Source organism: Mustela erminea, chromosome 4 (assembly GCF_009829155.1).
Source record: "Mustela erminea isolate mMusErm1 chromosome 4, mMusErm1.Pri, whole genome shotgun sequence".
Classification (NCBI taxonomy): Eukaryota; Metazoa; Chordata; class Mammalia; order Carnivora; family Mustelidae; genus Mustela; species Mustela erminea.
The window spans coordinates 105804216-105876304 of NC_045617.1; the positions used below are offsets into that span (position 1 = coordinate 105804216).

The 72089-nt window shown below is 39.2% G+C and overlaps 1 long non-coding RNA gene and 1 other non-coding gene across 3 annotated transcripts; both read right to left on the minus strand.

The window, feature by feature from the left end:
• Positions 1-6060: 6060 nt before the first annotated feature.
• Positions 6061-6168, minus strand: LOC116589593. The gene has a single exon (XR_004285358.1). It is a non-coding gene; the product is annotated as a U6 spliceosomal RNA (small nuclear RNA).
• Positions 6169-27814: 21646 nt separating this feature from the next.
• Positions 27815-43370, minus strand: LOC116588807. Of its 2 annotated transcripts, XR_004285097.1 has the most exons (7): positions 43086-43370; positions 41990-42206; positions 40402-40519; positions 39421-39563; positions 38801-38897; positions 28305-28383; positions 27815-28200 (listed from the first exon to the last, which is right to left on the minus strand). It is a non-coding gene; the product is annotated as an uncharacterized LOC116588807 (long non-coding RNA). The 2 variants fall into 2 exon arrangements; XR_004285098.1 differs by lacking the exon at positions 40402-40519.
• Between the last annotated feature and the right edge of the window lie 28719 nt (positions 43371-72089).

The window sequence follows — 72089 nt, forward strand, 5'->3', positions numbered from 1 at the left end:
TGAAATTTTCTGACCAAGTACTGTTTAGATTGCACCCACAAATCCTGATGTGTAATAGTTTCGTTTAATTCAGTCTGAATTATTTTGTAAATTCAACTGTGATACTTATTTGATCCATGTTTTATTTAGAGTATGTTGTTTAATTCTTAAATATTTCAAGAATTTCCATATATTTCTGTTATTAATTTCCATTTTAATTTCTTTATAGCCAGAGAACATAATTTGTACTATTTTATCTCAATCCAGTTAAATTAATTAAGATCTGTGTTATGGCCTAGAATATCGTCTGTCTTGGTGAATGTTATACCTGTACTTCGAAAAAAGTATGTATTCTGCTGCTGATGCATGGCATTTTCCATAAACAATGAATAGGTCAAATTGGTTGACTATGTTGTGGAAGTCTTTTATATCTTACCTGATTTTCTGTCTATTTGTTTGATTAATACTAAGAGAGAGGGTTAAAATCTCCAATTAGGATTGTGAATTTATATATTTCTCATTTCTGTTCTATCAATGTTTTGTGTCAAGTATTTTAAAGCTCTGTTTTGTTTTGTTTTTTAAAGATTTTATTTCTTTATTTGCAGACAGAGATCACAATTAGGCAGAGAGGCAGACAGAGAGAGAGAGGGAGGCAGACTCCCCGCCAAGCAGAGAGCCCGATGTGGTCCACACCAGGACCCTGAGACACGACCCGAGCCGAAGGCAGCGGCTCAACCCACTGAGCCACCCAGGCGCCCCTAAAGCTCTGTTTTTATTTAGGTGCATATACATTTAGAGTTGTTAGGTCTTCTTAATGATTTAACCCCTTTATCACATAATAGCTTTCTTTGTCCCTGGTAATATTCTTTATCGTAACATCTGGTTTACCTGTTCTTAACATAACCACCCCAGCTTTCTTTCTTTCTTTTCTTACTTTGTTTTGTTTTGTGTTTGCTTGTATACTATTTTCGATCCTTTTATTTTTAATCAACATATGTCATTATATTTAATATCCAAAACAACTCTATGAACTAGGTACTATTGTCATTCTCATGTGAGAAAAGTAAGATAGAGCATTCCACACTACCCTGCACCTCCTCTCCTCCACTCAGCCTGTTTCCAAAGCACCTAGTTGTCTTCCCCCATGTGACTTCTCAGATATGTTTAGATCGTAATAGTTTCGCTTACTTTTTGATATAAATAAAATATGCACGTGTACTTTGTCTTACCATCATCATGGAACCCAGTAAGGTTATTACCACTTGCACGAGGAAAATAAAAACATGGTTTAAAACATTTTTATTTCCCTGAATTGGTTCTGAGCAAAAATAAATAAATAAATAATAAGAATGATACGTTTTCCTTACTGCAACTAATTTCTATTTCACTTAACTAATAATTTGTTTATTGACAGATAATAAATCTAGGGCCCAGATCTAAACTAGAAGTTTTTACAGTTATTTTATTTGAGGAACTAAACCAAAGCATCTGCACTATTAGCACCATGTGGATCTCAGTTATTAGTTTCAGTCTCAGAAGAGAGCGACACCGCAGAGTACTGTGAGTACGTGCCTCCCTCCCCACCAGCTCAGCGCAACCTTCTCGTCCTACAGCAACGCCTTGGAGCTTGACCTCCAGTGGGTCACCCCACATCGCCTCTGCTCCTAAGAAACTGAAAATATGACGATCAGCTGAAGAACAGGGTTTGGAAACTGAAACACAGAAGCTCATTTATCAAGCAGAGAAGGGAAGAAAAGTTTACTTTGCCACGAGGTCAGGCTTTAGCATATTGCTGTCCAGTCAGATTTAACTAACACCTTTATATGCAGACCCTATGCTAGGCACTAGGTTGGGAAACTTTACCTCATAGTAGTAAAATATCAAGCTGCCATTCTCACAATTCCTTCTATAGAGGCCATTATTTAATTTTATTAAGTGACCACCTATAATCGCATTGGAAATAAATGCCAGTGCCTACAATCTCTAAATTTCTTCACTTCAACTTCTACAACTATGACAGTGCTGTTATATTTCCACACCTTCTTTCAGAACAAAAGGTGAACAGCAATTCTCCTTAGTGTTTTAGGAAGAGCCCTGAGCTGGGAGCATGAAGATCTTGCTCCTAGAGCCAGCTGAGGTTGGGTGGAGGACTCTGTGAAAGTCACTTCCACATTCTTGGTCTCATTTTTAACACCTGTGACATTAAAAAATTAGACTGGGTGTTCACCAGGGACCTAAGAGTCTAAATATCCTTCAGAAAAGAATGTACTTTGGAAACAACCAACCAGGTATATGTTTTTTTGTTTTTTGAAGTGTTAATGATTGATAGGTTGAGACACTGAAATCAGTAAAACACGAATCAAATATTTACACATACCTCCCATGCAGTGTATTTTCCATTATGGGAAAGTATTGGGCAATGGAAAATTTCTCAAATACTTTTACTGGAAGAGACTAATTAGGCTTGGGTTTTTGGTTACTATTACATAAAGTTCGTACTAGAGCAATAACGATATGGGAAGCCCTCTGTTTTTTCAGACTAAAATATCACATTGAGAATTATTTAGCAAGTTGCTCTCAGACTAAGAGGCTTATGATTTGCCTAAGAATAGAGTGCTTTAGTTATATAAGACAGCGATTTTTACCTTTAAAAAAAATCTCTTGTTGTTAATATTGTTAATGATTGCAATTCAAAGTATCAACAATGTTCTGGTGAATTATAGGCACCATTTGCTAACTTGCCCTAAAATGGAGGTCTGATATCAGGGTTTACATTTTTAACGCAGCCACTGCCTAATGAGACCATAAAATGTGGAATCACTTCAATTCTCTCAAAAGATGGAAAAAATACCATTCAACCAAGTACCCCAATTCCATCTGTGGACAGGTAGAGGCCATATTAATTATTCCCCATGAGTTAACGAAAGCTTTGAAAAACACCCAAGCTGCCCAAAAGTTTAGTTTCTTACAAATTGATGATCTTGCTCTTCCAAATTGGAAATTTGATATTTACGTTTTCAACCTGTTCAGGATGAATTCCATATGTATATTATGCATTTTTGAGGTAGATCTTCCCTTTATTTGTCCTAAATTAGCTTTTTTGAAGCTTTAATGATTACCTAATAATGCTGGGATTGAAGGATTTGGTGACTGAGTCCACACTCTCCCCATCCACACCCTTTATTGTGCAACTTTTATTCTATCGCCTTCTGGGCCTTTTCCACACCAGTCTCCAGTCTTTTAAATCTGCTTCTACCTGGAAGTTTTCCATTCTCTAATTTTCATTACCTTTTACCACTGACCTTTATTTATTTATAGCTCTATTGTCTTCCTTGAATACGTTGCCTAAAACACACCGTGGTTTTTTGAGTAAAAGAAAACTATGCTTTCTTTTATCATGATAATAACTTTCCTAATAATATCCAATATTTCACTTGTATTAAAATAACACATTGAGTGATTAAATGAAAATCTACCCTTGAATTTGAATTGACATCTTAGAATCCTTTACCTTGAAATCACACTTTCTATCTTTCTATTATTCGTTACTGGATGCTGACCATCACCTTTGCCTGTACTGAATATTATTTGTCACTTTCTTGTCCATTTCTATTATTAGGAGAAATTTCCTTAGTTCCTTCCCTTCCACTATTACTTAAGTGGAAACTCTGTTTCCCAGAACACACCAGCCCAAGGGGAAAAAATAATCACAATGGTAATCAGGCATCAAGATTTTTCTGGTTCTGTCCTAGCATGCTCTGTGGAAAACTGAGCCAACCACCCAAAAAATTAAGAATGTGTGCTTCTGAAAATACTATTTGCTATACTCTTCCACTATAGCTTCCTGATGTGATGTCTCCTGTAGCCCTTGACATCCAGTGCAGTAGCCAGAATGTTTACTGAAGAGATCTCTATTGTTTCACACAAAACCATGCACACTGCTGCAAGCCACTGAAGTCTACACCTGGGAATGAGGGGGCCACGTGTGCCCTGAGAGAGCTTTAACTTCCGTAGCAACCAGCACCACTGCCATGGCCATCATGAACTGTAGATAGCTCTGCTCTTTTGATTTCCACTTTTTCTCCATTCGTACTCCCTTATCCTGAGATTTAGACCTGAATTCAAGGAGCCTAAACTTTCATTTTAACTTTTATGACCACCCCCTCAATAGGCGGTGTCACTAGTTTTACACATGAAAAAAACAAAGGCATCAAGAAATTAATTACCCCACATCACATACTTGACAAGAGATAGAACCTGGAATTAGGGGCGCCTGGATGGCTCAGTCGTTAATGGTCTGTCTTCGGCTCAGGTCTTGATCCAGGGTCCTGGGATTGAGCCCCACATAGGGCTACCTGTTCAGCAGGAAGCCTGCTTCTCCCTCCTCCACTCCCCCTGTTTGTGTGACATTTCTTGTTGTGTCTCCCTCTGACAAATAAATAAATAAAATCTTTTAAAAAAAAAAAACAAAATTAAATCTGATCTCCCGACCCAGAACCCTGAAGTGAATTTGCAGACTTCTCTAACTTTCTAGTTAGCTGTATTCCAAACATGCTCTTTCCTAGACATCATATTATACTGCTTCAATGTCAGGGGATCCTGGTGGCTTCACATCACTTCTTCCTAAGACGTGCCCTGATGTGATCAAATCCTGAAGCAAACACATTCTAGCTCCAACTCCAATTCTTACATGTAAAAATCAAGGGAGTTTGAGCTTGGAGATAGAGGGACTAAGCATGCCCATGTATTCTGCACATACGGCATAGATTCCGCAGCGTCCGTTTTTCTCCTCCATGCAATTGGCTAATAATTATTTCCCAGGATTGAAAAGAGCCTGGCACTGGTAGGCTTCTCCCTTCCTTCTCTTCTGCAAGCTTCAAAGTCTTTTTCTCTCAACCAGATTTTTTTCTAGAAGTCATAAATAAACTCCTTCCAATTCTCCAAGACAGAACACGAATGCTCCTTACCATGTAAACTTACTGTCATTTGCAGATTTCTCTCAAATTCCATGTCACATTGCTTTAAAATATCAACAGATCTGCCTTGCCCAGTAGGCTTTGAGATACTTGAGAACAAGGATTGTTATACAGGGTGTATCCCGCATGTCAGGAAATAATAAGGACTCCTGAGAAACCCCATGACTAATCCCCACTGTTTACAGATATGTATCCTCAGATTTTGTTTTGTTTTCTAAGCCTCAGTCCCTACGCAGTTGATTTCACACTTCTCACCTACGTGTCTCTGACATCAGGACAGTGTGTCCAGAAGGTTTAACTCTACACAACATACTTGCCATGAGTTCAAATTTTGACATCTTGATTATCTGTTTGTTTCAGTTTTGCTGCAATCTACTCCATAATCCAATGTGTCCACAATCATGATAGATGAGATCATCTGGAATGAAATACAGATAAATATATGGTTGACCCTTGAACACACCGGTTTGAACTGTGTGGGCCCACTTATACGCAACTATTTTATAGTACTGAAAATATAACTTGTGACTTTCTCAATAACATTTTATTTTCTCTAGCTTATTTTATTGTAAGAATACAGTATATCATACATAGACCATACAAAATATGTGTTAACTTACTGGTTATGCTATCATAAGGCTTCTGGCCCACAGCAGCATATTAGTAAAGTTTTGCAGAAGTCCAAAGTGATATACAGATTTTCAGCTGCATGGAGGCTGGTGCCCCTAACCCTCGCCTCATTCAAGAGTCACCTGCGTTTCTTTTTATTTTAGTAAATACGAATTTATTTTCAAGTGTGTCTTAGAACAAAACATGAACCTCTGACCAGTCTGTTGATTTCATGGATTTTTTTTTTATAAATAAGAATTATAAAGGGAGTACTTGAAAACCTAGATGTTTGGAAGACATTGCTATATTGGTTCCTTTTTCTTTTCTTTTCTTTTCTTTTTTGTTTTGTTTGTTTGTTTGTTTACCCAAAGTTATTAATTTAGTAAACCACAGCATAGGACCTGTCACCCAAATCTTCTGACTTAAGTCCAATAATTGTTCTTTTAAACCACAGGATGTTACTAAAACAAATACCCTAAACCTGGCATCAATCCAGAAAAATATGAAATGTTCCATGGATCTGAGAGTCATCTTTATGCAGAAGCCATATTAATCTTCTTTGTATCACCCCAGTTTTTTGTGTATGTGCTGCCAACGCAAGCAGTCCTTTTTCTTCTCACGGGACAGATAGCACAGTAACAGAAGCACAGACTCTTAAACCAGACACCTAGGTCGAAATCATGGCTTCCCCACGATGAGCTGTGTGATACTGGCAAATTTCTTAACCTCTATGTCCCTCTGTTTGCCCATCTTCCAGATGCAGATAATAATTGCACCTACTTCACAGAGTTGTGAGGATTAAATGACTTGATACAAGTTAAGCATTTAGAACAGTGCCTGATACATATTAAAAACTATATAAGTGTACACTGATACGATTGTTACTATTCTCCAAAAGAATGCTTTGTATTATTTATGGTGGAGTACAACTGATGATCCACGAAAGCACGTCACGGGGATCTTGTCCTCTCACCTTAGTCCCTGCCCCACCCTTAGACAGTGTTACATACATCTAGAAATACTCAGACTCCTATTTGGGAAGCAAGTTGTAGTAGTCGTAATAGTTGTAAATATTTATGATGCTCATGGCGCCTGGGTGGCTCAGTCGGTGAAGCATCTGCCTTTGGTCCTGATCCCAGGTTCCTGGAATGGAGTCCCACATCAGGCTCCCTGCTCAACAGAGTCTGTTTCTCCCTCTCTCTATGACCTTCCTCTTTGCTGGTGCTCCTTCTCTCTCTCTCTCTCTCTCTGTCTCAAATTTTAAAAAAAGAAAAAAAAACAAATTTAAAAAATTTATAACACTCAACAGCTCCTCTTTCCTACAATATAAAAGTAATACTTTATTGTTTTCTCTTAAGGCTTTACAGTCTTGCAAGGACTTATACATTTCATGTAACTGCTGACTCGCTATAAGAACTCTGGCATATTTATGAGGCATAATGTTATTTGGGAAAGCACGTTGCTGGGAAAAAACAGGTTATGCTTGTCTGTACTCAGCCAACCTGGGCTTTGATGTAAAGCCTTTAACTATGTCAATAGTACAATGTGGGTAATGACATATGAGTTGAAAACCCAACCTTTATATAATGTTTTGTAGTTTAACAAATTGTTTTGAATATAGTGTTTTCATTAATAATCAAAAAAATCTGAGTATCCATTTTGCAGATAGGAAAAACTCATTTCAGAAAAATTAAATAACACTCACAAATACCAGGCCAAAAATGGATAATACCAAATTTCCAACCAGAATGTGGTTTAGTATTTATCTCTTAGAGATAAACATTAAAATATTAGTAGTATTAAACCACGGCTTCTTGGACTACTATTTTGATCACTAGTTGTTTGCTTTTTCCATACCAAGCTAATACCTATTTTGAACAAAATATAATATACGCATCCATTCTTTCAATAAATAGGCACCTAAAGCACGTACAAGACATATTCTAAGCACTAGGGATACAGAGATGAAAAAATAAGCAAATTATCGGGGCACCTGGGTAGCTCAGTGGGTTAAAGCCTCTGCCTTCAGCTCAGGTGGTGATCTTAGGGTCCTGGGATCAGGCCCCACCTCAGGCTCCCTGCTCAGAGGGGAGCCTGCTTCCTCCCTCTCTCTCTGACTGTCTCTTTGCCTACTTGTGATCTCTGTCTGTCAAATAAATAAGAAAATCTTAACAAAAAAAAAAAAAGCAAAAAGCAAATTACCTAGTTTTACTTCACCTAAATTCCAATTGCAAGAAAAAAAAAAAAAAGTGTGTGTGTGTGTGTGTGTGTGTGTGTGTGTGTGTGTCTTCAATGCTAGTGGAGAAAAATACAGCAGGATAAGGGGGGCTGAAGAGTGACTAGAAGGGATAGCCATCTGATACAGGACAATAAGCAAAATGGCCAATGCTATACCAGACCCTACTCTTGCCGGCTCACAAAAACAAACAGATTGCCAGGAATTCTGTAAGCCCATTGAAAAACAGTCATCACTAAAAATTAAATTCTATCAACTTAAAATTAAATAAGCTTTATAAAAACAAAGGTAATAAGTGTTTTAAATGAATCACTTCCTAACTATTTTGCTACAATTGACTCTTTTCTACATTTTTGAGGTTATTCAAGTCTATCGCATCTGTACAGTGGAATTGCTATGTAAGGGAGTGCTACTATGGCTTGTCTGTTCCCCACGCCGCCTTAAATAACAGAACTGTGGGAGCCTGAAACTGGCCATGGTGGGAATATTTACACCACGAAATTTGATGAATGCACCAAATCAGGGCTTGGTTTATTATTTGTCGATGGTCCCCCTAAACTTCAGAAAGTGATGAATAAAATGTCAACAATGCAGATGAAACTTTAAAAGTCACATTCTGATGTGAATACAAACATACATTTTTCCTCAGAGAGCTGGCTGTTAGACATATACCAGCACACTACAGCGTAAGCTTCTTGAATAAAGTGATATTTGATTAATAAAGCGATAAAGAGACTTGAAGATGAGGGTGAGACTTGCAGATAGCCTGCAGAAGAGTGTCAGGCAAAAGCAGCAACAAATGCAGGCCAGCAGGGCTATAACCGGGGGAGTCAGGGGAAAACACTTGATGTCCGAGGGGTAAGTAAAACTAGCCCTTTGGTCACCTTTTCATCCGGAAGAGATGGAAAACCATCTCTTTCCAGGGGGAAGTTTTTGAGCAGTGAAGTACCCTGATCTGACTTACATTTTAATAGGATGCTCTAGCTGCTGTGGATAAAACTAGAGGGAAGCACAGAAGCAGAAAGATTGTCAGAAGGCAAGGTGATGGCGGCTTTTACTTTGGTAGCAAAAGAGGCATTAAAAATGGTCAACGTTTAGATGAGGTTTTGTTGGAAAGGCCAACAGGACTTGCTGTAAGATGGGAAACTGGAGATGAAAGAAAGGAAAGTCAAGGGTGACTCCAAGGTTTTAGGCCTAGGCAACTGAAAGTATGGAGTTGGTGCTTACTGAGATGGAGAAGGCCAAGATGGTTTATCAACACCACCAGAAGGAATGGGAAAAAATTGGAGTTCGGCTTGGCTTTGGACAAATTAAATATGAGATGCCTGGTAGATGTCCAAGTGAAGAAATTGAATAGACAGTTGGATATTTGTGTGAGGGGTTCAGGGGAAAAGTTTAAGCTAAAGGTATATAATGCTGATGTTTCAAGGAATGAGACTGACCGAGATCCAGCAGGGAGCCAGTTTGCTCAGGACAAAGTTAAGTCTGAGCCCTGCAGCACTCCCACATTAAAGGGTCTAGAAAATGAATAGGGACCAGCACAACACACTGAGAAGGTAAGCCTGTGAAACAGGATGAAAACCTATAAACACAAAGAATTCATTTAAAATTGTTATTTATTTCTTTGTACCCTGGTTCTTTCCTACAAAGACTTTGAGGCGGGAAACAATGAAAACAAATAATAAGCTAATAAATTTTAAATAGAAAAAGTCTGTGTCACAAAAAAGAAAGACTCAAAACATGTGAACCATGAGAAATAACAGTATGGTTTCCATAAACTTCACATTTGGCTCTGAGTTTTTTAGAACTCATAGCAAAAATGGGAACACAATTCATGTGTGAGTTGGCCAGAGCTGCCTTAATAAAATACCACAACTTGAGTGACTTCAACAAGAGGAATAAGTTTTCTCACAGTTCTGGAGGCTGGAAGTCCAAGATCAAGGTGTCAGCAGGTTTGATTTCTCCTGAGTCCTTCTGCTTCGGCTTGCAGAGTGCGGCCACCCTCTCTCCATGTCCTCAAATGCCTTCTCTGTGCCTGAGCAACCCTACTGCCTCTCCCCCTTCTTATAAGGACAGCACTCCCGTTGGATTAGGGCCCTACCCTTATGATCTCATGAACCCTTATTACCTTTTTTAAGATGCCACCTCCAAATACAGTCACATCAGAGGTTAGGAATTCAACGCATGAATTTGAGGGTGGTGGGGGCGGGGGACTAGAGTTCAGACCAAAAAGATCAGTGACACTATTGACAAAATTTTTTAAAAAATCCTCAAGTAGGACTGTATCCTATAAATGTTATATTTATCTTTTTTACATCAGTGTTATTACAGAATGTTTGGTTGGCCCTAATATTAATTTTTAATGATTTTGTTGAATGTGCATGAGAGAAAATGTCCAGAAGGAATGTTCCTGAGCTGAGCGGAAGAGCCGGGAACTTGGTATGCACCAGTGTGCTGTCTTCAGAAGTGCAAATGTCCTCTCCAAGAAATAAAGGCTGCCGCTATTCTGCTTTGATTGCATCTTTAGGCTTTGATACTGAGAAGAGGGGTAATCAGGAAGGAAAAAATTCTACATAATCCTCCCTAAAAGCCAAGCCAGATGCTGGGAGGTAATGCTGCAAGCATCACTGTGAGAAACAAAAGTGAAAAATCAAAGACCCAGAAAAAGCCTGTGGAGCAGGACCACTACCATTTAAGATATTATGGGGAGTCACAAGATGTATTAAGAAAATTACCTGCTGAAAACACGACTGCTTTATTCTTTAGGATATGTATAAATACATATTTTTATTTTAACCAGAAAAAAAAAATGTGTAAAGATGCTAGAAACTTGTGACTTCCCCGTGCTTTACCAGGGCATTTTTATTTCCATTTGTTTCCTTGCTCTGATAAGCAGTAAACCTTAAAAATGAAAAGGAGTTTGTCTGTTAATAATTTTCATTTGCATACTTATTGTTCTGAAAAGTACTTTAGTTAAAATTTTTTAAAGCCTTTAAATTTGTTTCAAGGGTCCAATCTACTTAACCAAGGAACACTTTTTTTCAATGAATGAAAAATACCACTTCTGAAGATGGCACTCAATAGTTGAAGTAGGCACAGACTGATGCAATGATGCAACGATTATACAGGATATACCAAAAGTTTCCTTCTTTGTCCTTTAAAGTCAGCTGATGCACCCATGGGACCATGCACTTCCTGCCCACTGGAACAAGCCCAGACCACTCTTTGATGTTCTTCCCCATTGCTTCTTAGATTTTCCTGCCCAAGTGTCCTTTATAATAGCAAAGGAGAAAGATGTGCATGTCTGATGGCTTGAGCACACCTCAAAGCAGCCCGCACAAGGGTAAATTGTCTTTGAAGTCTTAGGTTTTATCTTAAAAATTCATGCAAAACTTGCATTTGACTCTGTAATGTAGGAAGTAAAGTCATGTAAATGATCATTAAACACAACCGACTTTCCAAAAAAGTGTTCCAGGAAGGCTTTGCGGCAGATTTTTCCTGTGGTGCCCACTGACAGATTTTGTCACTCTCTTCTAAGCAATTGATCAGAATCACTCTTATTCTTCCACCTAATCACCCCTAACTAGATCCAGGATTACTTCTGTTTCTCCATTTGTAATCCTCAAATTCTAACTTCCTGTCACTGCAGCCACAGATTTAGCAATCTTCCTAATTTACCTCTTCTTCATGTTCTTTTATGGTTTTTGGTCTTATCAATTCTTGAGTCCAATAAGAAGCCATATTCTAGTTTCCTGTCCAAAGAAACCCATCCCAAACTCCAGCCCATTGATCCACACTTGACTCAATCAAGTTTGGCCCCTTCTTGGCTGACAATTTATTCAAAAATAGAAATGGGAGATGGGGAGTGAGTAGAGAAATGAATCAAGTTTCCAAAGTCCCTCAGGACAAAATGACCTGGATTTCAGTGATGCCTGAACTACTTCAACATCGGGTGCTTAACAGAAGCACTCAAAACTAGCACTTTCATGTATCAACAGAGTCTCTTACCTCTGTCAGGTCCCCAGAGAGTTTCAAGGATCAATGTACAGAATACTTATAGATACTCAAGCAAGACTACAGCCCACAATTTTGAGAGAAGCCTCTTAGTCTACCAAGCAGCAAAGGCAAAAAGGCAGCTGTCCTTGAAAATCATGTTCAATTCCAGGCTGTCCTGTCAAAGCGCTGGAATTTCTACCACTCAGGTTGTGGTCAAAGAGAGGATCTTCCACTTTGGCCAAGTCTACCAAATGGCTGTGCTCCAGAAAAGGAAATAAGACACACTGTCCTGGACCCAGTTCAAAGAAGGTCACATTAGACCTTCCATTAGAGGGTCTCTAGCTGATATACTCCCAGCTCCAGCTCATGCTTAAGTTCTGCCCCTGACCAGCATCTCAGCGGCACAAACTCTTCTCCCCTGCCCCTTCCACACACATGCTACACACATCATTGTCTGGGGGAAATCAATCACAGCAGATTTTATTTTATTTTTTATTTTAGTTCCTTATGGAACAGGTGAAAAGACCTTTGGCCAATGTGAATGAGAGACGTCTCTGTGGTCTTCCAGCCTGGGGCCCAGGTCCTTCTCCTTTCGTTTATTCCTTTGCATATGCCACATGGATTTGTTTCACATGAGCCCTTGGGATGTCTTCCCTATTTGGGTCTCATTCTGTCTCTAGAAAATTGTCCTTGGTTATAACTGCTCAGTGTTAGCTGAAAATAACAATATGTATCATAATTATGCAGAAAAGCCAGGAACTAAAATTCTATCTCGTAAACTTCCAGATTCAGATATAAGTCCATGCTCTAAACCAAGATCCTCGAGCCAGATATTGCCGGCACTGTGCTTTCTTTGACCCACACATTTGTTTATAAATTGACTTGGTAGCCCATACTTGGAAATCAGAAGATTTTTATTCAAATGTCCAACTCTTCATGAAAAATCAGAAGATCTGACAAAGCTTGGCCCATCTTCTGACATTCCCACGTGACACATCTGGAGCAGAGTGGTAATGCGTCCTTTAGATGCTGCTTCGTTTCTCCGATTCAATCCACTAATCACCACTTTCTGTTTTCTCTCTAACACACAAACCAAGTGTGAACTGCCATTTATCATTTATCCTTGCACTGCTGATTTTCTTGGAACACAGAAATATATCTTTGCATTCATGCCTACATCAAAAGTGGAAAAATGAAATATAGACTTCCTCATAGATTTTTCCCCCCCAAAGTGAGAGAAGAGTATATTCTTTGGTGAAAGCAAAAAATTTATTCTTACAAGTTTAATATAAAGCCTAACTTAAGCTGAAGGCATTCAACTCACTATAAGAACTACAAGGAAAAAACAAGTGTGATGTAATAAAAATAAATAACAATAAAAGGAACTGAGGTCCTCAACACCCAAAGAACAAATAATCCAATCAAGAAGTGGGCAGAGGACATGAACAGACATTTCTCCAAAGAAGACATCCAGATGGCCAACAGACACATGAAAAAGTGCTCCATATCACTTGGCATCAGGGAAATACAAATCAAAACCACAATGAGTTATCACCTCACACCAGTCAGAATGGCTAAAATCAACAAGTCAGGAAATGACAGATGCTGGCGAGGATGCGGAGAAAGGGGAGCCCTCCTACACTGTTGGTGGGAATGCAAGCTGGTGCAGCCACTCTGGAAAACAGCATGGAGGTTCCTCAAAATGTTGAAAATAGAACTGCCCTATGACCCAGTAATTGCACTATTGGGTATTTACCCTAAAGATACAAACGTAGTGATCCAAAGGGGCATGTGCACCCGAATGTTTATAGCAGCAATGTCCACAATAGCCAAACTATGGAAAGAACCTAGATGTCCATCAACAGATGAATGGATCAAGAAGATGTGGTATATATACACAATGGAATACTATGCAGCCATCAAAAGAAATGAAATCTTGCCATTTGCGACAACATGGATGGAACTAGAGCGTATCATGCTTAGTGAAATAAGTCAAGCAGAGAAAGACAACTATCATATGATCTCCCTGATATGAGGAAGTGGTGATGCAACATGGGGGCTTAAGTGGGTAGGAGAAGAATAAATGAAACAAGATGGGATTGGGAGGGAGACAAACCATAAGTGACTCTTAATCTCACAAAACAAACTGAGGGTTGCTGGGGGGAGGGGGTTTGGGAGAAGGGGGTGGGATTATGGACATTGGGGAGGGTATGTGCTTTGGTGAGTGCTGTGAAGTGTGTAAACCTGGTGATTCACAGACCTGTACCCCTGGGGATAAAAATATATGTTTATAAAAAATAAAAAATTAAAAAAAAAAAAAAAGGAACTGAGGTGTCCGTGCTTGGGAATGTGATAATGCTGCTAGGAAAGGCAGTTACCAAGCTGGCTGCCTTCACACATGTACCTCATCACACAACATCCTACACCTTAACCTCCCAAATTTATCCCCCTTCCTATCCCACTAACTTTTGAGTTTGCAAACTTCTGCTCTAAAAAAATAAATCTATAAAAAGAAATGATACTCAGCTGATTCCTATTAACTCCCATGGACCCAGCATACCTCCCGTCCAAGGATATCATAACAATATGGTATTTTTCTGGTTAATAATGATCGCAAATCAGAGAGAAATGATATGGGTATACTTTAAGATTCCTCCGAAAACCCAGTAACTTCAAAGTGAAACAAAATCTGAGGCCTTTATACAACTGGATATTTCAAATAGATTAGTGGTGAATTTTATCTCCTGTCCTAGAACCAGTGTGGAGCTATATGGAAATAAAGATTGGAATATGCTCCAAGCTTGATATAGAGGATTTCAGACTTGATACAGAGTACAGACAAAGGCTGGTTGATGTGGCAGGAAGGTATTTCTAACATTTGGACTAATGATAGTTAAATAAATCCTGTAAGCACTGATGAGGCAATGCGGAGGAGGAGGAAGGGTCAGTGACAGCGTAGGCGGACTGGAAGAAAGTCAGAAAACATTGTGAGTAGATCAGCCTGTAGTCACACACAGTGTTGTGATGCCAGCAGGTCATGCTCAGGACAGTCTGCCCTGGAATCAGCTAGGAGCAAGGGCTGCCCAAACCCTGGCAGGCCCAGGGAGAGCTGTAATCAAAGGCAGCTCTTCCCAGTAGAGGGAGAGAACAGGTGGTCTGGAGCAAAGTTCAAGTCCGTAGAGCACTTACTCTTTCCCTCTAACATCATTCAGATAAAGAACAGAATGAAGATAGAGGGCATTATTATGTAGGGGAGGGGGGTTCTTGTGGTGCCTTTTTTTTTTTTTTTTCCACTGTTAGGTATAATGAAGACCTAAGACATAACAGCTTAAGGAGATATTTCATCTAGCAATAAAATCGTTAAAATTCACTTTGGTGTTAGAGTACTATCTTGTAATCATATGACTTGTTTGTTGCAAGTTTTCAAACTGAGCTCTGCTATTCTTGGAAATCCAAGAACCTCCTGATGTAAATAAAGCCTGGTGTGACAGAAGTTGCTAGAGCAGTCTAACAAAACCAGGACAGTTCTGGTGAACTCTTGTGGCATAATAAATTACCTCCCAAATTTAGCAGCTCAAAACAACCACTTATTTGTTTACTGTGTTAGGTGTCAGGAATTCCAGAAGGGCTCAGTTGAGTAGTTCTCCTTAGAGACCCTCAGACGGTTACAGTCTAGATACTGGCTGGACTGCAATAATTTGAAACCTACCCTGGATGGGATGCCCAAGACAGCCAGCAGTTCCTTGTGGCTATCAGCAGAGAACTCAGCTGGAGCTGTTAATTCAAGCACCTACATCCTGTCTCTCAGTGGGGAGACTTCTCACTGCCTAGCACTAGTTTTGAAGAGGCAGTATCTGAAGAGGAAGAGTCTGAAGAACGCAGAGAGCAAGCATTCCAAGAGACCAAGGAAGAAGCTGCAAGACTTCTGACCTAGGGGCGCCTGGGTGGCTTGGTGGGTTAAAGTCTCTGCCTTCGGCTCCGGTCATGATCCCAGGGTCCTGGGATTGAGCCCTGCGTCAGGCTCTCTGCTTGGTGGGTAGCCTGCTTCCCCCGCCCCTGCCTCTCTCTCTCCGCCTGCCTCTCCAACTACTTGTGATCTCTGTCAAATAAATAAATAAAAATAAAATCTTAAAAAAAAAAAAAAAGACTTCTGACTTACCCTTGAAAGTCACACAGTGTCATTGGCACTGAACTCTATTGTTCAAGGAAACCATTAAGACTAGCTAGGATTCAATGTATCCCATCATTCTACAAAAGGAGTAGCAAAGAATTTGCCACCATCTTTAATCCACCATACATGCTTTTCCATCATTCTTCTGTATATCTTCCATAATTGTTTTTTCTACCTTTCTTATGTCACTCATTCACATCTGAATTTGGCAGTTGATAACCTTTACTCTAAAGCTACAGCCTTTAAATGAAACCCTTCTTTGCAATTAAGCCTGCGGGTATGGAAAATATGCTCTCTATGTTTTGTTTGTTTCTAACACTCAATTTACTGTTTTTACAACACTGAAACCTTTAGAAGCAACATTTCTCATCCCCAGTTTGTGACAGGAATGTTATTTTTGAGTTAAATTTAATGTATAGAATTTCAGCTAATCTCCCTTGGAGAAATAATGCAAAATAAAGTTTCCTAAGCTTGGGAATCAGGAAAGATAGGCGATAGACTTGTCTTTGTTACATGCTGTTCTAGTACAGTTCGTGTTATGTAGTCTGTTCCTAGTTAATCTCAAATTACCTTTATACAATAAAAGCTTATAATATCACTTTTAATCAAATTCTTTGTCTTTTGTTCTCATATAAAAAGATGTTTCTGATCTCTAAAACTCTGAAAAGAGTAAAAAGATGTTCTTATTTTTCCCCATAATGATGAAATTACTGTATCTTCTTTCCTCGTGGCTAATAAAGCACTTAAAATCCACACCCCAAATCAGATGCCTTATTGAAAGGAATTAGAGCTTACTGTGGAAATGGAGGTTTCCTTTCAAACATGCCTTGGGGCCCTTATTCCAGACTGGGAAACTTAAAAAATGTTTTTCATCATGTACTATCTGGTTCTCTTTTTTCATTCCTTTTTGTTTGCAGACTTCGGGTGGTGGGAATTTTTTTTTTTTTTTTTTTTTAAGAATCAGTCAGTGGCTGTTTCTTCAATATATTTTCTTCGGGACGCCTGGGTGGCTCAGTTGGTTGGACGACTGCCTTCGGCTCAGGTCATGATCCCGGAGTCCCGGGATCGAGTCCCGCATCGGGCTCCCAGCTCCATTGGGAGTCTGCTTCTCTCTCTGACCTTCTCCTCGCTCATGTTCTCTCTCACTGTCTCTCTCTCTCAAATAAATAAATAAAATCTTTAAAAAAAAAAAAAAATATATATTTTCTTCTATGATACTGTCATAGTCCTCCTCCTTCATTTCCCCCTCTACTTCCTTCTCACATTTCTTTTCCTTTTTTTTTTTTTTTTTTTTAGCATTCTGAACACTTGAATTGCATTTATATTGAAGAGAAATGAAGAAAATAAGAGAGGAAAAACTTAAACATGACGTTTTGTATATCTTTCACCGTAAGGATTTGTGAGATCAAATCTATGCTTCGTCACTAACCTTCCCTAAATTAGAAGAGTTTCAGCTTAGTAGACAGTCATTTAAGTTAAACGAAAAAACGAGAGCACAGGCAGAGGATTTTAAAAGGTTAGTAAGGTATTAAGCTAATAGAGATTTAAAATATATAGTAGTCGATAGGCAAACCCAGTGATGGAAAACAGATGAGTGGTTGCCAGGGACTGGGGGAGGGACAATGGGGAATGATTGTTAATAGGTCAGGATTTCTTCCTGTGAAGAAAATGTTCTGGTAATAAATACATATTGTTTTCCCTAATACTCCTATGGACCCCAGGACTTGTTCGGGTCTGAAGAAATCCTACATTTCCAACATCAATCCTAAATAGCTTGTGTTACACCATCCTGGTGGGTTTGTGAGAGGTAAGCAGGAAGGAATTGTCTGAGGAACAAAGAGCCAAAAATAATCCCAAACTGGAAGTGCCACCTTACCACCCCCAGGTGTGTCTCATTCCGATCACATGGATGGCCATAGTTCATTCGGCTCTAAAGTCAAGAATTCAAACATATTCCCTCAAAAGGAATTGCAAAAAACTAATGCAATCTTGAGTAAACAACTAAAGTGTTTATTTGTTAAAGAGCCGGACTCCCTAATACAGACATCAGCAGAAAGAATACTATTAATGCTTTCAAATTAGAACACATAGTCTGTGGTTTTGTTTAGTCATATAAAATTGAAACTGTGTCTGATTTTCATGCAAACCTTTTCTCTATGTCCTATGTAAATAAAGAGAAGACAATTTTGGAATTATTTCCCTTGGTAAAAAATTTGGTTCTTTAACTATCTTCTCCTTGAGCTTGTTTCAAGACATAGTGCTTTATTTTGTCTTGGGTGCTGGGGGTAAGAGGTTGAGGGAGTCCTGCTTGTTTTCTACAGTTAGCATCTGCAATCTCTTTATAACAACAGTATTTTTGAAGCACTAAAAGATTGGTTAGTGTCCTAGGCTAAATAAAGCTATTTTCTCCCCCTCTGAAAACTCAAATAGGGAAATAGAAAAATAGAGATGTGTGAGATGCTTCTAATCAAAGAGGAGGAGAAGCGGTGGGGAGGAAGAAGAGAATGAGGAGGAGGAGGAGGAAGAAGTTTGTATAAGGTTGGAATGGACACATGGGATTTGGGCTTGAGAATGGTCCAGTATATCCCTGAGATTGGGGAGAAACCTAATGATTTCTTGGTGGTGGAAACCACAGGCCTCAGAGCCTTAGAAGTCAAAGAATCCTGTTGGATTAACTTTTTTTTTTTTTAAGATTTTATTTATTTATTTCACAGAGAGAGATCACAAGTAGGCAGAGAGGCAGGCAGAGAGAGAGGAGGAAGCAGGCTCCCCGCTGAGCAGAGAGCCCGATGCAGGACTCGATCCCAGGACCCTGAGCCGAAGGCAGCGGCTTAACCCAGTGAGCCACCCAGGCGCCCCTGGATTAACATTTTAATTCAAAATCAAAGCCACCTCTATTTCTGTGTCTCCTTTTTACTTCCTCCTCCCCAGGAAGTTTTTGACTACCCCCTGAAAAGAAGTTGCTACCTAATCCCTTCTTTGGCCATCTCTGTCCCATCTAGATCCTCCTGGGATGGCTCTACAAAGCCAATTAAATTTGTTCTGTCACTTCCTTGTAAGCCATGGCATTACCATATGGGTAATAATGTGATGACCTTTGCACTTACTGTTGCTTCTGCAAGAAAATGTCTTCCTCAGATGACCACATGGATGCCTCCGCATCCCACTGGGTTCTCCAGGAAGCCCTCTCTGAAACAGACTTGGGCACATAGGATGTTTATGAGTGGATATTTTTGGACTCAACAGTGGAAAGGGGGGGAAGGAAGCTATATGGACTCAGCATCCTCCACTGCCCCAGGGGGAGACTCTGAAACTGAAATTGCCCATCAGGTAGATCTTGTTTGGGCTTTTATACCCCACCTTGATTAGTCATTAGATGTGGGCCATTCACAGGAAGGATGTGCCCTTGAGAAAGAGGCTTTTTGAAGCTGAAGCAAACCCGAGAAATTCTGACATTGAAGGCTGTCTGGTGACAGCTCACCAGTAACTGGGGCAGAAATCCTTCCTTGGAGGGGAATCTGGGTGACACATCTCTGCATCTACACATCCCCCACTTCATGCAGACGCTACATATGGCTTACAGAGAAGCTCTTCCACCATCCTTTGTAAACTATCCCCATTCCTAGCCCCCAAACACAATCCCAGCCTTCCTTCCCCCTTACCCTGCTTTATTTCCACTGAACACATTATATACTTAAGGGTACATTTTCTGCACATTACACACACAGAAACACATGTCACATGTTAAATGAAAGCCTGAACTTTGTTTAATTCAAATTGCCAGGTCCCCAGTACTTATACAATTCTTGGCACATTGTAGGCAGCCAAAAAACATTGATTGAATAAATAATCAAATCTCGCTGCTACCTAGATCCCTTATTTGAGGGAACTACCCACTGAGACAATCTAATAATTCTGTGGTTTAAGGCTAGGATTCTTAGGTATTATCCAAAAAGACTTAGTGACTAGAGTAAAACAAGAACATTAACATAATGTGGGTATTAGCCAAGGTTTGACCTACTGAAGATGCTCTCTACCACTGGTAGAAGGAACCCAAGCAATCTTATTCTAATGTATGAGGGACCCACCCTGAGATCCCCTTAAAGAAAATATAATGTATTTAGTTGCTAGGGCTTTTGCAACAAAGCACCACATACTGGTGGCTTAAACAACACAAATTTATTTTCTCAACAGTTGGGAAGCCTAGAAGAAGGATATACACAATGTGGATGTCTCCTGAGGCCTCTCCTTGGCTTGTAGATGCCTGTCTTCTCTCTGTCTTCACATGGTCTTCTGATACGTCTGTGCCCAAATTTCCTCTTATAAGGACACCAGTCATATTGGATGAGAGCCCATCTTAATGACCTCATTTTAACTTAATTACCTTTTGAAAGACTTTATCTCCAAATACAGTCACATTCTGAGGTACTAGGGGTTCGGGCTTCAACATGAACTTGGAAGGAGTGCAGGAAACAATGCAGTCCATAACACACAACCAACCGGGTTTCTACAAACCAAGTAAGACTAACAATACAACAGATTCTAAAATTAATTCATGCCTCATACACCTACCCTGAAATAAATGAGCATCAGTCCACATGGAAAATCCCATAAGACTGCTCAGATATGAAAGCTGATGGACAGCATATAAATAAAGGAACTAGAGAGCCTCACAGGAGTGCTTTCAGTTTTCTGGCAAGTGGACAGGCTTAGTTTAGCTTCAAATTGGCACCTTAAACCTGCATTCTATACCAAGGCTCATATTAAAAGATGATTTACTATCTAAGACATTGTATTATAGAATGACTTGGACCCAGGTGAGAAACCTCTGGACCCGTTGTATCAGTAATACATGCTATTATTGTTGGAAACAAACAGTGGGCTCTTTACAAAGGAAACACTGAAGTGGTTCAGTATGTTCAAACTGAAGTAGGGCTGAAGGGCTGAGTTATAATGCACCAGCTTATGAGCGCCCTGTTTCTCCCTATCTGCCTTGCCAAACTTTTGGAATTTGAAGGAAGTTGTGGGTTTCATCCACTTTTTCTTTTTATTTATAAAAGAGTATTATTGGTATTTTAAAATCTTGTTTCTTCCTAAGATATTATTTATTTATTGACAGAGAGAAAGAGAGCACAAGCAGCGGGAGCAGCAGGTAGACAGAGAGGGAGAAGCAGGGAGTCCAACATCATGGGACTTCTTTGCGGGACCCTGGGATTATGACCTCAGCCAAAGGCAGATGCTTACCCGACTGAGCCAACCAGGTGCCCCTAAAATGCTGTTTCTTAAAATGTAACCCCTTTCAGCAAGATCAGAATCATCTGAGGTCTTATGATTAGCAGGCATTGTGGTTCTCCCAGACCCACAGAAGGTGGTTCCCTGGGGATGGGACCCAGCCATCTGCTTTTGTAACTAGTTCTTCAGATGATTCTTATCTGTAATAAAACCAGAAGAGCTTGGGGGCACCTGGGTGGCTCAGTGAGATCAGCATCTGACTCTTGATCTCAGCGCAGGTTTTGATCTCAGGATTGTGAGTTCAAGCCCCATGCTGGGCTCCACATTAGGCATGGAGCCTTCCTAAAAAAACAAACAAACAAAAACACTTGAGGATTATTGTTTTTAGGAGTTGATCAAGATCTCTTACTGAAAATATTTACTTTGGTGGCTAGAAGGTGGTAGGGGGGCTCCTTGGGATAGCAGGGAAAGAAACATTAACAACAATAGTTCTGTTTTGAACATGGTTGTACCTAGGGCACACATTAGCCCAAATGTCATTCTGAATACTCTTGCTGAAGTCTATCCCACGACAAGGGCTCTCTTAGAAACAAAAAATCATGGGTCTGAGTGGGAATTTATCTTCCAGGTCAAGAGTCTAAAAAAAGAGAAGAAAAAAAAAGGCAAAGGACCTACCTAAAAAAGGCAGGTTTAAGGTGCCAATTTGAAGCTAAACTAAGCCTGTCCACTTTCCAGAAAACAGCCGCCATTGCAACTGCTAGGTCCGTTTGCCAAACTTGTGGATTCGGCAGCAAGGAGGCCAGGACCCTACCTGGATTTGTACGGTGTGTTACACCTGGCACAGAGGACAGCGTGAGTGCCGTGCTCACGTTGGTTGCTCTTGCACCCCAAATTCCACGGCTGCCAAGCAGAGGGAGGCTCAGCGAGTGTGTGTCATAGTGAGGACCCCTGGGCTTAGAAAAACCCCAGTCTACGAAAGGAGCTCCATCCACCCGCACTGAGAGAGATGTTATCTTTATTATCCTGATCGGGAAACAAATCTGCTTACTGACTCAGGGAGAGATAGTATCCTTATCACCTGGGACAGTCTGCGTGAAGGGTGGGAAACCAGCTTCACGATCCTGCAGAATAAGCAAATCTGCCTTCTGCCTGGAGCAACTTTGCAAATAGGTTTGAACCAAGTTGTCAATGCTCTTTGCTCAGAAGCCATCCAGATATGCCGGAATTATCTCTCAACACCACCTCTTGATGGGTTTTGCTTTGATGACTCAAATTTAGCCCGAGTGCTAGAAGAACACAAGCCTATGTTTTCTTTCATTGACTTCAAAAGATAAATCCTGCTGTTTAATACTTTGTATCATCACGAACTCCGGCTTCAAACTTTCTTAGGGGTTGTATCCTAATCTCAGGCAGAATCTTGCATACAGCCTCAATATATAAAACAGATCAAAGCAGAACTGCTCTCTCAGAGGAGACTTGAGCTGATGCTCTCTTGAGCTGGGACTTCTCGGCCCCCTTGCCTTCACCTTCCCTGCATTTGATTCTGGCCCCATTTGGTCTCTGAGCATCCTCAAAACCCTGTACTCCATAAAACAGAAGTGAAAACCATCACTGTACTGAAATGGTGATTGATATTTTATAATTACTACACGCCCTCAGTAGGTTAGTAGGTTATCAGGCAATGAAAGCAGGAGTCATGCGAGAATGAATAAATAAAAAGCAGTTCTTACTGATATTAGTGGAGACAAGGGAAAGCTGGTAGTTTTAATTAGTCACTAAGGTGTGGAGGCAAATAGTTTCTGGTAACAGCAAACATGTAATAGCCTTAGAGAATCGTACTCACCACTGCCTCAAATTACCTAATTACTCACTCATTTATTTTATTTAGCAAGAATATTAATATTGATAATCTATTAAATACCAGGTGATATTGTTAGTACACAAAAGTGAATAAAACATGATCCCAAAGGATGGATAAGTAGAAGGAAGTATTACTTAAGTAAAAATTACATAATTTACACACATGTGCTCTAAGAGGGTGTGATGTGTTTCTATGATGTTTTCTGCTAACTGACTATTTCTGCCTAAGACAGTTGCCAAGAATATGTGCAGCAATTCTTTGTGCTGGAGAAATAGAAAGGCTTAAGGGACACATTTTTTTTTTTAATCTATTGACTTTGAAGGCACTGAATCTTATAAACTCTAAATACTTTCTTCTTGTTGTTGTTGTTGTTTAAGATTTATTTATTTGACAGACAGAGATCTCAAGTAGGCAGAGAGGCAGAGAGAGAGAGAGAGGAGGAAGCAGTCTCCCAGCTGAGCAGAGAGCTCGATGCAGGGCTGGATCCCAGGACCCTGGGATCATGACCTGAGCCAAAGGCAGAGTCTTTAACCCACTGAGCCACCCAGGCACCCCAACTCTAACTACTCTTATCATCCTTAAACTTTCCAATCAGCTAACCCAACTATGCATCAGGAAGACTTATCCATATTAATAACCTCCAGCTGGTTTTCTAATAAGATAAACTGATAATCATAAATAACCTAAGCAAAAAAATAATTTCCTCTTACAGAAGGGTCTAAAAGCTTGCTTTTGATAATATTCACCTTTTATCAAAATTTATAAGATCTACAAGGTGCTCTAGAAATAGTATACCATTTAGCTTAAATTTCATAACTACTTGATGAGCTCAGTACTATCCTCCTGTGGCAAGTAAGAAAACGGAGGTTCAGGGCCGCTGGATAATTGCCCAACATGCTACAGGAAGTAGGAAGCAGAGTTGAGGTCTGTCCACTTCCATTCCTGGGCTCCTCAAAACTTTGTTCCATGCTTATGGCCACAGTCGCCAAACTGTGGAAAGAACCAAAAATATCCGCCCTTCAACGGACGAATGGATAAGGAAGATATGGTCTACATACACTATGGAATATTATGCCTCCATCAGAAAGGATGAATACCCAACTTTTGTAGCAACATGGACGGGACTGGAAGAGATTATGCTGAGTGAAATAAATCAAGCAGAGAGAGTCAATTATCATATGGTTTCACTTATTTGTGGAGCATAACTAATAACATGGAAGACAGGGAAGATGGAGAGGAGAAGGGAGTTGAGGGAAATTGGAAGGGGAGGTGAACCATGAGAGACTACGGACTCTGAAAAACAACCTGAGGGTCCTGAAGGGACGGAGGGTAGGAGGTTGGGAGAACAAGGAGGTTGGGTAGGAGGTGGGTATTAGGGAGGGCACGTATTGCATGGAGCGCTGGTGCAAAAAACAATGAATACTGTTAAGCTGAAAAGAAATTAAAAAAAAAAAAAGACTGAGGAAAAAAAACTTTGTTCCATGCTTAATGAGCAAGAGGCCAATTCCAGCATCTCCTTACTCAATCATCCTTTTAGCTTTCACTGTAAAGGGAAATTCATCTCTTTCCAGCTTCTCCAAATAATATGTTCCTTGCATCTTTCTTTTCTCAATAATATCTGAAGAAACATGGGAATATATGTGACAAGGCATGAATTTTCCTTTTTCTTATTCAAAAAATTCTTCTGCAATAAAGAAAAAAAATAAATTGGTAGAAATTCAGAGTATTAAATCTTGACAAAACTTTGAACAGATGAAATAATTTTTATTTTTATGTTAATGACAAAAACTTAAGAAGTCACTTGAAGAGGAATTCTCTTTCTGTTTTGAACTGAAAGAAGATGGCAAATAAATGTTAACAGACAACAGAGTAGGTAAAATTACATTTAAATTTTTGCTAAGAGTCATTAAAATAATGTTAATAGACTATGAAACCAAAATGCATGTCTTTGAATCACTTTGAAAATACAGGTTTCCCCAGTATTTCAAAGTAGAGCTTGCCTATGAAAACTTTTAAAAGCTGAAATAACATAAAGTGAAGAAGCAATTGCCATTAATTTATACAGATATTTTTTCCACATGTTTCTAGATATGAAAATAATCCCTTAGGCTTTTCTGATACCTTGGGATACCATCTTGCTAGAGGATGCACACAATAAATGGAGATAAAACACAGACACTCGCAAACACAGTTCAGAGATATGGCAGCTTAATGCTAAGATGCTGGGTATAGTTCTGAGAAAGAAGCTTAGTGGGGCCACTCTCACTGTTAGGGTTCAGGCTGCCTCTATAACCCCTCATTGAAAAACAAATGCTAAATGCAGTTTTCGCTTTGCATGCTTTTTTGTAAAAGTGAAACCCCTCTTGAGATTTCTTTCAGTTAGCAAAAACAGGTACTAATATAGATCTTTAATGAAAGTGAAGTGGTGTAAGGCAAACTTTTAAAAGGCAGGGGGAATACCTGAATAACAAAGTTAGAAAGGAAAATGGATTATAAAATCAATTCATAGGATAGTTTAACATCAATGAATATTCTTGCTCTACAAAATTAATTTTTCATGGAATGCTGTTAATAATTACATTCTGCTAAAAGACATAAGAGCTTTGGAGCACCAGGCTGGCTCAGACAGTGGAGTATGCGATGCTTGATCTCAGGGTTGTGAGTCCGAGACCCACTTTGGATGCAGAGATTCCTTAAAACTTTAAAAAAAAAAAAAAACTCTAAAAAAAGACTTATATAAGAGCTTTATTTGTCATATTTATACAATTTAAGATTCTGCTATAAGTATGTCTAACTAGCCAGGAATAAGGCTTCTCTTTAATTCAAAAACAAAGTTTATATTTTATTTTTAAAAATATAAAAATTATCAAGAAAACGCCATCTGTTCCTTTTGTTTTTGGACTGACCACTGGGTTTTACTTCAGGGGAAAACCATGGAAAGCCCTGGATGGCTCAGTAGCTTGAGCATCTGGCACTTGATTTCGGTTCAAGTCATGAACCAAACTGGGATCGTAGGATCGAGCCCTTCCTCAGGCTCCATGCTCAGCGGGGAGCCTGCTTGAGCATTCTCTCTCCCTCTCCCTCTGGTCCTCCACCCACTCACACATGTTCTCTCTCTCTCTCTCTGTCAAATATATAAATCTTTTAAAAAAATGATATGACACTTTCTTGCATACAATCCATTATATAAGAAAATACTCCAACACGTGCAGAAGTTTCAATCAAAAGTAAAATACTTGGTCTCACTCACGGTTAGACAACAGCTGTACCTTTTTCCCATCTGTTTTCACTAGTCCTCTGTAGAAGGCTGAGAGTGGGCGGGCAATTGGAGGAAAGTGGAGGAGGACAGTGTCTGAATAAGAATGGAGGATACCTACCTCCACAAAAAAACAGACCATTTCCAGTCAAGAAAAGACATAGGGAAACAAAATTCTTCCATTCAGTTGTTAAGCCTAACCTTTACCCATACCCCAACCAGAGGTAGGAACTTTGTCACACAGAAGGGTCCTTCTCCTTCTGACCTTAACACAGGCCGAGTGCTCCTGGCTGGAAGCTGAGAGGCGAGTTCTAGCCTGGGGACATTTCAGGGCTGGGGGACAATGAAGTGAGCCCTCCAGTTCCAGCAATTCTTACTGAAACGGGGAGACATTAGATTTTTTCCCAAAAACACACCGAAGCTGAACTCCAAAAGAGGTCCTAAAGTGATCAGTAAATTCCTTCAGAACCCCCTCCAGCCCTCCACTGAAAAAATGGGAAAACCTTTTCCTCGACTTCAACCGAATCTAAGGCAATTGTTATTAAATCTGAATGGGCAGAAGACATAAAAGAGGAGTTAAAATGGTTTGGTAAATAATGAAGAACTTCCTGAGCACGGTACAAGGATTTCCAATTGCAGTAGACGTGTTGGTGACAAATTGCCTTTACACTGAATTTCTGCAAGGGTCATGCACAAGAGTGGACTCCCCATGTAATTTATATATGCTCAGTTGCCATCCCATTTCAACTCCAAATTCGTGTCTAAGACTTCGGCATCATCTTCCCTACATTTTCCTCCTTCTACCTTCTACCTCACCTTCTTTCCCCTTAACCAAGGATGCTCAGAATTCTTAAAATACTTATTCAGTGAAGGTGGGCCTGTGGATAGCTTCCCTGCAGCGAGACACACCCGTCTGCATTGAGTATAGAGGCTAATGGGTTCAAAGTGATCTCAATAAATGCGTCGCCCTCCAGCCCCTCCTTTCAAATAGCTGTTATATGAGCTTATGCTACACTTAATTTATTAGCCTAAGACAATTTAATTGCATCATTTCTACAAAATAGAACATGTTGTTCGTAGTAACTACATGCTAATTCCTTTGAAAACCTCAGTAATTATACAGTGACTTTGCAGCTCCCAACAATGGTGCGATTAACTGGGGTTCCATGTTTGAAGCTGGGAGCAAGCTCAGCACCGAGGCAGACAGAGTTCTGACAGGGCTTGTGCGTAAAAGGACATTTTACTATCCGAACTTTGTTCCCCCAGAACTTTGCTTCTTTATGAATGCTAGAGGGTTCACAGCCCCGCTGAGGTAGGAGGGGCTGTTGCAGCAGCAGCAGCCTTGACATTTAAGACAACTGCACAGAGGCAGCAAACCTTTCCCAGGCACAGAACAGAGTGTACTCCCCAAAGACAATATCAATGGTTGCCCAGTAAATACACATCTATAAAAAGTTCAGTAAACACACAGGTTTAATGACTTGAGTTTTATGTCTAAATACAACTTTAAAATCACACTTCAGAGCGACTGCTTTGTGAGAAATGATTGCACTTTTAAAGATGTTTGAAGGTATGTGGCCTTGAGGATTCTGTCTCATAAAGCCAGGAAAGAAGTGCCATTTTTGCCTGAAGCTCTGATGTGGCTTTGAACATCACGTTTTACAGAATATTCTGCTTTAGGTTATGTTTATGAAGTGCTCTTAATTAACATTTCTCCAGTGTCTTACGGGCTTTGCTTTCTTCTCCCCAAACTCCTTTTCAACTTCTCCAGCTTTGATGAGGAAATTGGTATGTTTTATTGTCACATTTTCCCCCCAAAATATCTGCTTTGGTTGGTTCCTTCAACAGAAATGAGTCTTAGGAAAGTGAGGTCACAAGGACTTCCTGTGAGTTTAAAATAAAAAGCGTTTTCATTATAAAACCAAGGGGAAGTAAAGGAAATACAAAATTGTAGAATACAATGATTTTCCAGAATGTAGATTTCTCACCTAGGTTTAATAAAATGCAATCGGCTGTCTGATTCTTCTACAAAGCCTTTCCTCTTCCCCCACCTGTTTTCCCCAACTCCTCAAATTGGATAAGAGAAATATTCATTAGATTTCAACCCTGAGAGTTTGGGGTTGGCACCTCTATAGGACCCTCTTCTGTTTTCAGTCTAATAACTTGGTTTCTGGTATTTAATCCAAGTGTGGAAACGTTCAGACCATCCCCTGTGACACTAAATCATTCTGTACATCCGATCTCAGGTCTCTTTTGAGGAAGGCAACTACCCCCTCTCCTGAGGAGGAGACTCCCCCCTTGCCTCTATGATAACATGGACCCCCCACCCACCCCCAGCCATCTCCTCCTGCCCTCATTTCTTGTAAAGCCAAATCGTGAGCCTGGTGGCCGGGTATGTCTGAGCCCCATGAATGATCATTCCTTCTGATTCAGATATCAGTTCTTTGATGACTCATTTCCAAGTGGCCCCTGGGAATGGTTTCTAAAGTTCTATAAGCCATGATTTTATAAAACCAAAATTGCCTTTCAGAGGCAGATTGAATTTCCAACAATGGAAAAGGTGAGTCACTGTATTTCGGTCTCCCTTGGAGTAGGGAGAGTGAACGAATCATCGCCACGTTTCCTTGGATCCCTGTATTTATCCAAAAGCAGCAGTCTACAGCAATTTATCATTATGTATTCACTAAGTCTCAATGCAAAATAGGAAGAGTAAGCAGAATAGATACACAGCACCAAGAGAGGAGCAAAAGAATCATAGAAATGAAGAGAAATAGTAAAACGTATCAAGAGCATATGTTTCTTGGTTCAAAGTTCTGATTTTAATTGTAGATCCATATTTGAAGTTATTGGAGAATTGGCATTCCACCAATTACTGAAAGGCCCATCATCTAATTTCTGAAGAGTAATAGTGTTAGAGAATTTTTGAATCTTCTACTCTACTTCTAAAGAAAAGGTATGTTATAGGCAAAAACTTTAACCTTGCTTTTTCCTTTGAAATTCTATGAAGTCTGGTAAGCTGGTTTAGTATTTCATACAGAGTCTACTAACCACCTGACATTCCATTGTATTTGTTAATATCAGTAGAGGAATGCTCTGAGGCAAGATACATGCGGGAAGAACATTAGCTACTGGTTTCAATATTAATAATTCCTATGTTTAGAAGTTTGTCTTATTTTAGTAAATGTTAAAATATGCATTTTAAGCTTTTGAAGGTCAAAGTAGAGAGTCTTCATAGTTGATAACCTTTTTTTTTTTAAGATTTTATTTATTTATTTGACAGAGATCACAAGTAAGCAGAGAGGCAGGCAGAGAGAGAGAGGTGGAAGCAGGCTCCCTGCAGAGCACAGAGCCCGACGTGGGGCTCGATCCCAGGACCCTGGGATCATGACCCGAGCCGAAGGCAGAGGCTTTAACCCACTGAACCACTCAGGTGCCCCAGTTGATAACCTTTTTAATAACAAAGTTATTTCATTGTCTACTATTTACAAAGCACTGTACTAGACACCTTGAGAAATATATTGAATTTTCACTTATCACAAGTTCTATAAAAACCAATTATGATGATGGCTTGTGTTTATTGAGCACATACAAATGCCAGGATTTGCATTAAGAATTCACATGGATTATATCATTCAATTTTCACATTAACCCAAAAAAAGCACTAATTTATCCCCATTTTGTAGAGAGGCGATGACATTCAAGAAGCTGGGCAACTTTCCCAACATCTCAAGTTAGCAAGTAGCAGAGCAGAGATTTTTCTGCTCCCCAGAGCCCATGCACTGACGACACTGTTATAGATGCGCTCCCTCTTGTCAAAGGTACTTCAGTCTACTGAGAGGATTAGTATAAGGATCAAAGAGAAAATCTAATAAATACTGCACACACCTGAAAAATACGCATACAAATTATTAAATCAGTAAAGGATTGCATGTATGTTTGCAAAGTGGGAAACTCACAGGTAATGTCATGTGACTGCTTTTGTACTAATTTTATAGTTATTTAACCCATATTGTTGTTTGGCATGTTACGTGCAGATGAATCCTTCAGCTAGTTTCTGACCTTACCAGGGAAGGACTGTGTTTTCTATTTTAGGAATCCGCCATAACACTTAGTACAATGACATGCACATAGTAGGTCCTTTACAAATATTTGTGGAATGAAGGAGGGTTGGAATTATAGGCAAGAAAGATGATTTTGCATCTGGCTGTGTGGAGTGACAATACGCAAGGGGTAACAGTTGCTTAAGTGAGATGGCAAATGCCTGGAGCAGAAACATGAGAAAGAATGGGTAGAGTCAGGAAGTGGGTTATAAAATAAGCAACATTAATGGAGCACTTATGTTTGAAGTGCTTTAGAGGTATTAAGCCATTTACTCTTTATAATCATCCTGTAAGGTAGGTACTTACGCTTATTCCCACTTTATAGATGAAACACATAGAGATAACTAACTTAACATCACCCAGGCAGGAAGTGGTTGCCTCAAGAACTCATGTCATTTTGTCCTGTCCTTGCCCCCAAATAGAGGATCTGAGAACATTGGAGCATCCACATGGGTGCTAAGACTAAAGGTGATCAATGACGCCAAGGTTACAGCAGAGACTTTTGACTGGAATGTCAGAAAGTTCTACCACTAGCTAACAGAGAGAAAGTTGGAATGGAAAAAGCAAAGAGGGAAAATGAGCAGTTGTGCTATTTTCCCACAGTCACCTTAGGCAGTCTTCAGAATGTTCCCGGAAAGGCATCTTAGGAAAGGAGCCTGACCTGGAGGAAGGGGGGTGGGTGGGGAGTCTAATAACGATAAAAAGAATTACTACAACAGACCTTTGTATAGGCCTTCATATTTTGTGGGAATTGTGTTTAGTGAGGTAATTGACATACATTCTAAATTCAGTGACTGAATAGGGTCTCTACCCATATACCAAGTTGTATGATAAATTGTTTCACTATTCTTCACAGTTTTATAAAAGCTGTTACGTTCCTTGTTTTGGAGAGGAAAAAACTGAGACTCAGAGTTTTAGGGACTTGCCAGTGGTTTCTTCCCTAAAGAGATGTCCAAGCTGGGGCACGTGGGTGGCTCAGTGGGTTAAGCCTCTGCCTTCGGCTCATGGAGGTCATGATCTCAAGGTCCTGAGATTGAGCCCTGCATTGGGAGCTCTGCTCAGTGCAGCTTCCCCGCCATTTCCCCATCCAAGCCTGCCTCTCTGCCTACTTATGATCTCTGTCTGTCAAATAAATAAAATCTTCGGGAAAAAAAAAAAAGAGAGAGAGAGAGAGAGATGTCCAGCAGAGGCAAAGCCTGGTCTGGCTCATCATGTAGATTTCAGTTTAAAGGAAACCCAGTGAGAGCAGCCTTCCCTACCTGGCAAAACAAACCTAAGTCACCCGCACTCCAACCTCATCACTCTTCATCTCATCTTTTATTGTCTTTGACAACAGAATGTTCATCCCTCTTACAGCTTATCTCTACATTGTGTCTATTTTCTATTTGCTCCCCCTGGAATATAAGCTCTATGACATTAGGTCTGGAGTCAGTCTCCGTCTCTAATCATTACCTATATGATGTCTGGCAAGCAGTAGACATTCACTTGGGGGTTCGTCGCGGAAATGAACGCAATCCAAATCCCCAAAGCCTGTAGTCTCATCACTGACAGAGGACATGTTGGTTGAAAAAGCGCAGGACAGTGGAGCAATGCATTCCTGTGGTTCCTCCCCCTCCCACTGTTCTGGCTCTGAGATAACTGCTAATTTACAAGAGTTAATGTGGGCAGGGAATGAAAGAAAACGGGAATTAATTGGGGGACTTTATGGGAAACTCTTCCCAACAGTGAAAAGTGGTTTTGGATTGAGTAATGCCGGGAAGATTGTAGGGTAACTGAGATGTAGACAGCAAATGGGATAGCAGCAGTATACCAAAAGGTCATTTGGTGCTTATCTGAGTTTACACTGAGTTTCCATTAATAAGTTAAATAAACTGTTATCAGCTCCTACCTAAAACAAGTGCTTTATCAAAAAATTCCCATTAAATATAACATCCTTAGAGTTTTTGCCCACATCCTCTCTATTCTTTTAGGATTTTTTTTTTTAAATGTTTAAAAGTCAAGTGACTCTACTTGGTGCACATATTGTTTCTGGAATTTTTCCTACCACATCCAAAGATAAATCAGTTCTGGTTTGCTGGCTAAGTTAATGATCTCTCCATGTCTTGTATATATCCACAATGCATGGAATTTTCCTTTAAACATTTAAGTCATAATAATTTTCACATGCATAATTTTTCTCTCATTGGAAAAGAACATTGGGAACTTACATAAAAGCCAGAAAGAAGGCAAGAAAAAAATAGAACATGGTCAGTGGGTTCTGTACCAGTTCTCCTAGTTCTAGCACTTAGCAGCTGTGTTATGTCAGACAAGAAATCCTATACAGGAGTCTATAAAATGGAGAGAAGAGTAATCCCTAATTTACAGAATTGTGGGAATTAAATAAACCATGTCTAGCAAATAGTAATAGCTCAAAATTTAGCTACCTTATCACGTAACATAAGATCCCTAAAAAGCTATCCAGCTGCTATGAATAGAGTTTAAGGGCCTTTCAAGCCCTCCTATTCCTTTAAGTAGAGTCTTTGGATTATAGAGAAGCAGTCCTCTCTTTTCATGGCATTGGAACAAAAGAGATTTCTCTACTGCTTCAAGTACATCAAAAATCTCCATCACTGCTGCTAAAATGTCCAGTTCAGCATTTCCTCCAGATACTGGCTCTCTCTGTACCACCTGTGAGACATTTAGTCCTGTCTTTTATGTAGTTTAAAGCCTTCCACCACTGGGGCACCGAGGTGGCTCAGTCCATTAAAGCATCTGCCTTTGGCTCAGGTCATGATCTCAGGGTCCTGGGATCGAAGTGCACATTAGGCTCCCTACACAGCAGGGACTCTGCTTCTCCGTCTCTCAGCTCATGCTCTCTCTAACACTCTCAAATAAATAAATAAAATCTTTAAAAGTAAAAAAATAAAGCCTCCCACTACTAAGACACCTTCAGGCTCTGTGCACCCTGACCAGTCCAACCACCTCATCATGGTGGCCAAGAGGTAGACAGAGTAAAAAGGAGGATTATATTTGGATCTAGCAGCAAGAAGAAATTTGGTTATCTTCATATGTCTAATTTATGTTGAGTCTGGGAACTAGAAACCATATGTCAGAGACTCAGGCAACCAGATGTCCAAGTTCTTGGTCTTCTGAGTAGATACTTACAAACCTAGCTAATGATAATTTAAGCTTCCATATAAGTATAATTCTATACTTTTGCAAGGGTACATCCCTTCTTTAAATTCTTGGGGATCCAGGAATTGGATCCCTCAGAGCTGAGGAGCCATCTCTGAAGAAGACAAATTCCTCAAATCCACTCTTCTGGTTTTCCCTCATTGCTTCAGACAACCATTCCGCTCCCCAACACTGCAGGTCACTTTCATAAGCCAGTGTTGCCTACCCAAATTTTCCTGTTATTTGTTAACAGAGGCCTGCAAAGCACAGCTAAAATCAAGCAGTAGCATTCAATGAAACTTACTGAAGATTTGAAGATATAAAGGGAAATTTTAATAAAAAAAAAAAAGAGAGAGAGAGAATATGATCTATAAACCAACCATTTCTGATCCAAAGGAGGCAGTGGCTGAGAGATGTTGTTGAGAACATGGGCTCAAGAAATAGCCTGGGCGAAGGAGTGAGCCCTGAGAACTTATTTAAAATCTAGGTGTCCGGACGCCTGGGTGGCTCAGTTGGTTAAGCAGCTGCCTTCGGCTCAGGTCATGATCCCAGCGTCCTGGGATCGAGTCCCGCATCGGGCTCCTTGCCCTGCAGGGAGCCTGCCTCTCCCTCTGACTCTGCCTGCCACTCTGCCTGTGCTCTCTCTCTCTCTCTGACAAATAAATAAATAAAATCTTTAAAAAAAAATAAAATAAAATAAAATCTAGGTGTCTCCGAGGGCAACCACCACACAAAAATACCTTGAAAACTGAGTCACTCTAAGTATTACTTAGACTTCTTCCTGATGTTTAATAGACACTCGATAAGTGTTTACTATGATTATTGCTGTTGTTATTATCATTACTGTTCGTGACTCTCTAGTGCTCAGCCTGTCAACATACTCTAAGGACTAACCTACTTCCTGTGATACCCCGATGTCACTTCTCTTCCCCAAATCCAAATCTCCGATGTTGTCTGAGATTCAAAGATTGAAGAAAAATCATTTTTTCCCCTCAATCTGTCCTATGCCCAGAAGAAAGGCAACTGTATTATTACATAGATCAGTCAAGATCTATATTAGGTCCTCCAGTAATGGCATAAGATTTATTTTCTTTTATTTATGTAATTATTTATTTATTTTTGCAAGAGAGAACCATACACACACTGGAGAGGGTGGGGATGGGGAGAGAGAGATTCAAGCAGACTTCCTGCTGAGCATGAAGCCTGACCTGGGGCTCGATCTCACAACCCTGAGATCATGACCTGAGCCAAAACCAGAAGTCGGATAACTAACTTGACTCTGTCACCCAGGCGCCCATGGAATAGGATTTATATTTTGTCCTGCAAACCATGGTTCCATTAAAGTGCTTTCTCACCAAAGGGGTATCATCCCTGGTGTAACTGGAGTCAATAAAATTTTAAAATGACAATAAAATTTAAAAATGCATAATTACTAATTAAGAGGAATGCTCTGGGCAAAAATAGTCAAGGGACCTACTTCAGATTATTGGTTTAGGAAAGGGCTTTTTGAAGAGAGGCATTTAGAGAGACCTAAAGAGTGAGAAGGAACCAGATGGGCAAAGGGTGGAAAGAATATCACTGCATGCAGAACAACATTCACCCTTTCTTCTTTCCAATTTTGTGTTTTGATAATCATCACACATACCTTTAGGGAATGTTGATTGCCCCGGAGTCACTTTCCTTCTACTGATGACCTGAGTAAGAGTTGGTTTTAACCAATCATGGTAATGATTGGTTTTAGGGTGGATGTGAGACTATGTTCTGGCAAATGAATATGATAGAGGGCTTCTGTAAGAGCACTACTTCTTTTTAGAAGGAGAAGACTAGAGAGGAGAACTCACTGTCACCACCCCTTCACTCTTCCTGCCTTCAATGTAGAAGTGATGCGCGGAGCTTTGGCAGCTATTTTAAGAATACGAAGCAACAAGCAAATATGCTATGTGTGCTGAGTAAAAAAGTACAAGCAAGATGTATCCTTGATGAACTTATTGAGTCATTGGACAGCCCTGAAGTCTGCTCCCAGACTTTTCTAATATGAGAAAAGTAGAGGGCTCTTCTTTTAAGTAGTTGTTATATTTTTCTATTACTTGCCCTGATAGAGTAAAGCAGTGGCACGATCAAATTTCAAAGAAGATCATTCTTAAGGAAGATCCTGCTCTTTGAGGGACCTTTTAAGAAGATTTTAGCGCTACATGGAAAATTAGACCACTAAATATTGCTACGAGGCATGCCTGGGTGGTACAGTTGGTTAAAGCGTCTGACCCTTGGTTTCAGCTCAGGTTGTGATCTCAGCTGGTGAGCTCAAGCCCCGCATCCCTCTCCACTCTCCACACCGGGTCTGCTTAAATCTCCTTCTTCACACTGCCTGTCCCTGCACCCCGCGTCCCACGCCCCTGAGCTCGCTTGCTCTCTCTCACACACACACACACACATAAATAAATAAATACACATTACTGTAAATATTCTATGCTGAGTACAGTTTATGTCACAAATTCATAATGACACAGACTTATCAGATAAAGGGAGACTTACCACCTTAAAATGAGAGCAAATTTTCTCCTTCAATAGAGGTATTTTTGCACAAGTGTTAGCTTTTCTAGGAGAAAGCTGAGGGAAGTCTTGGTGAAATTGTCCCATTAGACTCCATTCAATCTTTTCTTTATGCTAACTGGTTACCTATTAGGGCAATAATTCTCAAAGTCCATTTGTAATAAAAAGATTAAGATATTTGATATTCTATAGCTCAGTCTATTTTACATAATTTCTGTGAGAACGAAATTCAGACATGGGATACAAATAAGCTTTCATTTCCATTGCCAAATAAAAAAGCACATGGAAAACAAAGAAAGGTAATAAAATACAGTAAGTCTGTTGATAAAGAGGATTATACCTGATGGCCCTTAAAAATAATGATACAGATGGAATGTGACAAGCAATCGGGCCTGCACTTTTTTTTTTAATTTGATATAGCAAGACATTCTTCCCACACAAGTCATGAGTGTTGCTGAGCCTTCAAAGAGAAAAATAAATAAATCCTGAACTTTGGATCCTATTAAGTCCCATCTGACTAAACTCACTATTCAATTCTCACTTCTAGGAGGATTTGAGTCAAATCAAGTTCCATATCCCTGAAATTTTATGCCTCTATTCCTAATAATACAGCCCTAGCAAGAAAATGTCTGTGGGATTTAAATAATGAGGAAAAGGGGAGCCTGGGTGGCTCAGTGGGTTAAGCCTCTGCCTTTGGCTCAGGTCATGATCTCGGGGTCCTGGGATGGAGCCCCACATTGGGCTATCTGCTCAGCAGGGAGGCTGCTTCCTCCTCTCTCTCTGTGTGCCTCTCTGCCTACTTGTGATCTCTATCTGTCAAATAAATAAATAAAATCTTAAAAAAAAATACTGAGGAAAAAGTGGTAATCAGAAAATACCTCCAGCTAGAATAAGACATTCAGTCTTATCTGTCAATGGCAATCAATGAATCAATCAATGTCAGACATTTTTAAAAACATGTTGTCATCTATTTCATATTTTTACCATGAGGTAATTATCAAAAATATATTTCCTAGTGGTTTTTTTTTGTTCAACATTGCATATTTTTTCCAGTCTGTTTTTTTTCTCTATAAAATCATTGTATTTATCGTTAATAAATATTTTCTAAAGGCTTTTTAAAAAATTTTTGTTTAAATAATTAAGTATGGCATTACTTTAGCTATGGTCCCATACCACTTATCTTAGAGCAATAAATTCAACTTTTCTTTAACCTGCCTGATTGCTAAGGTACACTTTCTGAATGAGTCAGAGTTCTATAGATGCAAACAACAGAAATAGCCTCCAGTTAATTTACACAAAGAAAACTGATTGAAAGAGATCAGGCCTCGTTATCCTTAGTAAGGCTAAAGAACCATACTAGGAAATGTGCAGAGCCAAGCTATCCCCACCGGTGCAGGATCTGGGGATGACAGGAATAGTGTCTTGGTGGCAGAAATCTAGCTCCTTACTCCTGCATTAGATGAATTCCTACCATTTTCTCTGCCTTTAATCTCCTAACCAGGATTTAAATTCCAGGGGGTAAGTGTTTGATTGACCTAATTTTAATCATGTATTCAAATTTGGTTAAGAAAGGTATAGCATTCTGGAGTACAATCCCACCATACTGAGGTAATAATAATAGTATAATAATAATACAATTATTAGACATGTGTTAAGAAGGGGAAATGAAGCCTGCCAGTCACAAATTTAAAGGGTGCTTGGGTGGCTCAGTTGTTAAGCGTCTGCCTTTGGCTCAGGTCATGATCCCAGGGTCCTGGGTTCAAGCTCCGCATGGGGCTCTCTGCTTGGCAGAAAGCCTGATTCTCCCTCTCCCACTCCTTCTGCTTGTGTTCCCTCGGTTGCTGTATCTCTCTCTGTCAAATAAATAAAATCTTTAAAAACAAACAAACAAACAAATTTAAGATGCCTAATATACCATCCTTTACCATTTTCTGTAAATTGCCTTACCTATTTTCAACTGGTTCAATGAAAATAATTCTTTGCAGCCATTCTGAAAACCCAGGACATTCCTTATCATATGCTTGATAACCTCAGTCACTGAAGTAAAAGAGGAGCTAAGTTGATTTTATTCAAGGTGGAGTTACAAGCCATGGAGAGTTCTAAGGTTCATGATACAGTCAGTTCACTAATGGAGTTTTCTCCCCATTGTTGAGTGGCGACACAATCAGCTGATTTGATGAGGAAGTGGCTTGTTGCACATCATATTCAGTGTGAAAAATATAAAAGATGTCACCCAAATGAATATGATCAACTGTGCTTCGTTTCTCTTTCAAATCGCCACCTAGTCAGTCATTACCACAGACATGGCCTTCTTTCTCTTCTTTGCTGTCCTATGTTATCCAGAACGCCCACCCTATCCCACATTTCAACTCTCTCTGTTGCTTCCTTGCTCCTGCTGGTAACTTGCTTTCTGCACTTGATGAATATCTGTCCCCCACCCAAGCATGATAAAGTGAGCTCAAGAAACGATGTTACTATGTTTTTCCCTAACTTCTTCTGCTTCTTTTTTTTTTTTTTTTTAAGTAGGTTCCATGCCCAATGTGGAGCTTGAACTCACAACCCTGAGATCAAGAGTCACATGTTCTACTGACTGAGCCAGTTAGGTGCCCCACTTCTCTATCTTTTTCGTAAACAAATCTTAAGGAACATGGTTGCCAGTTGTTTAACAGTTTCAGACTTACCAAGGATCAGAGTGGGAGAAATACTTTAAAAGGTAATTACTTTCTTTGCTGAGGTTTTTGGCAGAGTTGACAGTATTGAGAAATAGTCAAATTCAATCTGTGAAGTAATTTTGAGAAAAAAAAATAGAAATTTTGATTACATATTGATTTTTCTTAGGATAAGGAGAATGAGATAGCTTCTTGTTTTGTTGATGAGATAATTTTCTTTTTCAGTCTGTTCATAGCCAGGTTTCTATCTCTGATTGCTAGTCCAATTATCTCATAAATGGTTGAGTTTAGAGAGATTTTCAGAGAAGTATACTTGAAAGTTATCAGAAATAATTTGGACAAGCTTCTCTTCATTTTCATTCTCAGACGATGGAAATTGTCCTAAGAATACTTTGAGCCATCACTAGATGTATATCATTGCTTGGGCAGAACGTGTATAATTTGGTTTGGGAGTCTGAATTGCCCAGAAATATTTCACTGAACTTTTCAAAAGTCTCTTTCCCCTCAAACCTGAGACCAAAGTTCGTGTCATACTACCTTTATTAGTATCCGTACAATCCCAGAGAAAGGGGAGCAACAGAACAGAACAGTAAGGAAAGTACGTTGAGAGAGCCAATACAAGGATGACTTACCAGGACAATCTTCCAGTTTTGCTTCTTCCAGGATCCCGACAAGCCATTCCTGTCTGCCCCAGAATCTGGATGTATCTACAGCTCCATACATTTTTCTCTCTCCACACGAAGTTAACAGCCATTCATCCTACTGATAACACTGCCTATAGGGAGAAATTTCCTTTCAAGACTGTCCTTCCATTCCCTGTAGGGTTGTGACATGGTAGGAATCCATTTTCTGCTAGCACTATTGTGTAGTGAGAATTCATATGTAAACTGGGCCTAAATTGTCTCCTCTTCCCTCACTTGGTCATAGGGGATCACCTATTCCTCTTCTGCCCCATGAGGCCCCAGCATGAGTTGAGGGAGGTCCATTAGTGCAGCAGTGGCAGGTGAGGCAAGTGTTTAAAAATACATGTATGTGTTTTACTCATGCCTTCCGAACATGTTCTGGATGGATCCCAGTGTTTCATTTCTATCATAAGTCTGCTGATACATTTATCCAAACTTACCACTCATTGTATCTGATAATATCATGATGGACAGTTCTGGTCGTGTAGTCAGTCCCCTGATGTCCCATGATCACACAGTTTCCACTAGAATCTAATAAAATATCCAAAACCAATTTAATACCACTTGAGACCACTGTTGTCATCCCCAATTCCTGGACCTCCTCAGCTGTATTGCCTTTGTCCATTTCAAAGCCTCGTTCTCCAGCCTTTCTGCCAAACAGTGAGTACCTGAATCCTTCCAGCAAATTCCCCTTATTTAAGTTAAGCAGCCTGCTTTTGTTTCTTGCAACCAAAAAACCCTAATGCATAAAAATTGTGTTCTGGTCAGGCAGGTTAGGTAGTTATGTAGTAGTTAGTGCCTTCATTCTGAATTATGTGTTTTTGCATTAGCATAACTAGCATGATGACATTATTTATTGATCTCCTAGAGCAAAACAGAAGAAACTGAGTTTCCCATTGTGCCAAAGGGACAAAGTCACTTGGCTCTCACCTCTACAAGAAAGCAAAGTAAAACACTACAACAGTCTTTACATCTATTTTGATCCTAGACTTCCTTCTGTGGTCATTTTACTTCCAATTCACACAACATTCAATGTTATGCATTTAACCTAAGAGTGAAACCACATAGAAGCTCTGTTAATTTCGTATGAGAGAATCAATTACAGGGATTTTTCATGCTTTAGTGAGAGTTCTATTTTTCATGTCTACTTACATTAGTTTTGTATGTTAAAACCAAAAAAAAAAAAAAATATATCAATATCATTCTTAGGCTCCTTTATCCTTAAAAACAACTTTCTGGCAACTAGTCATCGAGAGAGCCAGGTTGCTAGAGGACAGAAGTGAGAGGAAGTCTCTTCATTGCATTCCTTTGGGCCTTTAAAACTTTTGCATTATGTGAACAGATATCAATTCAAAAAATACAAACAAAACAATCAGCTGTCAGAAAAGGAAGAAAATGATCCAATAAGCTGTATGTACATGTATTGATGTATCTTTATATGATGGAATAATGAATAGGCACTAAAAATCATATTTTTAGGCAACACTAAATGATACCATTTAAAGATGTACACTGGTTGGTAAAAATATAAATACAAATAAGGAAATTATTACCATACAAGTCATTAGGGCAATGAATTTCAGCAAGGAGGGAGAGGGTTCTGTTAGAAGAGTGTTTCTGCAGTGACTGAGAAAGACAATGGCTAGGACAGTGCTTACCTTACAACAATTCATTTATACAGTTTTCTGTATCTGTGTTATATGTAACAATATAAAATTTTTTTAAGAAAACTATTTTTTAAAGAATTTTTTAACGGGATGGGAAACTGCTCACAATATAAAATTCTGTGGGGAAAAAAGGCAGGCACACAATTCTGTGTACAGAAGGATTCCAGTTATGCATACACACATCAGATAGTCATAGAAATAGACATCAAAAGAAACATACCAAATGCGAATTGTATTTAGTTTTCTTATTATTTTATATAGCTGCCGTATTTGCTTAAATGTACAATATAAGAATTTGTAAGATATTACGAAAGATGAGGCGATCAACCTAAGGTGTAGGGTAAGTATTCTGTTAACGCTGAACCCTCTTCAGTCCTTATGAAGGTAGGCACTTAATGTGTAATAATCATAAAATTTTAGAGTTAGAAAAAAATCATGAGATCATCTTCTCACAGAGGCATCTTTCACAGATGGAGAAACCAAAGAGCAGACAAGGCTAACTGACTTGGCCAAGGACCAGGACTGGTCTTGGACCTGGGACAGGGCCCAGTTCAGTGCATTCAGTGCAAAGTCCTCCCCCCTCTCTTACGCTGAGACATGCCTTCCATGGAAGGTGAACACAAAGCCTTGCTCTTTAAGGAATGTTTTCTTGCCCTTTCAAAACAGGAGTAATGTGAGAATTATCACTGAGCAATATCCCCAATGAGATATAAATTTGTAATACAATGACAGTCTCATACAGCAAACGCTAAAGAGTACCAATGGAGAAATTTTATTTTTGAATGTTTTAAAGAAAGAAAGAACAACAACTCACTCTTAGACTTCTAGAAGACCTGCTTGAATTCACTCACCTGACATAGTAATGGTAGCTTGTGACTGCAATATAAAGTCCATCATTACTGCTTTTATTGCTATAAAAAATGACACACTCTCCAGGGCAGCTGCTTTAAATCATGCTTGTTCTGACAGGCTGTTCCTGAGTGTTCCACCTCATTCGCACTTTAGCCCCACTCTGGTGCCCTGTAGACCCAAGCGATTTGCACAAACACCATGTGACCTCCACCGCACCTCCCAGAGAGAAAGAAAAAAAAAATTAAAAAATAAAAGAAGAGATAAGTTACTCCTCCGAAGTTCTAGTTGCACCCTAACCTGTTTCTGTCATTCATTCGTTTTTCATTTTTTTAAAATTGGTTTTCTAAACACTTCACGTTTGAACTCCTTCATGTGCACTGTTCGAATTTCCTCCCCACGTTTTGCTTTCTGAAAGATCATCTCTAACCTCCAACCTTCACTGAGTACCTGCTAGGTGCCAGACACCATCCTCAGGGCTAGGAATCCAAAAATAAATAAAAGTCTCTTCCCTTGGGGCGCCTGGGTGGCTCAGTGGGTTAAGCCGCTGCCTTCGGCTCGGGTCATGATCTCAGGTTCCTGGGATCGAGTCCCGCATCGGGGTCTCTGCTCAGCAGGGAGCCTGCTTCCCTCTCTCTCTCTCTGCCTGCCTCTCCATCTACTTGTGATTTCTCTCTGTCAAATAAATAAATAAATAAAATCTTTAAAAAAAAAAAAAAAGTCTCTTCCCTCAAGAAGCTCTTTATCTAGTGAAGCGTCCGAACAAATAATCTGATGATGACGTAAGGTGGTTCTACATGAAAACCAGTGAACACTCTGCTCATGGCACTTTTTGTGCCAGGAATAACTGTCCGCTAATACTTATCACAAGTGTCTGGTTCTACATTTCTATCCCTCTCTGTAACATCTTAGATCCACTAGATGAAGCCAAGGGAGGCCCCACAGATGGCAACCCCCAGTTTTTGTCAAGCTTATATAGAGAATAAATAGCTTGTCTATCTGAATGTGCCAGACAAACACTATACTAAGCAAAAAACACTATGTAAATTCCTCAGATATAATTTCAAAGACTAAAGTCAAAAAAAAAAAAATACTCACGTTTTACTCCACCTTATCTTTCCGCAAAGTGGCCAGAGAACTAACTCTATGAAGAAGGAGACTATGGAAGCCACTGTAATATACTAACTATCATTCATGTCTGTCCTTATAAACAGAATCTCAATTTCATTGGGGGCAATGATGGACATAGCCCACAGCACCTTGTGAGAGAATTACTATTCCAGACTCCTTTGCTGTTGAGCATACCAGGGCAGCAGGGTTCTGCCATTGAGAGTTCATGGAAATCTGCTAGGAGACTTCTGAGGGTTTTTCAGTGCTTGTAAAAACGACAATAAGAAAAGAACTCCCTTTACCAGTTCTTTCTGACTTGAAGTCAGATGAGATACTTGGAGCTATGGCAACCATGGAACAGTGAGGTGATAAGAACAAAGACAAAAGCCAGCATGCTGAGGACACAGAGAAGAAAGAACCTGTATCCTTGGAAACATTTTAGGAGGGTTGGACTATGTCCGGAGTGCCTGTCCTTGATTTCTTTTATGTAAACATTACGTGTCTCTGTGGTTTAAGCCTCTGAACTGTTATGTTACTTGCTGCTGGAAGCATTCCTAATACAGATAAATGTCTAACCTGTTCATCTCTCTAACCTTAGTACCAACAAGAGTGGCTGTCATATAGCAGGTGATCAAAGTATACTTCTTGAAAGAAAAAGAATGAATGGACTGTAGATCAGATACTAAGCGTCTTACCTATATTTGTGGGTGGTAAAGATTTTGTACTTATTTTATATTGAATTTTTATTTTGAGTATAATTTCTCTAAAAATGAAATGTGCAAGGCAAATTTTGCTTGTCTTACATTGTTTTTGCCTTGTTAACAAAATCCCAGATTTTTTTTATCCTTCACATTATCCAAGGGAGAACAGACCCCTCTTCGGTCCCAGGAAAATCAGTCTTCTTTGAGTGACTTGTGCTTGGGCACAAGAAACAATTGGGGCCAATGGGGTAATTCTGCTGGGGATTTTGGAGGGAGGCAAGTGGACCACAAAAGGAAATAATCCTCTTCTCAATTCTTTATGTGATGTCAGAATCTGCAGGAGCCATTTTGCCAAAATGAAGAAGGGAGCTTGAGGACTAAGCCACCACATCAGGACTGGGAGCATGGAGAAATGAAAAGAGCTTTGGTCCTTAATGATATAGTTGAACCCTTCCAGAAGCCAAGCTATCTCCAAACTCCTTGCCATATGATGAAGGTACTGCTAAAGAAAAAGGAAAAAAAAAAAAAAAAAAAAAAAAAAAAAAAACCTTTGGAAAATGAAGGTTTTGCCTTTATTCAAATGGAACTTTTATTTTTTTTAATTTTATTTATTTATTGGACAGATCACAAGTAGCAGAGAGGCAGGCAGAGAGAGAGGGAAGCAGGCTCCCTGCTGAGCAGGGAGCCCTATGTGGGGCCCAATCCCAGGACCCCGAGACCACAACCCAAGCTGAAGGCAGAGGCCCAACCCACTGAGCCACCCAGGCGCCTCTCAAATGGAACTTTTAAAATTTGTAATAATATGCATTAATGTGTTACTTATTTAAAGTTAATAATAAGGGATTAGAAAAAATAGTAATATAAGATTAGTGGAAAATCTATTAAATACTAATAGTCTGTGTTCTTCCGTCCACATCATCTAGAAACTGGTCCTCTTCTTGCTTAAAGTTTGCAAAGAACCAGACCAGAGATACCCAGCAAACAAGTAGAAACTTCAGCTGAGTTCTGTCTTTTGTTTTGCCTTTTATTTCTTATCATATCATCTTATTATCTTCATTTCTTTTTAGCTTTTATTATTGAGATAGAGTTGACATACAATATTATATTAGTTTTAGGAGCACAACATCGTGATTTGACAATTCTATACATTATTCAGTGCTCACCACAAGTATAGTCGCTATCTGTCACCATACAACATTATTACAAAAATATTGACTGAATTTCCTACGCTGTATTTTTCATCTCAGTGACTGGCTTATTTAGTTATTTATTTACTTACTTACTTACTTGTTTTTAAAGATTGTCTTTTTTTTTAAGTAAACTCTACACCCAGTGTAAGGCTCAAAGCTCACAACCTCAAGATCAACAGCCTCATGCCCTACTGACTGAGTTGGCCAGGCAACCCTCAGTGACTTACTTATTTCATAACTGGGAGTTTGTACCTATTAATCCCCTTCACCTATTTTGCTCATCCCTCCACACCCCTCCTCTCCGGCAATCACCAGTTTCTTCTGTGTAATAATGGGTCCATTTTCCGATGTTTTGTTTTTTAAATTCCACATATAAGTAAAATCATATGGTATTTGTCTTACTCTGCCTTGTTTCATTTAGCATAATAAACTCTAGGTCCATCCATGTCGTCGCAAATGGCAAGATCTCATTCTTTTTTATGACTAATATTCCATTGTATATTATACCACATTATAGTGAAAATTTTACTTCCTCCTTTCCAATATGGATACCTTTCATTTCTTTTTCTTATCTTATTGTGCAGCTAGGACTCCACAATGAAAATGGTGAGAGTGGACACTCTTGTCTTTTCTGCTCTTAAAGGAAAAGCTTTCAGTTTTTCACCATGGAGTATGATGTTAGCTGTTGGTTTGTCATATTATATGGCCTTATTATGCTGAGGTATATTCTCTTTAACCTACTTTGTTGAGAGTTTTTATCATGAACGAACGTTGAATTTTGTCAAAACTTTGCAGATTTGAACCATCCTTACATCCCTGGAATAAATCCACTTGACCATGTTGAATGGTCCCTTTAATATATTGTTTGATTTGGCTTGCTAATATGTTAAGGATTTTTGCATCTATGTTCATGAGAGATTTTGACCTGTAGTTTACATTTTTGTAGTGTCTTTGTTTGGTTAGGGTATCCAGGTAATGCTGGCCTCACAGAATGAATTTGGAAGCTTTGTTTATATTTTTTGGAATAGTTTGATAAGAGTATGTATTAACTCTTCTTTAAATGTGTGGTAGCATTCACCTGTGAAGCTATCTGGTCCTGAACTTTTGTTTGTTGGGAGTTTTTTGATTACCAATGCAGTTTTGTTAGTAGTCTATTCAGATTTTCTATTTCTTCCTGATTCAGTTTGGGAAGATTGTTTCTAGGAATTTATCCAATTATTTTAGGTTGTCCAATTTGCTGGCACATATTTTTGTAGTAATCTCTTATAATCTTTTGTATTTCTGCGTGTCAGCTGTTACTTCTCTCTCATTTATGATTTTATTTATTTAGTCCTTAGTTTTTTTTTATTTATTTTTTTTTAAATCTTTTTTTTTAAAGATTTTTTATTTATTTGACAGAGAGATATCACAAGTAGGCAGAGAGGCAGGCAGAGAGAGAGAGGAGGAGGAAGCAGGCTCCCTGCTAAGCAGAGAGCCCGATGTGGGACTCGATCCCAGGACCCCTGAGATCATGACCTGAGCCGAAGGCAGCGGCTTAACCCACTGAGCCACCCAGGCGCCCCTAGTCCTTAGTTTTTATTAGTGCAGCTAAAGACTGATTAATTTTATCTTTTCAATCAATATCTTGATTTTACTGATCTTTTCTACTGTTCCTTTAGTCTCTTATTTCATTTATTTCTACTCTGTCTTTATTACTTCCTTTTTTCCTTTTTCCTAGTAACTTTGGGCATTCTTTCTTCCTCTTTCTCTAGTTCCTTTAGGCGTACAGTTAGATTATTTATTTCAGATTTTCCTTTTTTTAAAAAAAGAGAGAACGTGCATTAGCAGAGAGGGGAGGAGCAAAAGGAGAGGAAGAGAGCCTGCTGTGGGACTCGATCTCACAACCCCAAAACCAGGAGTCGGATGTTGAACTGACTGCACCACCCAGGTGCCTCACATTTAAAGTAATTATCGATAGATATGTACTTATTGCCATATTGCTAACTGTTTTCTGATAGCTTTTACAGTTCTTCTCTTGTTCTCTTGTTCTCTTTCCCTGTGATTAAGAAATTCCTTTAGTGTTATTTTTGGGTATCATTCTCTATTTTTTTGTGTGTCTATGATAGGTTTTTGGTTTGTGGTTACCACAAGTTTATATGTATACCACAAGTTTATATCTAACATCCTAAATATATAGCAGTCTATATGAAGCTGATGGTCACTTAAGTTGCAACACATTCTCAAGGTACTACATTTTTACTCCTCCTCCACATTTTTTGAAGATTTATTTATTTATGGTGGGGGAGTTAGGAGGGATGGAGGGGGAAGTAAAGAGTCTTAAGCTAACTCCATGAGTGGAACAGATCCTGATGCAGGGCTCGATCTCACAACCCTGAGATCACAATCTGAGCCGAAACCGAGAGTCAAACACTTAAGGGACTACACCACCCAGGCACCTCTGCCCCTCATCCACATTTTAAGTATAAGATGTCATACTTTACATCTTTTTATTTTGTGAGTCCCTTAACTAATTTTTAGATATAATTGATTTTACTACTTTTGTTTTTTAATCTTCATACTAGCTTTCTAAGTGACTGATCTACTACCTTTGTTGTGTGTTTGCTTTTACTTGTGAAATTTTTTCCTTTCATATTGTTCTTACTTAAAATTATGACCTTTGCTTTTCCACATAAAGCAATCCCTTTAGCATTTCTTGTAAGATTGGTTTAGTGGTTTAAAAAAAAAAAAAAAAAAAGACCTTGAACTTCTTTTGTCTAAGAAACTGTCTCTCAATTTCAATTCTGAATGATCACGTTGCTGGATATAGTGTTCTTGGTTGTAGGTTTTTCTTGTCAGTGCTTTGAATACATCACACCACTCCCCTCTGGCCTGCAATGTTTGTACTGAAAAATCAGCTGACAGTCTTATGGGGTTTCTCTTGTGCCTAACCATTGATTTTCTCTTGCTGCTCTTCAGATACTGTCTTTATTTTGAAATTTTTACTTTTTTTTTTTAACTTTTACATTTTAATTATTATGTGTCTTGGTCTGGACCTCCTTAGGTTTCTTTTGTTTGTTTGTTTGGGCTCTATGCACTACCTGGACCCAGATTCTACTTACTTCCCTGGGTTAGGGAACTTTTTAGCTATTATTTCTTCAAATAACTTCTTCTCCCTTGTCTCTCTCTTTTCCTTCTGGAATCCCTTTAATGAGAATGTTAGTGCACTTGATTTTGTCCTGGATATCCTTTAATCTGTCCTTGTATTCTTAATTCTTTTTTCTTTTTGCTGTTCAGTTTGGTTGCTCTCCAGTACCCTGTCTTTCAGAGCACAGATCTGTTCTGCTGTTGATTCCCTCCAGTGTATTTTTTCATTTCAGTTACTGTATTGTTCAGCCTCCTCATTGGTTCTTTTTTATATTTTCTATCTTGTTGAACTTTTCACTGAATTCATGTACCTTCTGTCAAGTTCAGTGAGTATCTTTACGACCATTGTTTAGAACTCTTTCTCAGGTAGAGTGCTTATCTTCATTTTGTTTAGTTCTTTTTCTGGAGTTTTGTCTTGTTCTTTCATTTGGGGAATATTCCTCTGTCTCCTCATTTTGATTGACTTTGTTTGTTTCTATGAATTAAATGGAAAAGCACTTCCTCCAGTCTCAAAGGAATGGCTTTGTGTAGGAATGTCCCTGAGTAGACTGCATGTGCCTGGTGGCTTTGGCTGGCTGGCCTGAGCTATGGCAGCCACAGGCTGGGGGCAAGGGAGTGGGGTGGGGGTGGGCATTAGGGGAGGGGTCCACAGGGCATTCCATACAGAGAGGCCAGACAACTGAAGCCAAAGCAGGTGCAGGTTGGGGCAGATGTGGAGTGAGGAGGCATTCTCAGGGTGTCCCAAGCAGAGGCCCGGCAGGGTGGCTGGAGCTGAAATAGGTGCAGACTGTGTGTTCCAAAGAGGGAGCACCCTAGCAAGACAGCTGGAGCTGAGGTGAGCATGGGCCAGATCTCAGAATGTTCCACATGATGGGGAGGGACACAGCAGGATAGCTGGAGCTGGAGTGGGTAGATGTTAGGAGGTCCCAGGGCACTCTGTGCAGAGGGTGCCTTGATGAGTCATTTGGAACTGAAGCAGATATAAGCCAGGTGTGTCTCAGGGTGCTTGGCACCTGTGTTGTCTTGGCCAGACAGCTGCAGTTCCAGGGGTACTGTCCCGGGGGTGTTCCGGTGTGTGCAGTGCTAGGGCCACCTTAGTGGTATGGCTGGAGCTTGGACAGGTGTGAGGGGACTACCCTGGGTTCCAGCTGGGGCCAGTATGGGCTAGGAGCCCAGGACTCACTAAAGTGGCAGGCTGGCTAGGGTACCCAAACCCTGCTTCTGTCTATGCTTTCAAAATGGAGGGGGACCATAAACAATGGTGCTCACCATTCCTTTGTCCCCCACCATTTGGTAGATCCACAAGGGCTGGTGAGAACTTTAAATTCTAGGTAACCTTTTAAACCATGTTTTGTTTTGGTTTTTGTTTTTGTTTTTCTGTGCCCCAAAGAAGATAAATCTGCTCCTGGTTCCTCACTACTATCCATTCTCATTGTACTTAACATCATCTGGGGTGGGATTCCCATGGTTACCACGTCTCTGTCTCTTAAGATCTGTCATTGTCTATTTGGTCTCGCTATCCATTGTTGTGCAGAAGCTGTTCAGTCAGCTCTCACTTCTTCAGGAAGAATCACTCTCTATATAGGTGTTGATCTGGTGTGCCCATGGAGGAGGTGAGTTCGGGGTTTTTCCTACATTACCATCTTGAACCCAAATTTTGTTTCTTCATATTGAAATGCCTTGTCTGCAAACTGTCACAGCAGTGAAAATGTCTCTTTATTTGTAGGCAAACCATTGAATCCTTAGTCTTGTCATTAGTCACTCAGCCTCCCTAGTGTTGTTATGACTAGTTAAGTAAAAGACTTCTGGAGAATAACTGATATATATTACTTATTTTAATAGCATTCTTGAAAAGTATGAATAAATTCACAGAAACTCTATAAAATGTTGAAGGGTTTAAGCAACAAAGCAACATTTAAGTTGTGACATTTATAAAACATGGTATTTGCTTGTTTCTTGATTTATTCATCCACATTCACATGTTCTCTCTTGGTGCTAGAAAAGCCGAGAGATAGGAAGACATAAAAAAGATTAAAAACCCTCACAAACTAGGCAGAGACAAGAACGTGAATAAAACTGGAGCTAAAAAAAAGAAGGCTCTGTGGAATGGAAGAAAGGAAGAAGGGAGGAAGAGAACCCTCATTCATGATATGTTATATGATCTAGATTTTTATCACAGGTTAGCCACCTGAGTGTAATGATTTTCAAATAACTTAGAAGTATGATCTGATTTATTCTAAAAGGTGCTATCATTAACTTCAAATTTTATCTTTGGAGAATAAGTCATAAAATTACTGTGATTTTTTTCCCAACAGTAAATATTTTTTTTCCATTTATTCTTACTGATCCTATTGGAAATCTTGATTTTTATTACCTTGTTTAAAATCTAAACCATATAATAAGATAGCAAAGCATATTTTAATGGCATTTAAACCGGTGGCAACCCTGAACAAGTAGAACACTGGCAATAAGACTTTAATCTGTCAGCTAGGCAATTTTCTAAACCTGTTACTAAATTCTCCGAATCCACCTATCCAAAAGGTCAGCAGAAGTAAAGGCTTCATTGCACAAGTTGATACCAGTACTATGTCATTTGCCAAGAACACTTGGTAAAATAAAGAATTCCATTGTTTCAACAGGTTGACCTAGTGACTTAGTCAGAAAGGTTTTCTTTGTACTAATTTAGATGAAGAGACAGAATAAAGTCAAATAACTGTTTTAAGGTAGAGACACTTCAAAGTAGTGCTTAAGGGCTCTAACGTCTGATAGATCTGCGTTTGAGTCTTGGCTCTGCCAGCTATGAGATCTTAGTTTAGCTTCTCTATGACTCAATTTCTCCTTTTGTAACCTGGGGATAATAACTCAAATGCAGCAGAGACTGCCGGCAATCTCTCAATACCCATTCTCCCCTTCTTCCTTAGCAATAGAACCTTAATTTTTAGCAAGACACATAATATCTGGGGGAAAAAATCTCTTACAACTAGGTGTGGTCATTAGTCTAAGTTCTGGGATATATGTGAAAACAGTATATGCCACTTCTGGAAAGTGCCTTTAAAGAAAAAGGGTGTGACCTCCTCACTCTTCCTTCTTCCTACAGCTGGCATATGGACATGATGGCAGGGGCTCCAACAGCCTGCTTTGTCCATAAGGTAACCTTATGAATGGAAGCTATATATGCCAGAGGTATAAAACAGAGATTGAATCCCTGTCTCTATGTCATATCGGCCCTGGACTAACTATTTCTGGAATACATGAGCAGAAAAGAGAAATAAACCATCTACTAAAGTTATTGTTTCAAGTGATATAATTCCATCTCCATCAACCTTAATCCTAGTTGATATACTACCCTAAAGAAAGGTTTTAAGAATTAGGGGCACCTAGGTGGCTCAGTCTGTTAAGCATCTGCCTTCACCTCAGGCCATGATCTCAGGGTGCTAGGATCCAGCCCTGCATTGGGCTCCTTGCTTGGCGGGGAGTCTGCTTCTCCCTCTGCCCCTCCCCCCCCAAACTTGTATGCTCTCTTTTTCTTTCTCACTCTCAAATAAATATTTTTTAAAAGAAAGGCTTTAAGAATTAAATGAGCTACATAGTAAGTGCACAATGAGTGATACCTATTATTATCATTATCATTATTATTATTATCAAATATAATATTATGGGCTAAATATTCAGGAGAACAAAATATATCTGTAAAAGCTTATCTTTCAGACCAGTGACATTAAGGAATTATAAACACACCTATCAAAGGATAAACTCTATCTGGGGAAGAACTTTTGATGTTATTAGAATAAATTACCTGCGATAAAGAAAGAGGTCAAATGGGCCTGAAATAACTCCTAATCTCCATGGTAACCATATGTTTTCTTATACCAACTCTTGTAGAATGTTCCCAGTCTGAAAGACCTTGAATTTTAATGAGAAACTTAAAATGGAAAATAAAGATATGTACATGTAGTATTCTGTAAAACCAAAACCTCTGACTGGTGACGATCTCCTAATGATAACCTCCATTGTCAACAATAGCACTACGCGAAAAAGAAACAATTTTGAAAAGAGAAATAAACTCTAAAATCCCAAAACAAAAAAATATATATATATATAAAATAAGTAATATAAATATACTGCATCAGAATTTGTCAAGAATCCTTTGAAATTACACAATATGTATCAGAGATACCGATGGAGAATTTGGAGATTCCAGAGCTGCCTCCCTCCACCCCTAATCAGAGACTATGTCCCAAATAATGTCATAAAAAGGTTTCTATTTATGCAACATGATAGTTTTTCAAAGCATCCGTTGTTTTACCTCTTTCCCATGATTCTACTGCTGCCAGAGCACACTTTAGATGGTTATTTTACTTTCCCTAATAATTGCAATACCAGTTCTGTTGATTTTATTCACCTTTTTGGTTACTTGTACCTAAACTCACAGCCAAGGTATTTTGAGGACCTGGCAGAAAAGGCAAAAATAAATTTTATAATTGCTGTGTATATAATTAGCATTTTAGGCATCTCCATTGCAAAGAACTAGCAATGGCATCTAACAGTGGTAAAGGATAATGACCATTCTCCACCTCAACAAGATTCATACTTTTTTGAGATTGAGACAAAATAAGAAGATGGGAGGTGATATAGGTATCAGCATCAAAATTTTACAAGTAAACAAATGTGATGCTCAGAGAGGCTGATTAACTTGATCAAGGTCACACACACAGCTTGTTTGTGAGCAACCAAACCAAGATTTGATTTTAGATACTTTTTAAGCATTTTATTTATTTATTTGACAGAGAGTGAGAGATAGAGAACAGAAGCAGGGGGAACGGCAGGCAGAGGGAGAAGCAGGCTCCTTGCAAAGCAGGGTGCCTGATGTGGGATTTGATCCCAGCTCCCGGAGATCATGACCTGAGACGAAGGCAGATGCTTAACCAACTGCACCACCAGGCACCCCCATGATTTTAGATATTTTTAATTCTATTTTTAACTCTAGGACTGTTTTCAGCAAGCCATTCAGCCTCCACCGTGTACTAACAACAGCGAGGATAAAAGCAGGATTTTGCCTTTAATACTTGGAATATTAGCGCAATAATCATGAAGATACTTGGGAAGTTGCAGAAAAGTTTTTTTTTTTTTTAAAGTGACTCAACATTGAGAAATACTAAGATTTCAGATCAAAGAAAAGGTACTCTTTTTTTTTAACAGATTCTCTTTTTTTTTTTAAGATTTTTATTTATTTATTTGACAGAGAGAGATCACAAGTAGGCAGAGAGGCAGGTTGAGAGAGAGAGAGAGGGAAGCAGGCTCCCTGCTGAGCAGAGAGCCCGATGCAGGGCTCCATCCCAGGACCCTGAGATCATGACCTGAGCTGAAGGCAGAGGCTTAACCCACTGAGTCACCCAGGGGCCCCAAAGAAAAGTTACTCTTGAGGCCCAATATGTTTTCAAATTCAGTATCTTTCAAATTTTGGGAAGGAAAAAGAGTATTTATACCATATATTATAACACATTTCTAGTAGGAGCTAGATACCACCTCATTATCAAACACATTAATATTTCTGTGGCAAAGCATATGAATATTCACACTAAGTGAGATAATAAAAGCTATAAAATTCACACATCAGTTCAGAAGTTTTCATTGCTCAATGAGTTCAGTTCAGGTCAGGTTTTGAGTTCCTAAAATACTTCCTCTTTTCATAACTTTTTGGATTTCCTAATTACAGGTAAGGGACATGGACTTATACTATGTCCTATCTCACCAGGGGAGGGAAATACTCATGATAAACTGATTATCAGAACTGACTTTCCAGTAGCAGAGTGAAGACACCACATTTACCAAGTTTGTCCCATAGAGTTGGCACAAGCTTGTTTCCTGTTTGTGACTCAATTACAGTCCATTATATGACTCAATTGAATTTAAAAGTAGGCCATGAAAATGAAATACAGGTCAGTCTACTAAAATCCAGGTAAGCTATTAAGTAATTCATGTGTGACTGTTCTAATTCAATGCTAAAGCTATACTTCCAAGTTCTACACTTAACTTGAAAATAAATAATGGAGAAAATTAAGAAATACTATTACTAGATTATTAGTCCCTAAAATTCAATCATTAATGTACCATTAAGGTCCATCCTGTTTAAAGACATTTGTTACCATCCTTTACTTTGACAAATGGATTTGAAATAGACATTCAGCACATTACAGTTCAGCAAACAAGGTGCCTGGCTGGCGCAGTGGGTAGCACCTGCTACTCTTGATCTGGGGATTGTAAATTGGGTATAAGGTTACTTACAAATAAAAATTAAAAATAAAAAGTGTTGATTAGGGGTGCCTGGGTGGCTCAGTGGGTTAAGCCTCTGCCTTCGGCTCAGGTCATGGTCTCAGGGTCCTGGGTTCGAGCCCCACATTGGGCTCTCTGCTCAGCAGGAGGCCTGCTTCCCACTCCTCCTCTGTCTGCTTCTCTGCCTACTTGTGATCTCTCTCTCTCTGTCAAATAAATAAAATCTTCTTTTATAAAGTGTTGATTAAAAAAACTAAATAAATACAAATAAAATAAAATTCAGCAGTCATTTCTATCCTGTAACTGTGCAAACCTATGGAGTGATTTAATTTGTTATTTGTCTTTTGTTGAGGGGCCTCTATATCTGGATCCTGTATATTCTAAAACTATGGATAAACTCGCAACTAAGCATACAGTCCCCAAAAACATTAACCACTAACTATCTTACATCATTATACTCTTGTATTGCATTGATATTTTTCTCTCTTGTTCTGTGTCTCTTTTCATCTTCAGTCTTCCTTGATTCCACAACTGAGACTATTTTTCTATTAGATGTTTGTATAATTCCTATTCTCAAATGTTGAAATATGTTGGCCTTGATCTTCAGGAAATTTATCAGGAGATTTATCATAATATGGCAAAGAACTAGGAAAATTAGTAAAACACTGAAAATGGACATAGACATCTAAAAATGATTTTGGCATAATTGTTTCCCTTAATAAATTTTGGCCTGTGCATATGGCATCATTGTGACAATGGCTACTAGGCTTTTTGATTTTTTGCCTTGTAAACAGATAGTAAAGAGACCACATAATTAGACCATGCGCTGTAGGGAATATGCTGCATGGACAATCTGTTTTAAAACTGAATAAGAGGGGCGCCTGGGTCGCTCAGTCAGTTAGGCGTCTGCCTTCCCCTCAGGTCACAATTCCGGGGTCCTGGGATGGAGTCCACAGGCGGGCTCCTTGCTCAGCGGGAAACCTGCTTCTCCCTCTGCCTGCTGTTCCCCCCAGCTTGCTCTCTCTCTCTGACAAATAAATAAAATCTTTTAAAAAATAATAATAACATCTATTTCTTAGAGTTGTTTAAAAAAACTGAATAAGAATAAATAAATAAATAAATAAGCAAGCAAGAACAGGAAAAAAAAAAAAAAACCAGAAACTAATTTTTCAATTACTGCCTAGAAGGTAATTTCTGGCTTGTCATATCCTAACATAAAATAAATCATTTTTTTTAATCGGCCCTCAATTCAATTTTTTCCCCCAATTTAATGAGCAGAAGCTCACGTGGCATCAGGAAGAGGCAGCTACCCTCCTGTGTAGAAATGCACAAAAGTAGCTAATTACATCAAAAACAGAAAGGACATAAATACTCCCCCCCATAAAAAGGGCAAATGACAGATGGCTAAATGCGATGACTAAGTTCTACAAACATTGCCATTAATCACATTAACCACCAAAATCATTTCTTTCCTAAGGGAACATCGTTTGGAATCAAATAGTACATATTTTAGAAAGAGCTCCTTGACCTGTATAAATTGAAAAATAAGCAGACATGCCTGCCCTTTCACTGCCTCCCCTGCAGTAACTCATTAACAATTTCAATTATGTTCATTCACTTTCTGGCTCCACCAATTCCTTTCTTGCTTTTTCCAGTATCCATACACTGATCAAATTCCAAGTAACCTTAACCAAATATGAAACTCTAAAATTTAAGTGAGGAGTACTTAGAGAAAGCCAACCAGAATCTCATAATAAAATGTATTAATCCAATTCTCTGATTATTTAGAGAATAAGAGTACGGATTTGTCAAGGACACACACTCCATGAGTCGCAGAGTCCAGACTAGAACTCAAGTCCCTCCACTGCTTCTCCAGGGCTCTTTTCCATAGGTTCCTGCTGATCCTGTTTCCTATTGAATTACAACATGTGGGTAGAACCTTTTGTTAAAGAGACTATGGACTCTGAAAAACAACTGAGGGGTTTGAAGTGGCGGGGGGGGGGGGGGGGGGGGAGGTTGGGGTAACAGGTGGTGGGTATTATAGAGGGCACAGATTGCATGGAGCACTGGGTGTGGTAAAAAAATAATGAATACTGTTTTTCTGAAAATAAATAAATTAATTTAATTTAAAAAAAAAAAAAAAAAAAAGAGGCAGCTCGGGGGGCACCTGGGTAGCTCAGTGGGTTAAAGCCTCTGCCTTTGGCTCAGGTCACGATCCCAGAGGCCTAGCTGGGATCCAGCCCCATATGGGCTCTCTGCTCAGCAGGGAGCCTGCTTCCTCCTCTCTGTCTGCCTGCCTCTCTGCTTACTTGTGATCTCTGTCTGTCAAATAAATAAATAAAATCTTTTTAAAAAGAGAGAGAGAGGCAGCTCTGTCTTTGTCTTCCACGCGGGGCTCTTCAGTTTCTTCATCACAATTCTACTTTTATGTTTTCTTTTTATTTTATGGGGTTTTAAAATTTTTATTTATTTATTTATTTATTTGACAGAGAGAGATCACAAGTAGGCAGAGAGGCAGGCAGAGAGAGAGGAGGAAGCAGGCTCCCTGCTGAGCAGAGAGCCCGATGCGGAGCTCGACCCCAGAACCCTGAGATCATGACCTGAGCTGAAGGCAGAGGCTTAACCCACTGAGCCACCCAGGCACCCATTTTATGGGGTTTTATATCTCATTTTCTCCAAAGCATTTCAAGAGCTATACTATAACCTACTTATACTCTCTCTCTCTCTCTCTCTCTGACAAATAAATAAATAAATAATCTTTTTTAAAAAGAAAGAAATTATACAAATTCATGTGAAAAGATATATTTGTCTTCTCCCGGTATTGAATCAGAGGAAGAATTATATATAAATGCCAAAATAACAGATGTTGAATATTATGATGGACAAAATTCTCCATTGCCGTTGTTACAGGTACCATAGAAGCACTTTTCATATTAGCATTTCTTAAAGTGGGAAAAAAATCAAGAGAGCAAAATTCATTTGTGAATGTAATCATCTCAGAGAAACTAAATTAGTGGAATTCAGCATTTCACAATCGCTTGTCCTAACTTGATTCAAGGACTTGTCTTGGAAAAACTAGAGCAGCATTTCTGATAGTATGATCTGAAGATCCTCTGAATCAGACTATTCAAGGTTCTTTTTCAAACAGGCAGATTTCTGGCCCACATGCTAACATTACAGAATCTCTGATTCTGGAATTCAGGAATCTCAATTGTAAGGAAGTTTTATTTGGGAATTGTAGTGTTTCCTCAGGATCAAACCCCACTCTTCTCCTTGTGGCTTTGTGATGCTCCAACTAACTCTTTGTAACCAAATTTCTTCTTTGCCACCTGGCTAGCTAGCTTTTAGGTTCTGCAGATAGGGGACACTAGAGGGAGAATGGAAACTGGGTGGAGGAGATGGACCGCACTCCTAGTTTGTTTACTGTTCCAGCCAGGGTTACCTGGCTGCAGCCTCCTCCCCCAATAGTTCTCATTGTTTCCAGAAGCAGTTGGTTCCATTTTCCACTTCATTTCCAACTCACGGAACCAGGCCGGTGGTGCTCTTTGTGAGAACCAGCTATCTTCTGAAGTCTGGGTTCCAGCTCCGCTGTGCTCGCAGCTCTGAGTTCCTGAGGCACCAGCACCATCCAGGCATCTTCCTCACCTCAGAAGTCTGGATTTCTCCTCCAAGCTGCTAAGTCCTAGCAACCCAACCTTTTCCCCTTGCTCCCCTAGGCCTAGTGGGGACAACTGCTTCCTGCAATTACTGTGTTACGTTTGTTCCTTTTCAAACTTTCAGTCCTCCAATATCTATATAACCAATTCCTTACACAAATTCTCTAAACAACCAGTAGGCTTTGTTTTTCCTGAGTTGGACCCTGACTGATACAAATATTAAAATTGGAGTTCTACCCTAGACCCAGCAATTGCACTACTTAGGTATTTATCCAAAGATTACAAAGATACTGATATGAAAGGACACACGCACCTCAGTGTTTACAGCAGCAGCATCAACAATAGTCAAATTATGGAAAGGATCCAAATGACCATCAATTCATGACTGGAGAAAGAAAATATGGGGTGGGTGTGTGGGTGTGTGGGTGTGTGTGTGCATGCGTGCTTGCACATGCATGTGTATTTATACAGTAGAATATTACTTGGCCATCAAAAAGAATGAAATCTTGCCATTTACAATGATGTGGGTGGAGCTAAAGTATATCATGCTAAGCAAAATAGAGAAAGATAAATACCATACAATTTCACTGATTTGTGGAATTTAAAAAACAAAACAGATGAACATAGAGGAAAAGGGAAAAAAAGAGGGAGGCAAACAATAAGAGACTCTTAAGGATAGAGAACAAACTGACAGTTGTTGGAGAGGTGGGCAGGAGATGGGCTGGACAGGTGATGGGCTTTAAGAAGGGTACCTGTTGGGATGAGCACTAGGTGTTGTATGTAAGTGATGAATCACTAAATTCTACTCCTAAAACCAATGTTACACTATATGTTAATTAACTCAAATTTAAATAAAAACTTGAACCCCCCCCCAAAAAAAATTGAGTTCTAGTCACTTGAAGGATTAAGGAGGTAATAACATATCTCTTAGCCAAGAGATCTCCCACTTAACAATTGTTTAAACTCCTATTTTGGTAGCAATAAATAAAAGACTGGTACCGAGAGCCACAACTAACATATTATTGCTTTAAGAAATCCCCAGAAGCTTTGGGTTCCAGATGAGCACATAAGTTGAAACTCTGTTATAAAAAATGAAAATGTCTCACATAATCTCTCCCAGATTCAGAGCTAATTCAGTTTTATATAGGAGTAGCACACTTATGAGCCTGGGAGCAGAACAAAAATTTTTATCAAAAAAAGGTTTTTATTCTTCCTAAGGGCTTTCATAGGAAGCATTACTTGCATCATCTGCAAAACAAACACCAAACCTTGGCCTTATACATAAAGCCACCCATGAAGTTATGCCTAAAATTCTTCAAACTCATTTCAATCATCTTTATTAGGGTGCTGCTTCCTCCTGAGCTAGTTGTTCCCTGACACACCTTATGTATGGATTTCTGCCTCCCTACATTGGCTCAGGCAGTTTTCTCTGCCTGGGAGTCCTCCCTGAATGTATAAATATCTAGAGCAGTGTACATAATGGGAACTCAACCCACTTTGGAAATGGCTTTCATTGCCTTCTTTCCACATTCCAACTTCCTCAGGATTATTCTGTTTAGAACTGCCATGGCTGTTACATTTCATACACAACAAAGATTATCTTTTGAGTTGCTTGTAAACATGTATCATCTACACACTCTTCAAGAACAAGCCATATGTCATATACCATGTATCCTTATGATGCGTCAAAGAAATGGCATCGAGTAGTGACTGATAACATTTGTTGGTGAATAAATGACCTGTGAAGAGTTATCTACATTTTTTTTAGAAGTCAACCATTCCTCCTGTACTATATTTGAGGTATCTCAAATTCTTTCAGAAATGTAGAAGATATAAACAATATCCAATATGACTTGTACTATGTCCACAGTGCTATGAAAACAAAATAATTGTTTTCATTTATCTAAATCTGCATAACACTTTCCACACATTAACTGTTTACATTTGGGTGCCAGTTCTGTGGAACTATTTCTTGTTTTAAAACAAGGAAACTAAGACTCTGAGAACATAAGTGACCTTGTGCAAGGTCACGTAATGAGACAGTGATATTCTTGGAATTTGACAAGGGCTCTTCTCACGCACATTACCCGGTCTCCTGGGAAGCTGGTGCTTAGACAGTGATGATGACAGTGATGAGCTCACCTGAAAGATTGCTCCTCTTCCTCTGCAGAGACTCGCTTCAACACCAGGAACAACTTGAAAGGAATGACTCACAGTTCCCAGCAGCAATGCCAGTTCATGTGCTAGGATTCTGACCACAAGTGTAATGATCAGGCCAGGGAGTCAGATTTCTGCTGGACTTAGAAAAGCATCTATGTTTATGAAAGGAACACAATGGGCTGGTGACAAGTACTGTGGCTCTTGGAGGAGCCCATCCACCTCTTCACCCCAGCCAGGAGCGTGGCTCTGGAAGGACATAGGCGGTCAGCAGAGAGGTAAGTGTGGCTTCCCATGTCCTCCCCCTTCCCATTTTCAACTAGAGTGGTTACTGGGTAACCCAAGCCTCTGCACTGTTTCACAAAGTCTAGTGAGCCACTAAAATTCTTACTGGTCCACAAAATTTCAAACACACTAGCAACATAAAGGGACACAGCACAGACAGCACACACGGAGTATGTTTTCCTCTCTTGTTGAGCTCTCTGAAAAATAAGGTTAACATACACATTTGGTGGCACTCTTAACAGAGTAAAGAACGTGTTTTTTTTTTTTTAAGATTTTATTTATTTGTTTGACAGACAAAGATCACAAGTAGGCAGAGAGGCAGACAGAGAGAGGAGGAAGCGGGCTCCCTGCTGAGCAGAGAGCCTGATGTGGGACTCGATCCCAGGACCCTGAGATCATGACCTGAGCCAAAGGCAGAGGCTTTAACCCACTGAGCCACCTAGACGCCCCAACATGTTTTGTTTTGTTTTGTTTTGTTTTTTAAAGGTGTTAATAACATTACAGAGCTTTCAGATAATTTCATCTGGTTTCCTGGAGTCTCAAAGAAATATTATCATCAGTATCTACTTTTCTTCTATAGAATATTTGATACATAAGATGGTCTTACTGCAAGACAAAGATTAGATTAGAGCAAATATCAAACTGGGTAAAACTTAATTCCAACGTCATCATCAGTTCAGGTAGGCGATGTCTGTCAAACTGGTCATTGTCAGTTCTCACCCCTGCCCCTCCTGCCTCTTTTCCCAACCTCCCGGTCTTCCCCTTCTTCCTTCCTCCCTTCTAATTCCCCCCTACTTCTTTCATTTTTCTGGAGTAGAGACTTCACCTTGAAGAAATCGCTTTGTTTGGTCCACTCTCAATCAAGGCTGATCTAACTAAGCAACCTGTCCTGTTTGCAGAAAATAAGAGTTATAAAACTAAGTTTTGTGACTCAAGAGTGGAGGATCAAGTTTTGAATGCTACTGCGTGGCCCATTCGCCCTGGGATCATGCCATCAGCAGAGAACTAGGTCCGGTTTTTCTGAGTACTCTTTCATTGACATCCATATTTTACCATACCGTATACTGGTAAAATACGTGCTTCAGGGAAGTTGGCAGGAGCTATCAGAGGGCTCAAAATTATAAATTAAGTGTAAAAATATGTTTGCAGTCACCAACAAGTTAGTATTTCCATTCTAGAGAAATATTATATTTTGCCATTATAAATAATTATGTGCTTTGGCTTTTCACCATTATTTAGATGCTTTTATGGGATTATGAGCAATATTTCATTTTCTGACAAAGAGAAAATTAGAATCATGAAGATTAACGGTTGCTGGAGATTGGGCAAAGATAATAACAGTGTAATTCCTGAAAATGAGCAGATAGAAAATCAATCCAAACAAACTGGCGGAAGGAAGTCAAATTGGAACCATGCAAAATGATGTTAACGAGGAAGAGCAATCATTAAGATAGCCATGAGGTTAATTTACTTAACACTCTTTTTCACCCACCGGAGTCAGCAGATTATCCCAAGGTGAAGAAAAGATATAGGTGTAACCTTGTAAGAGGAGAGCCGTGGGACACAGCTACAGACAAAGCTAGCCTGAGAAAAAGGGCACAAAGGCTAAATATTGAATTTATATGGTGTTACTGGAAGGCAGCCAGGAAAGGTTTGCCCTGCCTTTTATTACCAAGTCTATAGTCTAAATAGGATCAAGAAGATCCTACAGGTTACCCTGAAGACCTAAGGCACCCAAACACAAGATTGCTTCATGGGGGCACTCTGGCTGGTCACTGCACAACTCCAGGAGGCACCATTCACATAGACTACAGTGTGAAAGGAGACCCCTGAATCTGTGAGATGCGGAGTTCCTTCTGTGATAACCTGTTGGAGTCATATAGAAAAAGAGAAAAAAGTAGGATATAAAATCATACATAAAATATGATTACAGGGGCACCTGGTGGGCTCAGTTGATGGAGAGTGTGACTCTTGATGTCAGGGCTGTGAGTTCAAGCCCCATACTGAGTGTAGATATTACTTAAAAATAAAGTATGATACTGATCTTCTTTTTTCAAATAAAACATATACATAGAAAAATGACCAGAAGCTATATCAAAATAAAATTTCTGGAAGTATGCATGTATTCATTTTCTCTTATTCTTAATTCTCTATATTTTTTTATTGACTAAATTAGCAGCTTTTTATTTTTTTTCTTATTTTTTTAAAAGATTTTATTTATTTATTTGATGGAGAGAGAGAGAGTACAAGCAGGAGGAGTGGCAGGCAGAGGGAGAAGCAGATTCTCTGCCCGGGACTCTATCCCAGGCAGATGACCTGAGCCAAGGCAGAAACTTAACTGACTGAGCCAACCACGTGCCCCAATTAGCAGCTTTTTAATCAATTAACAACAATTAATTAGGAGTTTAAAACATCCAAATTGATACTATTTATAGCTTCACTGTTAGAAAGTGTCAGAGATGTAAGGATTAGACGTCCACACAGATGTAAAATCCTGTAGAAAAACTGGACACTATTTTTCTACATGTGTTTACATTTTAACTAGTTTTGCATTTGACACTATTCAATAAAATTTAAGGATTAGCTTTGCTTTTGAAAGCTTTGATTTTATTACAAATACTAAAGAGCTGGAATGCTGTACATCCAAAAATGAAAGGTTTCCTCAGTTCCAGTGTTCTCCCAATGCTGCTTACCTCTTGAGTTGGCTTCAGTTCAGACCTCAGACCTCCCCCAGCAACGCAGACCACATGATTCCTGATACACGGCCAATGAAAAGAAAGATTGTCAATCCCTAAACCAATGAGGGAGGGACTCACTCCGATTAATCAGGATTTACCCTAGACCAGGGACAGTTAATATTACTGTTACACAGAGGGGAATGGGTAGAATCAAGGACAAATACAAGTTTTGTGAGGGTTGAAATCTATACACTCTTGGAGTTCTCTTTTAGTAAAACAATTTAAAAATACAAATTCATTATGAAAATGAACATTTATTTAGAATTAAAAAATGAATTGTAAATTTTTTAAACACAAGATCCGTGGACATCACCAAATCTAAAAACAAGAACATAATTTTTTCATTAACTTCCAGACACATTTCCATTACATGTTTTCTACAATTTTTTCACCACAAATTGTTTGTCTCTTCCTATGAAAAGTATATAATAGTTCATAAAGAAATAATAAAGATACAATTCAATCTTTCCTCTAGCATATATAATTTGAAATTCTTTTCATTTGATAATTTCAGTAACTTTCTTTTAGCATCACAATTAGTTATCTGTGATGTTCTACAAATTTTCAGGAACGTTATCAAATTTGGGTAGGCTCCTATCAAATTATTTTTTTCATATATGGCAATAAAATTTGGAGGAATCTTTCACAGTCCAGCTTCTGACCTCTCAAATTTTAAATATCCTCCATAACCCACACACTACCAGCACCAGGCACTATAGGACCTCCTTATGGTTCCATACATACATCCTATGCCTTGGTTGGTACAGCACAATGGGTGATTTCTGGAAACCATTTTACACCAAGGCAGCTAACTGTTCATGGGAGTAATTGAAAACCAGGTAAATATGTGTGCCATTAAACCCCCGCAAAATATTCTATACTCACCATTCACTAAATACCCTCGACTGGATCTCAGAAATTCAGTCCTAACCAATGAGAGTTAATGTGACCTTGTTAAATCAGTATTCAGGTCCAATAACAATGCAATCTGTCTGAGAAGTGATCAAAAATTTTTCCTAGAAAAAAATAGTGCACAATTTTTTTTTATTATAACAATTAACTTACATGTGCTTCTTAGTTAACTAGTTAATAATTGGTTAATGTATCCCATTCCTGATGTGGTTCCACATCCAGTGGCATGATGGAGGGGGAGATAGACATTGACTTTGAAGAACTAGTGACCCGGACAGGGGCATCAAAATTTATAGGGCATTCATTTTCTGCTTTAAAATACTTGGTAGATTAAAAATAATCAATAAATTAAATATATATTGGATTATGAACATCGTAGTTTTATATTGTACATATTAATTACATGAAAAAAATAAAGGCTACTATACAACTATTTGAAAATGAGTTTGGTTGGAGATTCACACTGACGCTGTGGAAGGAACAGTGCCTACCCAGCTTTAGTGTGCATTGTTTCATCTTGGATTCAAAGCTATTTAACATTTTCATCACTTGCGTGGTTGATGGACTAGAGCGCATGATGATTAAATTTACAGATAATAGTAAATTGGAATAAGTGGTTATTGCTTTGGAGGACAAGATTAGAATTCTAAATGACCTTGCAAAGCTGGAAAGCAGAGTCATATAAATAGACTGATGAGCAATTGTGTTGAGAAATGTGTGAGGAAGTACACTTAGGGTTTTTTTTTTAACTACACAAACAAAATGTACCAATTTCTTGAACAAACATTTTTTAATGCAGAAACCACTATCCATCACAAATTGAATACACACCAGTAAGTATAGCAATTACGTTTCTAAAATGTTTCATTTAAAAAGTGATTTTAACAACAGTGTAAATGGAAAGAAAGAGAAAATAATATATTTTCCCACTATGTCTGGTACCAGGCAATCTCTCATGGGTCAAGGTTTACTTTAATTCAGGAGATAATGATTTTCTAAGGGTATTTGGCTACAGAGTTTCTGCATCTGTTAGATTTCTCCATTGGGTGGAAAGAATGTTGGAGTAGTGTCAAGAGGGCCTAAAATTGGAGTCTGTTCAATCAGTACTCATAAAACATTTATACATAACATTGTACCAAATACTATAGGCAATAAGATACATAGGGCATGATGTCTCTGGGCAAAGGAGGATTTGAAAGGATTAAAAACACAGTAACAATATGCATTCTCTTCATTAATTATGTAGCAAAAAAAAATTTCACTTATTCCATAATTAAAATTGGTGGCATTTGTCAATTATATCTATCATTACAATTTTTCCAAGGTTCATGTTATGAGATAAATTGAATATTAATACAAATATATATAGAAATATTTATGAAAACATGGGGCACCTGGGTGGCTCAGTGGGTTAAAGCCTCTGCCTTTAGGCTCAGGTCATGATCCCAAGGTCCTGGGATCGAGCCCCACATCGGGCTCTCTGCTCAACATCGAGCCTGCTTCCCTCTCTCTCTGTCTCTGCCTGCCTCTCTGCCTACTTAAGACCTCTGTCTGTCAAATAAATAAATAAATAAATCTTAAAAAAAAAAGGAAATATTTATGAAAATAAGTCTGATACTCAGAGCAACATCACAAACCCACTTAGAATAGCTTTGATGAGTTAGTCACAAGCATTGTGCCCCACATGTATCAAAGGAGCAGAAAGCTGACAGCCTCCAAAACATTATGGTGAGTTAAAAATCAATACATGTTTATTTTTGGCACAAGTTATTTTATTACTCTGTTTTGCTGGTATTTGAAAGCCAGGCACAAAAGTTTAAGGAAGTCTTATTAACTTTGCTGAGAGAGCAAAATACATTTTAAAAAATTGGTTTAAAACAGTGGAATTAGAAAATATCTGAACCCAGGAACCCCGTAGGAAATAAATCACTGTTTATATTTTATCCACATCATTCTATCCAGTTTTAAGCTATGAATGATTTATAGTATTCCCCACTGTAACATTTATGCTTGCTGTATTTTAACCTCAAAGATTAAAAAATGTTCTAAAGAAATTTTCTACTTTCTACAAAATAAGCATCAAGAAAAAAACAACAGATGGGTCGCCTGGGTTGCTCAGTGGGTTAAAGATTCTGCCTTCAGCTTCAGAGTCCTGGGATCGAGCCCCGCATCGGGCTCTCTGCTCATCAGGGAGCCGGCTTCCCTTCCTCTCTCTTTCTGCTTGCCTCTCTGCCTACTACTTGTGATCTCTGTCTGTCAAATAAATAAATAAAATCTTCCAAAAAAAAAAAAAAGAAAGAAAGAAAAAAACAACTGCAAGAAAAAGAAACTGTAATTTTTATTATATTATTTATGTACCTTTTTTAAAGTCATCATAGTAAATTTAGTTTGGGATGTACAGTTCTTAACAGTCTTAGCTCTCTGGACAGGGCTCTTTTGTAATTTGAAGTTCCTCCCCAAGCACTCCAGATTTTAAATTCTCCTCTGAGCAAACTCTGTGACTGTAACTCTCAGGATTAATGTTTCTATTTCAAATGGCATTTTTAAAGATTGTATTTCTAGGGGTGCCTGGGTGTCTCAGTGGGTTAAAGACTCTGCCTTCAGCTCAGGTCATGATCCCAGGGTCCTAGGATCGAGCCCCGCATCCGGCTCTCTGCTCAGCGGGGAGCCTGCTTCCTCCTCTCTCTCTGCTTGCCTCTCTGCCTGCTTGTGATCTCTCTCTGTCAGATAAATAAAATCTTTTAAAAAAAAAAAAGTTTAAAGATTGTTTCTATATTATTACAAAAGGTTGCATATCAATGAGTTAGAGGAAGTACCTTTGGTGAAGGAGGAAGGAATGAGAGTAAAAATTACAAATTAAGGTAAAAAATTTAAAAACTAAAATAAGAGGAAGTTTCATGGACTGATGATGAAAAAGTAGAAGGAAGTATGGGTATAGAGAATAATGTTCTTTTTTTTAAGGTTCTATTTATTTATTTGACAGAGAGAGATCACAAGTAGGTAAGGAGGCAGGGGAGGGGGGGGCGGGGGGAGGCAGGGAGAGGAGGTGGCAGGAGCAGACTCCCTGCTGAGCAGAGAGCCCAGTGTGATGTGGGGCTCAATCCCAGGACCCTGAGATCATGACCTGAACTGAAAGCAGAGGCTTAACCCACTAAGCCACCCAGGCATCCCGAGAATAATGTTCTTAATCATTCTAAAGTTTAAAAATAATTTTTTAAATATTTTATTTATTTATTTGAGAGAGAGTGACAGAGCACAAGCAGGGGGAGGGGCAGAGGAAGAAACAAACTCCCCACCGTCCAGGAAGCCCAACTCAGGACCCATCCCAGGACCGTGGGACCATGACCTGAGATGCTTAACCACCGACTTTGCCACCCAGGCACCCCTAAAAACCATTTTTTAAAGGGAGAGTGGCAGTAATTCATGGGCGAGACAAACGTTATCTAATAGCGGTTTTCAAGTTTTCACTAGGGAAGTGGTTCTCAGAATGTGGTCCCTGGACCAGCAGAATTAGCATCCCCCAGAAACTTGTTAGAATTGCAAATTATCAGGCCCTATCCCAGACCTACTGGGCCAGCAGCTAAGGGGTGGGGCCCAGTAATCAACTTTTGACAATGCTCTGGAGGTCATTCTATGCATGATAAAGGTGGAGAATCATATTAGTAACCCCTGAGAGCTTTTAAAACTACCAATACCCAGGCCCCTTCCCAGACCAACAATATCAGAATCTTTAAGGATGGGGCCTGGGCATCAGTATGGTTTTCAACACTTCCTGTCTGCTTTCAGTGTTGGGTAGATTTGGGTAAAGAAGCTGCCTTAGAGAGCCCTTCTTTAACCCCAGAGAAAGGAGCCAACTGGCTGAACTCCCAAACTAACCCTTTTCCACAAGATTAGTCAAATCTCAAACCCATTTACTTCTTTTTCAATGACAGATGTTCTTAAAAGAAATTTGAAAACCACAGGTTGAATGCAGTCAGGATTGATTGATTCTATTTAAATCCATTAACACCTTTGTCAGTAGATCCTAAAGCCAAGGCAATAAGGACACTACAGTTTCATTTGATGAGAGTAAGAGGGAAGATGACCACCCTGACCATGGGGTGCATGGGGTATGTGTTGAGGACACCTCAAGAGACAAGAATCTGGAGGAAGGGCCACAGCCCTCGTGGAGGGGAAGGTAGGAGAGAGTCCTACCATAGGAGGCTGAGCAGGCCCAGACAGGGATTTAAAAGAATAAAAAGCGGATATGCTGTCACAGACAAATCTCATTGGCGTCAATCAGAGTTTACCTGAGGCTAACCTTGTACAGCCAAATGGAGGTTAGTCAGATATAGAGATAAATTATCCCTGAAATTATTGAGCAAATAGTGGGGAAACTTTTTAAAATTTCCTGACATTAGATGTACATGCAAATTCCAGGCCCTCTCTCAGCAGAACTGTGCTCAATCATCTCCATGAAAGGTTCCTCAGAAAAGGAGCTGGGGGTTCACTTACAAAATGATGGGTTTTTCAAGAGACGCTGTTTGTGGGATGCCTGCCTGGCTCAGTCAGTTAAGCATCTGCCTGTGGCTGAGGTCATGGTCCCCAAGTCCTGGGATTGAACCTCACGTCAAGCTCCGCACTCAGTGTGGAGTCTGCTGTTCCCTCTCCCTCTGCCCTCCTCCACTCCCGCAACACTTGTGCTTGCTCACTCTCTCTCAAGTAAATGAATAAAATCTTTAAAAAAAGAGAGAGAGATGGTGTTTCCTGGGTTTCCAGTTGGAAGCTGGTATTAAGGGAAAGACACAGAAACTCCTAGAACTGTTCTATTAGTTTTCTCTGGCACCAAGATTTCAAAAAATTATACTGAAAGTTTAGCAAACTTGGTTAGAGTGATCTCCATTCTTCATAAAAAAGAATAGACATACAAAAACTGAGACCATAACTTATTGATTAAATTATAAAAGATGAATGTTGAATATTCTGAGTTAAAGGAAATTAGACAGAAATTAGATTGGTTTAACTTTCAGTTGAAGACACTTAGTGATGAAGTTACATGTCCCGGTACTTAAGCTGTGGCATTAGAGAAGCAATACATAGCTTAAAAATTTATGAAATACGGCCCAGGCATATAAAATACCTCAAATACCAAGTAATGGCATTCAAAAAATAAAAATAGAAAAAGCAAATAGCTGAGGGTCTCAAGAGTAAAATTTCTAATTTTTAAGATAGCATAAAATGTGTTTTGGTTTTTCCCTACAACAATAGCTCAAAAACTTTAACTGTCCCAGAATCATCTGGGAGCCTTGATAAATCATATTTCTGGGCCTTCCTTCCCTCCAGAGTTTCTGAGCTCAGAGTTCTGGAGTGCAAAATTTAAGTTCTCTGGTGATGCTAGGCTACTACTCTGAGAACCACAGTTTGAGAAGCACTGATTTAGAATACTGATTAAATTCTAGCATGTGCGATATGTTTAAAATTACATAACATGTAAGATTGATAAAGAGATAAAGAATAAGTCAATAAATATACTTGACCTACCACCGATCTAATAAATTAAACACTACAGTTGAATGCCCCTATTTATTTTTTCGGGATTCCATTCCCTTCCAACTTACCTAGGGGTAATCATTATCCTTCATGTTTAATCATGACTCTTTATGGTCTGCAAAGAACTGCAAATCAACAAGAAACACGAAAGTTTGCGTTTGTTCGTTTGTTTTTTAAGATGCAGAACATAATTGGGCTATTTTCAGAAGAAACTCAAAAGATGATCAGCAATTATATGAAGTCATGTTTGAACTTACCAATAATCAGAGGAATACAGGATTTTTTAAAACTATGAAATAACACTTTACATCCATTTAATGGGCAAGAATTAGGAAGCTGGGTAATTTCACGTGTTGGAGGGTTGGTGGTGCAGAGGGAGACAGGAATGTCTGTGCCTATTGGTGCAGCTTTCTAGAAAATAATCTAATTTCTTGGTCAAATCAGTATTGGTATATGCACAGTGCTCCCTGCAATTTAGGTCCTGACTATCCTTCCCTAAGAAAAGAGACCTGTTCAAAGATTGTGCTGAAAGTCAGCGACAATCTAGTGTCTACAACTGGAGAGGTAGATAAACAAAATGTGGTAGAAGCAATCACCCCTTGAACTACCATCTCACAATTAGAAGAAACAGAAGACTACATTTACACATACACACACAGATTAATCTTAAAATCTAGTCCTGGTTTTTAAAAAGACACAAAGTGAGGTTTGCCTGGGTGGCTCAGTCAGTTAAGCATCTGCCTTCGGTTCAGATCACGATCCCAGGGTGCTAGAATCGAGCCCCACATCAGGCTTCTTGCTCAGGGTAGAGCCTGTTTCTCCCTCTTCCTCTGCCTGCCTCAAAATAAGGCAGTGCTTGTGCTCTCTGCCAAATAAATAAATAAATAATAATAAAAATTAAAAGACACAAAATGAAATTTCTATCACAATGCCATATGTATACATATTATTTAACTCTCTACTGTTTGAAGGAAAACTGCAGACATGATACACTTAACCCCTTATTATCTAAGCCCCAGAGTCCTGAATAGAAAATAAGAACATTCTCTTCCATCATTGTAGACAATTATAATAATCAGGAAGTTAGCACTGACATGATTATATTAGCTAATTCACAGACTCTCATATTTTTTCCAATCATCCCAGTAATGTTTAACAAAAGAAAATCCCGGGTCATAGACTATATTCAGCTGTCATGTCATGCTGCTTTAGTGATGAGTACTGTAGTCCCCACTTGTCCACAATTTCACTTTCTGGGGTTTCAGTGACCCACATTCAACTGTGTTCCAAAGGCAGAATATCCTCCTCCTGATGTACAGTCAGAAGAGCAGGAGTAGCCCCAGCCCACATCACAATGCCTACGTCATTTCATCTCGTCACATAGGCATCAGGTTCAGTGTTATCTGTTATCTGCAGTTTCATGCGTCAACTGAGGGTCTTGGGCCCCCCAAAGATAAGGGGGGACTACTGTACAAGTAATTGTTTTTAGGATATCCCTCAGTTTGGGTTTGTCTAAAGTTTTCTCATGATTACATTTCAGTTATGCATATTTGGCAGGAATACCCTTGAGGGCACTTGACGTCAGTTTTTCCCATTATTGGTGATACTAATATTGCTCATTTTGTTAAGATGGCAGGTTTCCCTCGTTAAAGTAACTACTTTTTCCTTTGGAATTAATAAGTGTCTCTGGTGGGACGCTTTGAAGCTATATAAATATCCTATTACATATCAAACATTCGCTCACTACTTTTAGCACCTATTGATTATTTCCTGAATTGTTATTATGATAGTCGCCAAATGGTGATTTGCTAATTCCATTTCTTCCACATGTACTAAATGGCATTCTACAATAAAGAAGATCTTTCTCTACTCCCTTGTTTATTTAAGTAAGGCCTCGTGGATTCTCACTTTATTCACTGGGTTATAATCTGCTATTATCCTTACTTATTTTGATACGAAGCTGTCCCAGATTTGGCCAGTGAGAGCCCCTGTAAGTTGGTTTCTGACTTCTGTTTATATGTTTCCTTTCATGTCTGAGTACTTTTAAAATTTCTAGCTCAAGATGTTCCAAACCCATTTTGTATTTTCCCAGATTCAGTCCAGGAAGCATTCATTTCTCCAAGGAGACCTGTTTCCCTTTAGAGGAGAATGCTTTTCAGAAACCAAAATCTGGACATTAAGTGTGCTTGACATCCAATCCAATATCCCAGCCTTCTCATGTTCCACACTTGCAACTCCCCTTTCCTGGCAGTAAAAACCTGGTTCCATTATACAAAATATATTTACTTATTTTCTTAATTCACGAGTATTCAGAAAGTAGTTTCAGAGATAATCAAGGCTTCTAACTACACTTCAGTACTTATTTAGAGTTTTTGTCTTTGGGAAGTGTTCTTGAGTAAGGAGTGACAAAAAGATAATTGTCTCCCTG